At 43.4% G+C, this 72,089-nt stretch overlaps 1 protein-coding gene and 1 pseudogene across 1 annotated transcript; one reads left to right on the top strand and one right to left on the bottom strand.

Moving 5' to 3' along the window:
* Positions 1-9,666: 9,666 nt before the first annotated feature.
* On the bottom strand, positions 9,667-54,421 carry SLC1A4 (solute carrier family 1 member 4). Its single transcript, XM_056567949.1, has 8 exons — positions 53,711-54,421; positions 30,259-30,301; positions 26,607-26,669; positions 23,931-24,097; positions 22,532-22,765; positions 20,974-21,168; positions 20,181-20,315; positions 9,667-12,632 (listed from the first exon to the last, which is right to left on the bottom strand). Exons 1-8 carry the CDS (start codon positions 54,238-54,240, stop codon positions 12,398-12,400), a joined length of 1,602 nt encoding a protein of 533 aa, XP_056423924.1. The 5' UTR covers positions 54,241-54,421; the 3' UTR covers positions 9,667-12,397.
* Positions 54,422-66,050: 11,629 nt separating this feature from the next.
* LOC130363290 (U2 spliceosomal RNA) lies at positions 66,051-66,160 on the top strand (annotated as a pseudogene).
* Positions 66,161-72,089: the final 5,929 nt, after the last annotated feature.

Below are 72,089 nucleotides of genomic sequence, written 5' to 3' on the forward strand. Positions count from 1 at the left end.
CAGCCTCCAGCCATATACAGTGTATGGCTGGAGGCTGTATGTCTGTATACTGCCCCACTTCGAAACACTGAAGATGACGTACAATATATAGGTAACTTACCATGTGCGCGCGTCCTCTTCCTCGCTGCTCCGCTCTGCTGTTGCTATGGGCATACGCACAGGTCGTCAGTAACGTCCCTGCTTGCCCTAACTCCCGGCGGCCCCTGCGTTTTTAAAGTTAACGCGGGGGGCCACCGCAGAGAAGTAACGAGACATCCTTGGGATGTCCAGAATGTGATGGGGGCCCTTGCGGGCTCCTTAGTGGTGGCCTGTTACACTGCGAGCTGTGTCGGCCACCCGGCACCCCTGTTGTTATGGCACAGTGTTTGGCCGCACAGCTCGCACACCCCTAAGGCCAACCCTGGCCCTGTGTGCGGAAAGCCTTACAGGCCCTGATTTATCAAACTGTGTGAGAGAAGGCCGGCCCTGGCCCTGTGTGCAGAAAGCCTTACAGGCCCTGATTTATCAAACTGTGTTAGAGAAAAAAAATGGAGAGATTTTTCCACAACAGCCAATCACAGCTCAGTTAACGAGCTCTGATAAAGTGAAACCTGAGCTGTGATTGGGTGTGGGAAAATCTCTCAGTTTTTTCTCAAACAGTTTGATAAATCAAGGCCAGAGTGTATTCAAGCTGTCTCTTCTCACTGGCCTTGATAGGTACCAATTTTCAGTATTTAGATACGTTCACACACCATTGAATTACAACAGACATTTATGCAATTTCCCCATTCTTTTGTTCAAAAACCTCAATATATTGAGTCATGGAAATTTCTTTACAAATCATTAGCGTGTAATTACAATGGAATTCCCCAGGACTGGCACATAGCAAATGTGGCAAAATTTGACCCTAGGAATTATAGACCTGTTAGTTTAACCTCCGTTGTATGTAATTTTTTTGAGGGTTTTCTGAAGGATGCTATTTTGGAGTATCTTGATAAAAATAAATGTATGACCCCATATCAACATGGTTTTATGAGGGATCGGTCCTGTCAAACTAACCCTATCAGCTTTTATGAGGAGATGAGCTCCATACTGGACCAGGGGTAATCGTTGGATGCCGTATGTCTGGATTTTTCCAAAGCATTTGATACAGTGCCACATAAAAGGTTGGTGCATAAAATGAGGGGAATTGAGCTGGGGGGAAAATGTGTGCAAGTGGTAGGAAACAGAGGGTGGTTATTAATGGTACTTATTCTGATTGGGTGACTGTTACTAGTGGGGTACCACAGGGGTCAGTCTTGGGTCCTATTCTATTTAATATATTTATTAATGACCTTGTAGAGGGGTTGAATAGTAAAGTAGCAATCTTTGAAGATGATATTAAACTCTGTAAAGCGGTAAACACAATAGAGGACAGTGCACTGTTACAAATGGAAATAGATAGGTTGGAGGTTTGGGCTGGGAGGTGGCAGATAAATGTAAGGTAATGCACATGGGGAGGAAAAATCCGGGCTGGGAATATGTATTAAATGGGAGAAAACTTGGGACGACTGACATGGAAAAGGAATTGGGAGTCTTAGTTAACAGTAAATTTAGCTGTAGTGACCAGTGTCGGGCAGCTGCTGCCAAGGGGTGCATCAATAGGGGCATAGATGCTCACAACAAGGAAATAATTCTACTGCTGTACAAATCACTAGTCAGACCACACATAGAATACTGTGTACAGTACTGGGCACCAGTGTACAAGAAAGATATAGTGGTGCTGGAGAGGGTTCAAAGACGGGCAACCAGAGTAATACGGGGAATGGGAGGACTACAGTACTCAGAAAGATTATCAGAATTAGGGTTTTTAGTTTAGAAAAAAGAAGGCTTAGGGGAGACCTAATAACTATGTATAAATATATCAGGGGACAGTACAGAGATCTCTCCCATGATCTATTTATACCCAGGACTGTATCTATAACAAGGGGGCATCATCTACGTCTAGAGGAATGAAGGTTTATACACCAGCATAGACGGGGGTTCTTTAGTGTAAGAGCAGTGAGGCCGTGGAACTCTCTGCCAGAGGAGGTGGTCATGGTGAACTCTGTAAAAGAGTTCAAAAGGGGCTTGGATGCATTTTTGGAGAGTAATAACATTACAGGTTATGTATACTAGATCTATAGGGACAGAAGGTTGATCCAGGGATTTATTCTGAGCCATCTTTGCCGGGAACTAATTTGTACCTCCTAGTATGAGGGTTTTTTGCCTTCCTCTGGATCAACTCAGTAGGGACTGATTAGGGATATAGGTTGAACTTGATGGACCTTATGAACTATGTTACTATGTAACTATATGTAATTAAGTTTGCAACAGTATTTCAATTGGGACAATATGATGCTTCATATGGTAGCATAGTATGGAATTACTAAGAGCTCTGATCCAATTTTCATCAGTTTCATATACCACTTGAAAATCCTCAATATAAAATAAGTCTTATGAAATTACATTAAAAAAGAGGTGGAAGAAGCGTCATCTGACGCGAAACGGACATTGCCTGTCAAGCACCTGCACACTATAGTCCTCTACCTGGTGAATCCTATGATCTGTATGTTTATGCCATGATGCCACAATAAACTACACAAGATTTAAGGAATATCTGGAGAGTGGCGTGTTCTCCTATACTTCTATAGATATTGAAAGTACATTAAGACCCCACAAAAATCTATAGTTTATTTTTTCTTTTATTGTAGCTTTGTACAATTGTATGCATGTGCCCAATTTTACTACAAAAAACAAGAGCAAAATGCAGGAAACATGCACTTACTCCTGTCCCCATAAACATCCCTTAGTAGTGTGTAGATCAAGTACCAGTACCATAGAAAAGCTATTGTTTATTTTAAATGCAACATGTTTAATTGTGATTGCTACATTGTATACATATTATAAACAAGGACACAGAAAACGGACAGCACAAGTCATGAACATGCATTCCCAATGTCCTCACACATTTCTAATTCACTACATTTAAGGTCACTTTGTTATCTGTGACATTTTCTTGGAACATAGCCAGGTAAAATGTTATTTCCAAATGAGCAAAGGTCCAATCCAGGAATAACAAAACTTTTCCGAACTCATTTTACTCGAGTCGAGTACAAATAATTGTTACAAAAAGTATAACAGGTGTGTGTGAACACTTTATCAAATGTACCTGTCATAATAATAAAAAAAAATGTTGCATACACCCATACAACACTAGAAAAAAAATACATGCCCATCAAGTTCAACCAAAGAGGTGAGAAGATGGATGAAGGGAAGGGGAATGGATATGGGGTATGTTATTCTATATTTCTACACATGCTTTATTTTTCTATGTTTTGAACAGCCCTCAGTTGTTGCTGTGACTGGTTCCTGAGGTAGACTGTTCCATAAATTCACAGTTCTTATTTTAAAGAAGGCTTGTCGCCCCTGGAGATTGAAATATTTTTCTCCAGGCAGGAGTGCCCTCATGTCTTTTGAGGGGGTTTTATCTGGAACAGCTTTTCCCCATATTTTTTGTATGGTCCATTTATTTTTATACTTAAATAAGCTGACCATATCCCCCTTGAACGTATCTTCACTAGTTTAATTCAATAATAAAATAAAAAAAGTATAAAAAATAAAATAAAAAATAACATACATATATATATATATATATATATATATATATATGTGTATGTGTATGTGTGTGTATGTGTATATACACATATATATATAGGGTCAGTACTTTCCTCAGGAAGAGGACACCTCTTCAGGTGTAACGGAGATTCAGGTTAGGCCAATTAGCACTCCGCATGCATTCTGGGTAGGTGAATATGCAAATCCCGTTCAGCTTTTTATATTCCTTAACAGGAGCTAAGCTGATACCAGGGAACACTACCTGAAAAGGTTGTATAAAGAGCTGCTTTGCATATTCCTCTACCCAGAATGCCTGCGGAGTGCTAATTGGCCTAACCTGAATCTCCGTTACACCTGAAGAGGTGTCCTCTCCTTGAGGAAAGTACTGACCCCGTTTAAAGCCTCAGGCCTCTCACCACAGCCAAGCCAGATCACCCTGCTCTGTACTGACGAGGGGCAAACACCCCGAAACAGCTTTAAACTATATGTGGAGCCGTCCTCGGATAGACTTCATCTTCACTTCGAGAGCAGTCAGAAAGGTGTCGTACTCTATGGTCCCCTGCTTCTTCTCTGACCACAGGGCCATTCGATTTTGGGGGACTCTGGATTCCCACCTGGCCCAGGCTCCTGGAAGTTGATTTGTGCCCTGTTGGAACAGAGGGAGGTCATGGAGGAACTTAGGGATGCGTACCTTTTATGGCGTAATGACAAATGCCTGTTTAACTGCATCAGCGATTGGTGAGAATATGTTAAAGTTGAGTTCCATTGTTTCTTTCAGGCAAAAGGCAGACAACAGGCGTGTGCGAAGAAGTGGGACTTCAGGAAACTGCAGCGCGAGCTGCGGTCCCTGCAGGACCTGCTCCAGTGTGGCTGGGACGTCAGGGAGGAGCTGGAGGAGACCAAAAAGAGCCTGAAAAGGCACTTTGAGGAGGAATCCAAGCGAATCGTCTTTCATTCCAAGATGGAGAACCTGGAGAAGGGTGAGAATTGTAACTCTTTCTTTTTCAGGAAGCTCCATGCTGGCCACACGCCCCTGACTGAGCTACGAGATGAGACCTGACACATGAGGAGGGGCAAGGAGGAGGTGGTGGGGGTCGTCTCCGACTTCTACAGCAACCTCTACGCCCCCAAGTCATCTGACCCCGAAGCCGCCGAGAGGTTCCTGTCAGGTATCACTAACCTTGTTGATCCCGCAGGTGCGGCGGCTATGGACGATCCCTTGACGGTGGGGGAGCTGCTCTCTGCCGCTAAATCCTTTAAGCCCGGCAGGACCCCGGGCAGTGACGGTCTCCCGGCTGAGCTCTATGTAGCGCTTGGTGACCTGATCTGTCCAGACCTGTTGGAGGTGTACGAGGAGATGGTGGTGGGGGGCAGAATGCCTCCGTCGTTGAGGGAAGGGATGATCACGATCTTGTATAAGTGGAAGGGGGAGAGATGTGACCTGAAAAACTGGCGTCCCATCTCTCTCCTGAACGTGGACTACAAGATCCTCGCCAAGGTGCTGGCCAACAGGCTGAAATCTGTCATCGGGCAGATCGTCCATCCGGACCAGACCTGCGGCATTCCTGGTTGCATGATTGCTGACAACCTTGCCCTTGTGAGAGACACGGTCCATTACATCCAAGACCATTGTGGCCATGCCGCCCTGGTCAGTTTGGATTAGGAGAAGGCGTTTGACCGTGTCTCTCACGCATTCATGGGCAGGGCTTTGCGCAGGCTAGGTCTGGGGAAGATGTTTTGCTCTTTTGTTAACGTCATGTATTTTAACATTTGCAGCATGGTGTTGGTGAACGGCTGGAAGACTAACCCCTTTTCCATCCTTTCAGGGGTTAGACAAGGCTGCCCTCTTTCACCTCTTCTTTTTGTTTGTGTTATAGAGCTCTTCGCTGAGACTATACGGCAGAATGGAGAGATCAGAGGGATCACCGCACCAGGACCAGATCGCTACAAGGTCAAGTGCTCGCTCTACATGGACGACGTGACCGTCTTCTGCGCTGACCAGCGTTCGGTGACTGCACTCGTCCAGACCTGCGAGGACTTCAGCAGAGCTTCGGGGGCAAAAGTCAACTGCGGGAAGTCGGAAGCCATTCTCTTCGGGGAATGGCACCTGGCTTCTTCCGCCCCTTTACTGTTAAGCTGGACTTCATTCAAATTCTTGGAGTCTGGTTCGGGAAGGAAGGAGTGGCCCTTAAGTCTTGGCAAAACCGACTAGGAAAGATGAACTCTAAGATCGGACTGTTAGCTCCAGAAAGCTCTCTATTGAAGGCAAAGCACTTGTCCTGCGGAGTGAAGTTTTGCCTGTGCTCCAGTACACCGAACAGGCCTGGCCTCCCCATTTCACCGTTTGCAAGGCCATCACCCGGACAGTGATTCGCTTCATCTGGGGCAAAATGGACAGAGTCAAGAGGACTGTGATGTACAAGGAGCCCCGCAAGGGTGGGAAGGGAATACCCGATATCCCCACTCTGCTGAGGGCCTCCTTTGCATGTGTCAGCGTGCAGCGGACTCTTGTTGAAAAGACTGGCTCAACGGGCAGGTCCATGTCTCGCTTGTTTCTCATGCCCCTCTGGAGACAGCTGGGCTGGGACTGGTGGGACAGCTCCATCCCTTACAACTGGAACGCTCCCTGGTTCTATGGGGATGTTGTCCGGTTTGTGAGGGAGCACCGGCTGGAAGGACTGAAACCTGACCTATGGAAGCCTGCAGAGACAGTTTGGACTAATGTGGTCTCAAAGCGGCTTACCAATGGACACAAGGACTTGTCATGGATGACCCTCAAGGGAGGACTCTCTCTCAGGTCGTTCATGCATGCCCGCAACCTGTGCACAACCCGGTACTGCCCCCGGTGCCCCTATGTGGAGGAAACATCTTTGCACGTGTTTTGGCAGTGCCCCTTTGCACAGGGTCTGTTGGACTCCCTGGAACATGAACTCAGAGACTCTGTACCCAGGAACTGCCTATCGTACCATTCGGTGCTTTACGGTCTGTTCCCTGGGACCCACGACGTGGAGGCCATCCAGGAAGCCTGGCGCCTTATGAACTGTTTTAAGGACGCAGTGTGGCTTGCCAGGAACTGCCTCGTGATCAACAGGGAGAACATGTCCGTCCGGGACTGCCGCAGGTTCATCAAGAGCCTGCTTAGAGACTATTCCATCTTGGACAGCCCGGCTGTCGATGAGGAAGAAAAGGAGTGAAGACCCCTCTCCTTCTCCCATGTCTCCTTGAAGATACAGCCCAGCAGTTTGGCCCTGTGATCCGCCCCCTCCCCACCCCCACATAGTCGCCCATACCCCCCACGCCCCCGCCCCACAGCCCATGCCCCTACCCCGATCACAGATTGTATTGCTTTGTTATTCGATCCCTTGTGCTTTTCTATTACAGGATTGAGCGGAGTGTTAGAGTAGCATGATGTGCGATGTATAGCTTAGGGAACCTTTGCTGTGTTACTGTCATGCTTTGTGTGATTGTAATTTATTGTATGACTTGTAATGATTGAACGGACAATAAAGCTCTTTCAATAAACCCGAAACAGCTGTCTGAAGATGGGTAGAAATTTCCCTTTTGGGGAGTAGTCTGGCTTGGCATAAATCCTATTCAGCTTTTTATATTCCTTAACAGGAGCTAAGCTGATACCAGGGAACACTACCTGAAAAGGTTGTGTAATGAGCTGCTTTGCATATTCCCCTATATATATATATATATATATATATATATATATATATATATATATATATATTGTTACGCCTAGCGCTCCGGGTCCCCGCTCCTCCCCGGAGCGCTCACGGCGTCTTTCTCCCTGCAGCGCCCCGGTCAGTCCCGCTGACCGGGAGCGCTGCACTGTCTTGGCCGTTGGGGATGCGATTCGCACAGCGGGACGCGCCCGCTCGCGAATCGCATCCCAGGTCACTTACCCGTCCCGGTCCCCTGCTGTCATGTGCTGGCGCGCGCGGCTCCGCTCTCTAGGGCGCGCGCGCGCCAGCTCTCTGAGACTTAAAGGGCCAGTGCACCAATGATTGGTGCCTGGCCCAATTAGCTTAATTGGTTCCCACTTGTTCCCTGGCTATATCTAGTCTCCTCCCTTGCACTCCCTTGCCGGATCTTGTTGCCTTGTGCCAGTGAAAGCGTTTAGTGTGTCCAAAGCCTGTGTACCTGAACTTCTGCTATCCATCCTGACTACGAACCTTGCCGCCTGCCCCCGACCTTCTGCTACGTCTGACCTTGCCTCTGCCTAGTCCTTCTGTCCCACGCCTTCTCAGCAGTCAGTGAGGTTGAGCCGTTGCTAGTGGATACGACCTGGTTGCTACTGCCGCAGCAAGACCATCCCGCTTTGCGGCGGGCTCTGGTGAAAACCAGTAGCCTCTTAGAACCGGTCCACTAGCACGGTCCACGCCAATCCCTCGCTGACACAGCGGATCCACAACCCGTAAGCCGAATCGTGACAGTAGATCCGGCCATGGATCCCGCTGAGGTGCCGCTGCCAAGTCTCGCTGATCTTCCCACGGTGGTCGCTCAGCAATCGCAGCAGATTGCCCAACAAGGACAGCAGCTGTCGCAGTTGACCGCCATGTTACAGCAACTTCTGCCTCTGCTACAGCAGCAACCATCTCCTCCGCCAGCTCCTGCACCTCCTCCGCAGCGAGTGGCCGCTCCTAGCCTCCGCTTGTCCCTGCCGGACAAATTTGATGGGGACTCCAGACTCTGCCGTGGATTTTTGTCTCAGTGTTCCTTGCATATGGAGATGATGTCGGACTTGTTTCCTTCAGAACGGTCTAAGGTGGCGTTCGTAGTAAGCCTTCTTTCAGGAAAGGCCTTGTCTTGGGCCACACCGCTCTGGGACCGCAATGATCCTGCCACAGCCACAGTCCAGGCCTTCTTCACTGAACTCCGGAGTGTCTTCGAGGAGCCAGCCCGAGCTTCTTCTGCCGAGACTGCCCTGTTGAACCTGGTCCAGGGTAATTCTTCCGTTGGCGAGTATGCCGTACAATTCCGTACTCTTGCTTCAGAATTATCCTGGAATAACGAGGCTCTCTGCGCGACCTTTAAAAAAGGCCTATCCAGTCGCATCAAGGATGTGCTGGCCGCACGAGAGATTCCTGCCAACCTGCAAGAACTCATCCATCTAGCTACCCGCATTGACATACGTTTTTCTGAGCGACACCAAGAGCTCCGCCAGGAAAAAGACTTAGATCTCTGGGCACCTCTCCCACAGTATCCGTTGCAATCTACGCCTGGGCCTCCCGCCGAGGAGGCCATGCAAGTGGATAAGTCTCGCCTGACCCAGGAAGAGAGGAATCGCCGTAGGGAAGAAAATCTCTGTCTTTACTGTGCCAGTACCGAGCATTTCTTGGTGGATTGCCCTATCCGTCCTCCACGCCTGGGAAACGCACGCACGCACCCAGCTCACGTGGGTGTGGCGTCTCTTGGTTCCAAGTCTGCTCCTCCACGTCTCACGGTACCCGTGCGGATTTCTTCCTCAGCCAGCTCCTCCCTCTCAGCCGTGGCCTGCTTGGACTCCGGTGCCTCAGGAAATTTTATTCTGGAGTCGTTTGTTAATAAATTCAGCATCCCGGTGACCCGTCTCGTCAAGCCGCTCTACATTTCCGCGGTCAACGGAGCCAGATTGGACTGCACCGTGCGTTACCGCACAGAGCCCCTCCTCATGTCTATTGGACCCCACCTTGAGAGGATTGAATTCTTCATTCTCCCCAACTGTACCTCTGAGGTTCTCCTCGGTCTGCCTTGGCTCCGGCTTCATTCCCCCACCATTGATTGGACCACCGGGGAGATCAGGAACTGGGACTCTGCCTGCCACAGGAAGTGCCTCTCCCCCCCTCCCAGTCCCGTCAGGCAAGCCTCTGTGCCACCCCATGGCCCCCGTCCTGGTGTCACACTGCCCCGTGCCAGGCCTCGCCCTCTGCCCTCCCTCCCCATTCCCACTCCTGCTGTACTGCCTGCCGTTGAGGAAACCCTCCATTCTTTCCAGGTGTCCTCATCCCAGGGGAGGCAGTTACCGGACAAAGAGAAGGGGAGACCTAAGGGGGGGGGTACTGTTACGCCTAGCGCTCCGGGTCCCCGCTCCTCCCCGGAGCGCTCACGGCGTCTTTCTCCCTGCAGCGCCCCGGTCAGTCCCGCTGACCGGGAGCGCTGCACTGTCTTGGCCGTTGGGGATGCGATTCGCACAGCGGGACGCGCCCGCTCGCGAATCGCATCCCAGGTCACTTACCCGTCCCGGTCCCCTGCTGTCATGTGCTGGCGCGCGCGGCTCCGCTCTCTAGGGCGCGCGCGCGCCAGCTCTCTGAGAGTTAAAGGGCCAGTGCACCAATGATTGGTGCCTGGCCCAATTAGCTTAATTGGTTCCCACTTGTTCCCTGGCTATATCTAGTCTCCTCCCTTGCACTCCCTTGCCGGATCTTGTTGCCTTGTGCCAGTGAAAGCGTTTAGTGTGTCCAAAGCCTGTGTACCTGAACTTCTGCTATCCATCCTGACTACGAACCTTGCCGCCTGCCCCCGACCTTCTGCTACGTCTGACCTTGCCTCTGCCTAGTCCTTCTGTCCCACGCCTTCTCAGCAGTCAGTGAGGTTGAGCCGTTGCTAGTGGATACGACCTGGTTGCTACTGCCGCAGCAAGACCATCCCGCTTTGCGGCGGGCTCTGGTGAAAACCAGTAGCCTCTTAGAACCGGTCCACTAGCACGGTCCACGCCAATCCCTCGCTGACACAGCGGATCCACAACCCGTAAGCCGAATCGTGACATATATATATATATACACACACACACATATATATATATGCCTGTATCTTAGTCTGGCCTACTGGTTGCTACTTCAGATGTGTTTATGGATAAGCTTGTTGACTAAATTCCTGTAATGCAGGGTGGTATAAAGGTTATACCTTACTTTCCAGTAAATCACCATGGATAGAAGCAGCAGGGCATGCTGGGAGATTTCAGCTCTGCAGCCTGCAGAAAGCAGCTCTGGGAGATAATGCAGGCTGTAACTGATCATCAGTAATACATAGATATTAATATTTAGATTGGATATGTATACTTTGAAATGGACGTAGGGGGAGCTTTATCAAAACCTGTCCAGAGTAAAAGTTGGCTGAGTTGGCCATAGCAACCAATCAGATCGCTTCTTTCATTATTCAGAGGCCTTTTCAAAAATGAAAGAAGTGTTCTGATTGGTTGCTATGGGCAACTCAGCAACTTTTCCTCTGGACAGGTTTTGATAAATCTCTTCCATAGTCTTTAGATATATTTTTCAACTAAAGGTATTGTAAGAAAAATCTGATTAATAACACATGCAGAGATGGGGAACAGCAAATCTGCTTTTCTCTACCGTCAATAGATTTAGCCTCAGTAATATGTAATGGCTTCATTTTCTGTTGTAAACTTTGGACAGAACCCACGGAAGAAACAATCTAGAATTGAAACTTGGAGTAGGAGAATATCTGGTGGTCTTATAGCTTTACTGGGGGATTTTTTTTTTTAATGGCTGCACATATAAATGAAGGATAAAGTAACATGAGAATAGGGATATGCAGATCTTATGGAGTGACCTTAAACATTTTCTGTAAATTACTCTTAATCTATTTTGCTTATATGTCTTATAAAGCTTAGAAATGACAACAGTAATAAATCTAACAAATTTGAAAATAACAACACTTAAACATCTAACAAAAATGACAACAATTCTATTAACAAAGAAGACAAAGCAAAAGTATAAGTTTTCATATTAGGGTTTAAAGGGATGAGAAGGATTCTAGTAATGCTGCCCAGGCACTGCCCCGGCCACAACAGTAAGTGTAGTAATCACTAGTAGAAAGTAACACAAACTGCAGATACACAGGAATCCTAACTACAGTAAATCATTTCAATGGTAAACATGGACAGCTCCATAGGACAAAACAATGCCCCATGTACCGGTTCCCATAACTATTAACCTTATCCTCACTTTCAGATAATGGTGAATGATAGATGTATGGCACAGTATGGTCTAGTCCTGGCAACAAAGTTCAAGTAAATGGCACACATTTTATGGATACATAAGCCCTTGGGAAAACCATGCCTCCAAGACTTAAAGGGGCCATGTGTCATGCAGAGACATCTCTGGGAGCTCCTGGACCCCAATGTAAATACTGTAAACTGCTGGACATTTAAGCCCCAGCCTAGAAACACCCCCCAACTGCCCAACAGTGCCCCCAAAACAGCCACTTTCTAGTGAGTACTGTTGGCAAGTTTTTTTTTTTATAGGGACACTACCTACCATGTGCCATTTAAAATACTGGGGTCCTTATAGGCAGCAGTTAGGCCTATTCAAGCGCCAGAGCTGGGGGAAAACTACAGCCATTACTCTCTTGATGTCATGGTAACAGATTTTCTTATTGCCCCAATAAGATAATATGATTTAGACAGTTATTTAGGAAACTAACAGAAACATTAGCCTTATTGCCCATAGCAACCAATCACTACCAAATCTAATCTGAGCTCTGCCTGGTTGCTGAGGAATCAAGGCCAATTTTTCCATTACACAGTGTTAATAAATGAGGTTTGTTTAACAAAAACAAACTTATTCTTTTTGTTTTTTGTTCAACAAGGACATGATCCAGCTATAATAAGATTGATTAGTGGTTATCTTTAACTATTAAATTGTCTGGGGATTTCTCGAGGATTTGGAAAGGAGTCACTATTCTAGACTCTAGCAGCTCATACTGGCAGTGAGCAATGTCTGGTCTTAAGGACCGACCAGCAGTCTAACCCAAAAACTTAGTACAACATGGCACATTACAGAACTGATTCCTTAGACTCTGGCACGGACATGTTGTGAGGATTTGACATTTGGTCCCTGGGCATTACAAGTGGCGAAGTTTCTTCTTCAGACTTGCAGTTTGGCACGGCTTCTATGTAAACATCATTCAGATCCTGTTGGTTCTTCGCTGCTTCTTTTTGGTTAAGATGATGGAGGATTCCTGCTCCAAAGGCATCGCCTTCAACATTTACCACTGTAGTGGTCCGGTCCCTTTACATAAAGCAAGAAAGCAGCATATTAGAAAGAGTCATTTGGAAACACAAGAGTTCACAGACAAGACTATACACGAGAACATATACAGATGGATAGTACTCTTGTGTACTAGAGCAAAGCCAACTATTGTATTGGCTTGGGCCTATCTGGACACCTTTTGCTATAAATATAAACCATATTGAAATCTTGTTGTTTTTGAATATTTTGAAAGTCTAAGGCAGTCTTTCCAAACCATGGGAGTTGTAGTTTTCCAAGAGCTGGAGGCACACTGGTTGGGAAAAACTGATTTAAGGTGAGTATGCGCTCATCCACACTACAGACATTCCACTGGCTGAATGTTCACTTGCGGTAGGACTACATGAACATTGCCCTCTCTACGGTCCCAGCATTCATTCTTTGAGTAGATGTACTTTCCGCAGGCAGAATTCCACAGTTTGAATAAAGCAGAATCCTATTGAAAACAATGGGATTCTGCAGCAAGAAAAATTCCCCAAGCAGAGTGTCTGCAGTGTGGACGAACCCTAACTGAGATACTTTTTATCCATGAATGTTTTATTGGGTAATTGCACCAAGTCGTACTATGGCAGTGGCCCAAAAAAGGGCTCAAAAGTTGCTGCACTGCCTAGAAACTCTATGGGGGACATTTATCAATGTTTGCTTATGTATTCCTTTTTTTAATAATTTTTTTCTTACTATTTTTTTTGCTTATGCGTGACTTATTTATCAATAGTGTTGCTCGCGAATATTCGAATATTATTCGCGAATATCGCATATTCGCGAATTCGCGAATTTCGCGAATATAGCGCTATATATTCGTAATTACGAATATTCATTTTTTTTTTTTTTTTTTGTTTTTCTTCACAGTACACATCACAGTGATCACCCCTCTCTGCTTCCAGCTTGTGTGGTGTAAAGAAGGCTGTAATACTACTGTGTGAGACTGGCGCGCAAAAATTTCGCATATGCGGATTTTCGCATATGTGAATTTTCGCGTATGCTACTTTTGTATATGCTAATATTCACATATGTTAATTTTCGCATACGCGAATATTCGCATATGCGAAAATAAAACGCGAATATAACGAATATGCGAATATTCGCGAATATATGACGAATATTCGTCCATATATATTCGCGAATATTCGCGAATTCGAATATGACCTATGCCGCTCAACACTATTTATCAACTGCTTTCAGCCTGTTGATAAATTTCTTTCACTTAAACACTTTTTCTTTTTTTGCTTTGGTAGTGGCTTTTTCTGCTCCATGTCTGAGCTGGAGTAAATTTAGTAGGTTTTTTTCATGCAATGCAACTTTTTTGCGACTTTTGCACTTGATAAATCTCTGACCACTGCAAGTCAAAAATCCCTTTTTGCTTTGGTAAGCAAGATTAACATTTTTTGCTTAGGACACTGAACATGCAAAAAGTCGCAGTAAAAAGAGCGTAGTCGCACGTGCGACTTTTTTTCGACAATTTTAAGCAACAAAAAAAAAACAACTAAATGCTTTGATAAATGTCCCCCTATATGTAATTTGTTGAAACACAGCATTCTGGGAACTATAGTATATTCTAATGTTGTCAAATTATGTTAATTTAATGAGAATATTATCTCTAAATCACAGTCAAACTGTCTTTGGTGACAGTATAATAGTTTTGAAGCAATGGAAGCCAGATTCACAAGAACAAAAATATATCAGAATTATTTTTAGTCACCACTCTTTACTTTTCTACACTAAATATTAAAGGGATATTTCAAATTGTATTTTTTATGCATTCAGTATGGTGCAAAACATTTAAAAAAAAACTTTACTTATCTTCCTTGCGTTGCTGTCACTGTTGTCCTTGAGCTGATCCCGTTGAAAAGTGCTTCTTGTGTTTGGAGTCAGCATTGCATGTGCATTGCCAGCTTAGCCAATCAGCAGTTGAGTTGGGACACCGCTGTGGCTGCTGATGGACTGAGTGGCCAGTACATGCACTGACATGAAACACAAAAAGTGTTACGTGACGCAACAGGCTCTTGGAGAGCAATGATGCTGGCAGAAGCGAGGAAAGTTAATATCGTTTTTTAATGTTTTGCACCTGAGCACATTTTTACAAAAAAAAATTATAATAATGTAGAATACTTTGAGAATGTCCTGCCATCTTTATAACAGAGTACTTTGTCATAAAGTCCATTTGGCCCTCAATTTGTGGAGCTAATTGGGCTGCCTGATACTTTTGCAATTTTCTTACTGCAGTTTTAATGCAAAACTCTCCATGGTTACAGACTACAAACATACCCCCTGTAGTCAGATAATGCAGTAATTATGACTCTCTTATATCTACCTTCTCTTCTTCCTTATGTTTAGGAAGAAGGTAAGAAGGTTTAGGAATTGATGTGGTATATCTGGATTTTTCCAAAGCATTTGATACGGTGCCACATAAAAGATTGGTGCATAAAATGAGAAGGAACGGGCTGAGGGAGAATGTGTGTAAGTGGGTAAGTAACTGGCTCAGCAATAGGAAACAGAGGGTGGTTATCAATGGTACTTATTCTGATTGGGTGACTGTTACTAGTGGGGTACCACAGGGCTCAGTCTTGGGTCCTATTTTATTTAATATATCTATTAATGACCTTGTAGAGGGGTTGCAAAGCAATCTTTGCAGATGATACTAAACTCTGTAAAGCGGTAAACACAATAGAGGACAGTGCACTGTTACAAATGGATCTGGATAGTTTTGGGGTTTGGGCTGAGAAGTGGCAGATGAGGTTCAACACTGATAAATGTAAGGTAATGCACATGGGGAGCAAAAATCTGGGACAGGGTTATATATTAAATGGGAGAACACTTGGGACGATAGATGTGGAAAAGGACTTAGGGGGTCTTAGTTAATAGTAAACGTAGCTGTAGTGAACGGTGTCGGGCAGCTGCCGAGGCAAATAAAATCATGGGGTGTATCAATAGGGACATAGACGCCAACAACAAGGAAATAATTCTACCGCTGTACAAATCACTAATCAGACCATACATAGAATACTGTGTACAGTACTGGGCACCAGTGTACAAGAAAGATATAGTGGGGCTGGAGAGGTTTCAAAGACGGGCAACCAGGGTAATACGGGGAATGGGAGGACTACAGTACCCAGAAAGATTATCAGAATTGGGGTAATTTAGTTTAGAAAAAAGAAGGCTTAGGGGAGACCTAATATGTATAAATATATCAGGGGACCGTACAGAGATCTCTCCCATGATCTATTTATACCCAGGACTGTATCTATAACAAGGGGGCATCCTCTACGTCTAGAGGAAAGAAGGTTTCTACACCACCACAGACGGGGGTTCTTTACTGTAAGAGCAGTGAGACTGTGGAATTCTCTCCCGGAGGAGGTGGTCATGGAGAACTCTGTAAAAGAGTTCAGAAGGGGTCTGGATGCATTTTTGGAGAATAATAACATTGATGGTTATGTATACTAGATATTTAGGGACAGCATGTTGATCCAGGGATTTATTCTGATGCCATATTTGGAGTCGGTAAGGAATTTTTACCTCTAGCATGAGTTTTTTTTTTGCCTTCCCCTGGATCAACTCAGTAGGAACTCATTAGGGATATAGGTTGAACTAGATGGACTCTGGTCTTTTATCAACCTTAAGAACTATGTTACTAATTTGACAACAAGCAGGTTTATATATAACCTTGTAGACACATAAGTCTACATAGTGGCTGTATACACAAAATAGTAGAATAATTTAAAGGGTAACTCTCATTAAAACAAATTTTTGCTATTGCACTCCTTATGGTAAATAAAAAAAATATCTAATATATTTTGTTTAAAAAAAAATGAAGGTTTCTATGTTTTATTTGTGCTTAAAGCTCAAGAGCACATTTTCTCCCATCTTATACACAGTCTTTGGACCAAAGTCCAAACACAGAAAGTACAGCCTGGTGTGCTGAGGGGTGTGTGTCCAGCCTCATCCAATCATAGCTCCTCTCACAATTAACTGCCATATGCTGTTGGTTGGACACCCCCACCCCCCTCAGCACTCCAGGCTGCACTTCCTGTGTTTGTGCTTTGGCTCAAAGTCTGTGTATGAGATGGGGAAAATGTGCTCTTGACCTTTTTTAAGCACAAATAAAACATAGAATTTTTTTTTAACCCCTTAAGGACATAGGGCGTATCCATACGCCCCATTTCCAAGTCCTTAAGGACCGAGGGCGTATGGAGGGCGCCCTGAGCATTTCCTGCCCCCGCCGCTAGCCGGAGGGGAGCCGGGGCCGGATGCCTGCTGAAATCATTCAGCAGGCATCCCGGCATATCGCCCAGGGGGGTCATTATGTCCCCCCATGTCGGCGATTGCCGCAGATCGCTGGACAATTCAGTCCAGCGATCTGCGGCGGATTCCGGGTCAATCGGGTCTCCGGTGACCCGATGACCCGGAATTACTGGCTGATCGGGGCCATCAGAGACGGCCCCGAACAGCCATTGCCAGCAGGGGTGAGGTGGCACTGGTGCCACCTCACGATCACCCTGATTCGTCGGCCGGTTTCCCGGCCGACCAATCAGAGTGCCTGCTGCGGGTGTCACTTCCGCAACCCACTCCGCCCCTCTTCCGGAGGACGTGAGCGGGTGCGGGCAGAAGACCCCGGGAGCTGGGGACCCCGATCCCCGGCGTTAATGTTGGGATCGGGGCCCCAGGAGCGACGGCGGCGACGAAGGACTGACATGTGCGGCGGCATCGTGGAGCAGCAGCAGGAGGTGAGTGACAGCCTCCTGCTGTTGCTTAGCAACAGCTCCCAGCATGAAAAAAGGGCATGCTGGGAGCTGTAGTTATGCAACAGCAGGAGGCAGACCACCACAACTCCCAGCATGCCCTTATGGGCATGCTGGGACTTGTAGTTTTGCAACAGCTGGAGGCACATTTTTCTATGGAAAAGTGTACCTTCAGCTGTTGTATAACTACAACTCCCAGCTTGCACAATCAGCTAAAGTGCATGCTGGGAGTTGTAGTGGTGCATCTGGTGGTTGCATAACTACAACTCCCAGCATGCCCGTTGGCTGTCGGTGACTGCTGAGAGTTGTAGTTTTGCAACAGCTGAAGGCACACTGAGTTAAGTAGCAAACCAGTGTGTCTCCAGCTGTTGCATAACTACAATCCCCAGCATCCCCAGCCAAAGTAGTATGCCTCCGGCTGTTGAATAACTACAAGACCCAGCATGCCCTTCAGCTGTCCGTACATGCTGGGGGTTGTAGCTTTTGCAACAGCTGAAGGCACACTGGTTGCAAAACACTGAGTTTGTTACCAAACTCGGTGTTTCACAACCTGTGTGTCTCCAGCTGTTGCAAAACTACAACTCCCAGCATGCACTGATAGACCGTACATGCTGGGAGTTGTAGTTTTGCAACAGCTGGATGTTTCTCCCCTCCCCCCCAAATTTGAACGTACTGGGTACACTCACATGGGTGAAGGTTTACAGTAAGTATCCGGCTGCAAGTTTGAGCTGCGACAAATTTCCTGCCGCAGCTCAAGCTGCCAGCGAGAAACTACTGTGAACCCCCCGCCCGTGCGACTGTACCCTAAAAACACTACACTACACTAACACAAAATAAAAAGTAAAAAACACTACATATACACATACCCCTACACAGCCCCCCTCCCCAATAAAAATTAAAAACGTCTGGTACGCCAAAGTTTCCAGAACGGAGCCTCCAGCTGTAGCAAAACAACTACTCCCAGTATTGCCAGATAGCCACTGACTGTCTAGGCATGCTGGGAGTTTTACAACAGCTGGAGGCACCCTGTTGGGGAATCACTGGCGTAGAATACCCCTATGTCCACCCCTATGCAAGTCCCTAATTTAGGCCTCAAATGCGCATGGCGCTCTCACTTTGGAGCCCTGTCGTATTTCAAGGCAACAGTTTAGGGCCACATATGGGGTATCGCCGTACTCGGGAGAAATTGTGTTACAAATTTTTGGGGGTATTTTCTGCTATTACCCTTTTTAAAAATGTCAAATTTTTGGGAAAACAAGTATTTTAGGTAAAAAAAAAAATGTTTTTTTTACATATACAAAAGTCATGAAACACCTGTGGGGTATAAAGGTTCACTTAACCCCTTGTTACATTCCCCGAGGGGTCTAGTTTCCAAAATGGTATGCCATGTGTTTTTTTTTGTTGCTGTCCTGGCACCATAGGGGCTTCCTAAATGCCGCATGCCCCCAGAGCAAAATTTGCTTTCAAAAAGCCAAATGTGACTCCTTCTCTTCTGAGACCTGTAGTGTGCCAGCAGAGCACTTTTCACCCCCATATGGGGTGTTTTCTGAATCGGGAGAAATTGGGCTTCAAATTTTGGGGGGTGTTTTCCGCTATTACCCTTTTTAAAAATGTAAAAATTTTGGGAAACCAAGCGTATTAGGTAAAAAAAAAATTTTTTTTTTACATATGCAAAAGTCGTGAAACACCTGTAGGGTATTAAGGTTCACATTACCCCTTGTTACGTTCCCTGAGGGGTCTAGTTTCCAAAATGGTATGCCATGTGTTTTTGTTTGCTGTCCTGGCACCATAGGGGCTTCCTAAAGGTGACATGCCCCCCAAAAACCATTTGTCGCTCCTTCCTTTCTGAGCCCTCTACTGCGCCCGCCGAACAATTAACATAGACATATGAGGTATGTGCTTACTCGAGAGAAATTGGGTTTCAAATACAAGTAAAAATTTTCTCCTTTTTACCCCTTGCAAACATGCGAGTGTAAAAAATGAAGATTTTGAATTTTCTCCTTCACTTTGCTGCTATTCCTGTGAAACACCTAAAGGGTTAATACACTTACTGAATGTAATTTTGAATACTTTGGGGGATGTAGTTTTTATAATGGGGTCTTTTATGGGGTATTTCTAATATGAAGACTCTTCAAATCCACTTCAAAACTGAACTGGTCCCTGAAAAATAGTGAGTTTGAAAATTTTGTGAAAAATTTCAAAATTGCTGCTGAACTTTGAAGCCCTCTGGTGTCTTCCAAAAGTAAAAACTCATAAATTTTATGATGCAAACATAAAGTAGACATATTGTATATGTGAACCCAAAAAAAAATTATTTTGAATATCCATTTTCCTTACAAGCAGAGAGCTTCAAAGTTAGAAAAATGCAAAATTTTAATTTTTTTCATCAAATTTGGGGATTTTTCACCAAGAAAAGATGCAAGTTACCATAAAATTTTACCACTAAGTTAAAGTAGAATATGTCACGAAAAAACAATCTTGGAATCAGAATGATAACTAAAAGCATTCCAGAGTTATTAATGTTTAAAGTGACAGTGGTCAGATGTTAAAAAAATGCTCTAGTCCTTAAGGTGAAAAGGGCTCAGTCCTTAAGGGGTTAAACAAAGTATATTAGAAATATTTTTTCTTTACCATAAGGAGTGCAGTAGCAAAACATTGTTTTAATAAGAGCGCCCATTTAAGTCAAGACTGATTACAAAGCTGCTACATTTATTCATTGTTGATATATTGTAACAAAAAAAAACATTGGTTGGAAGGTATGCAGAAGCTTAATAACCCCTTTCTATTTACTTACACTATCCAGTCAACAGCCAATATCAATGACAAGTCATTTGTAGGAAGTCCAATGGCCTCTAAAATAATTGCTATAGTGAGAACGCCCCCTGCAGGTATTCCAGCAGCACCAACACTTGAGGCAGTGGCAGTCACACTGTGAATGAACAAAATATTTTACATCTGTAAAAGTATAATTCAAAAGCATTTGATATAAAAAATCTTTAGACATGTGTCTGGGACATGTGAAATGTTTTGATCAGTCAGGGTCCCAGTGCTGAGACATCCATCAATCTCTAAAATGAGTGGGGAGAAGCCCATGGTAACAGGCTTCAGTCCCTAACTTGCAGTCCCATTATAAGAATACAGAGCTGTCTAGAAAGGCTTATTTTCACTTGTTCTCCTAATCGGTGAAGGTCTCAGCATTTAGACCCCGACCGGTTACAAAATTGCCTTTTTTTTTTAATCCATTTCCCACGAATTATATTTATTTTTTGCTTTCGCCTTACATTTTATTGTAAAATGAAAAACAAGCTCTGTGGATGAGTTATGCCTCTTAAAAGGCTAGAAGCATACGCCATTGTTACCCAATCAGGGAGCTCTAGCTGTTGCAAAACTACAAATCCCAGCATGCCCGGACAGCCAAAGGCTGTCCGGGCATGCTGGGAATTGTAGTTTTGCAACAGCTAGAGGCCCCCTGGTTGGGCTACAATAGTATACACATTGCTTTATAGTTGGGACTTGTTAGGTTTCTAGAACATATTTGGTTAGTCCACATATTTTGACTCATTGAAATGGAATGACTAATATCTTACAGAATTGTGAAGATCTGTCCAGCATTTAGTTCATGGTTATTCATCTGGGCAATGAATACTGCTGCCATGCACTGGAATATAGCTGCACCATCCATATTCACCGTGGCCCCAATGGGCAGGATGAACCTGCTGATCCTTTTGTCGATGCCATTGTTTTCTTCGATACATTTAATCATGGTTGGAAGAGTTGCAGAGCTGCAAAACAGGGAGATACAAATGGGTAAAAAGCTTCAGAAGGTGGCATAGAAAAAGTCATGAGCACACACAGGTCAGATCTTTAACCCCTTAAGGACTCAGCCCATTTTGGCCTTAAGGACTCAGACAATTTAATTTTTACGTTTTCATTTTTTCCTCCTCGCCTTCTAAAAATCATAACTCTTTTATATTTTCATCCACAGACTAGTATGAGGGCTTGTTTTTTGCGTGACCAGTTGTCCTTTGTAATGACATCACTCATTATATCATAAAATGTGTGGCGCAACCAAAAAACACTATTTTTGTGGGGAAATTAAAACGAAAAACGCAATTTTGCTAATTTTGGAAGGTTTTGTTTTCACGCCGTACAATTTATGGTAAAAATGACATGTGTTCTTTATTCTGAGGGTCAATATGATTAAAATGATACCCATTATTATATACTTTTATATTATTGTTGCGCTTAAAAAAATCACAAACTTTTTAACCAAATTAGTACGTTTATAATCCCTTTATTTTGATGACCTCTAACTTTTTTATTTTTCCGTATAAGTGGCAGTATGGGGGCTCATTTTTTGCGCCATGATCTGTACTTTTTTTTGATACCACATTTGCATATAAAAAACTTTTAATACATTTTTTATAATTTTTTTTTATAAAATGTATTAAAAAAGTAGGAATTTTGGACTTTTTTTTATTTTTTTTCGTTCACGCCGTTCACCGTACGGGATCATTAAGATTTTATTTTAATAGTTCGGACATTTACGCACGCGGCAATACCAAATATGTCTATAAAAAATGTTTTTTACGCTTTTTGGGTGTAAAATAGGAAAAAACGGATGTTTTACTTTTTTATTGGGGGAGGGGATTTTTCACATTTTTTTTACTTTTACTTTTACATTTTTTTACTTTTTTTTTTACACTTGAATAGTCCCCATAGGGACTATGTGGCAGGAAGTTTTGTCTGAGGGAGAATCGTCTGAGGGATGAAGGAGTTTTGGACGAGGGTATTTCTGTTGAGGGAGTTGTGGCTAATGGATGACTGTGATTGGTGTAAAGGAAGAGGCGGGATGCTGTTTTGCCTGACAGGGGACGGAGTTGCTGCTGACGACTAACGGCGATTGGTCTGAGGGAGGAAGCAGGACGCTGTTTCCCATGACGCGGGATGGAGTTACGGCTGACGACTGACGATGTCCTAAGCCGTAACTCGCTACAGCCATATGGTATATTACAATGTAGTTCTATTCACTCGAATCCTGAGTATAAGCTGTTAATATAATTCTGGATAGCCCTTTTTTTTTTTAACAAAAAGTGGGCAAGTAGCAAATTACTAAAAGGTTTAGGAGGTTTAATAGTTACTTACCTTGAACATGTTGCAAATGCAGTTGTAAAAGGAGTTATCAATCCTAACAGGAATGTGAAGGGGTTCTTGCGTGTAAAAGCAAAATAAATAAGTGGAAGGACGATTCCTCCGTGAATAATATGACCCAAAATTGATGCCATGATGTACTTCCCAAGACTGGTTACCAAAAGCACAAGGTTTCCCATTTCAACAATCTTGCTTCCAACAAGAAACATAATTCCAATAGGGACATACCTTAAAAGAACAATACAATGTGGGTCAGTGCATTATAACGTTGGCAATACAGCAAGAATTGACACACATTCATAAAATACCATAACATGTAGGGGGTTGGATTATCCTATTTTATACTTAAGTTTTATAAAGTGAAAGATTCATTGATATTTCATTATCTATAGATATCTAAGACAGAATGAGCAATGATTATTGATCACTTGGATAGACTTTATGTACCCAGACTTTAAAGTATCTAGCTGGTATAAAATAACATTTCATCTTAAGCACCTCAAATGAAAGGAGTTTTTTTTATCAAAAAGTTTATAACTGAAGGGTATATCAGGTAAGAGTTTTGCAAATACGTGTTATTTCCCCACTTGCCTGCATTTACTATTATGTCCTCTCTTGTGTCCTGCTCATTGCCTAGGTTACAGACCCCCACTTTGCTCTCTGCAGTATAGGGTCAGGTGGGCGGGATTGTGCATCAGCTAGCACATGCTCCAGGCACTGTAAATTAGCCCTGGAGCTGTCTGGGAGACATTCAGAGCAAGCATAATGCACACATGACACCCATGTTCAAGCCAGCAGCATTGGCACCATGAAAGTGCTGCTGGTCTGAACTTTTATCCAAATAAGAAGATTCCCTCACCTGCCTGAAAGCCAGCAGGGAGTGACACTCAAATAAACAAAATGAATGGGAAAACCCCTATAATAATTTTGGACTTATTCAACCACCACAACCTCCCACAACTAGTTGGGATGGAGAGTAGCTACTTAGAACATCTCTCAATTTGAAGGAACCAGCATGTCCTGCATTGCATGGACAGCTGACTGATTTGGGGAATCTGCAGGGGAATTGAACACTTGGAGCTAATCACTGGGGGTGGAGCGAGCCAGACAACCTGTGATAAGCTTATTTTGGGTGGTGTCCTTCTATTTAGTGGGGAGTTTAAAATTAGAAAGACTTTTAAATATTTAGAATTACATTTAGCTCTTCTCCTCCATATCACAAGACTTACAGGCCAACCAGAGGGTTTAACAGATATAGCTGCCACTTCATTGATCTGCATGACTAAAAAACATACAATTACTGCTGGGACATAAGGGCATAAGAGTACTTTAAAAAATATTTGGTCCCTATAGCTACTGTTGCATGTTATAATGGTTGACTTGATGAACTTACCACATAATCCATGAAACAATAACCATAGTGGCCTCATTGAATGCATTGAAAAATCTTATCAGCTCTTCCCCTTCTGGACCCAATTTTTTCAGAGCTACTCCCAATATTAGTGCAAAGAGGACAAGTCCCAGAATGTTCATTCCTTCAACCTCCATCCCAACAGGAACCTAAAACCAACAAAACAGTTATTTTTATATTGACAGCATTAAAGAGGTAATCTAGTCATATACATTTTTGGTATAGCCATAGGATAGATGCAGTATCTACCTCTGGGACTCTCCCCTATCGGAAGTAAGGGGTCTGCATTGATTACCTGCATTGATCACAGCTGTCACGCCCCCTCCCATAGGCTTTCATTGAGGGGGTGGAGCGTGACATCACATTGCTCCGGCCCCGTGATCGACAGTAATCAGACCCGGAGCGAACACGCTCCGGGGTGTGATTTTAACAGGGTGCGGCATGCAAGATCATGGGGGTCCCCAGCGGTGGGACCCCCGTGATCAGGCAACTTATCCCCTATCCTTTGGATAGGGGATAAGATGTCTAAGCGCCGGAGTACCCCTTTAAGGAAATTAAATTCTTAAGAAATTGCAAGTAATTAAGAAGTTTGGACAGTCACCAGAAAAACAAATTATCCTGTGCGGTAATCTGTTCTGCAACTTCCTTGAACTCTTCTGCTATTGTAAATATGAGAATGAATATCTAATCTTTAATGATGGAAAAACAAGGACATCTTGGAACACTATCAAATGCATGTTAATTCCTGATTTCCTGTAACACGACAGACACTGGCTCATTAGAGGAGGATCTAATGAGACATTTGTGATGTCGGTCTGTGCTTCTAAGTAGACTTTAGTATGCAGATAGAAGGAGACCACTGGGATCAGGAGGTGAATTAAGGGGCACATGAGTTCTTATATATTTTACTGTAAGATGATTGATATCTACATTTTGTTCTGTAATATGATACATTAGAATAATTACAAATAATAAAGGGATTGCATTGATTAAAATTTCTATACTAAGTATCATCCAGGAAAAATATTGATTCATTTAATCAACATGTTCATTTCAGGAGGGTGTAATTATACAATTCATGAGCACTTCTATTTATTATAGGAGTTATCCACCCAGAACACCATGATGGTGGGTCGCGTACTGGGGGTCAGGTGGAGATCAGCTCCCCCACGGCATATAACTGTGGCAACAAGGCTTTTCACCTGCAATAAGTGTTGCAGTGGAAATTTACTAGTTACTACTCTGGCCCAGTACAGAAATGGCCCTGCTGTACACTGTTGGTCCTATCAGGTGGACTCAGTCCCAGTCCCCTGGCCTCCAGACTCCTCAGGACTCTCATCTTACCTTCTGGGATATAAAGAGTTAGGGTACGTTCACACATACTGTATCCTGCGTAGATTTGATGCGCAGGATTTATAACTGCAGATTAGAAGCTGAGCTCAGTCATTTAGTTTACATTGAAATCTGCAGCAGAAAATCCTGCGCATCAAACCCTGTGCATCAAATCTGCGTATGTGTGAATGTACCCTAAATGTATTATATTCATGTTAATGTGCCTCTAAGTGTTGCTACTAAGTCTGTGTAACCAAGGAAGGTGCCAGTGACCTGGTGACTTGTAGGTGACCTATTGGAGTCCTCCAAATTGCTCCCTTATATATCCATGGAGGAGCTAGCCTAATCAGTCGAGGAGTAGAGTCTTAATGCATGCTGAGGTACAGTCAAGTCAAGACCTGAGAGTGTCTGGTGTCCTGAGGGAGACCAAGTCCTAACCACGTAGCCACGCTTCCATCATCAGTAAACCCCCTTCAGGTGAACGTCAAAGCCTGGTAAGCAAATAGAGGGGAGAAGTCTAGTCAGCATAGTCAAGTCTGTAAAGTCTAAAGTCAGTGTGGGACTGCATAATTGAGTCCAAGTCCACTACAAGTCCCAGCGAGCCCGCAAGTCTCCAAAAGTTACTGGTCATCTCCTTGGGCCTAAACTGAGCTGTACAGACTATAACATCTGTCGGCCTCAGTAAAGCTGCCCTTGTTCCGTAACCTTGCATCGGAGTGATTATTTGCCCCGCGCCTGGTCCAGGAACCAGCGACCATACCTCGGGTGGTGTATAGGATAACCATGCCCTGGCGCCACGATTACCAAGGGTTAATAACATCTGCTTTAAGGGTAATAACATGTGCCCTTCATCACACCCCTCACCACAGGTGTTTACTTAATGCATGGACATTTTGGCCCATATTTATCAACAGGAGACAAAAACTGTGCGGTTTTGCCCATATCAACCAAGCTCTTGTAAAATAAAAGCTGAGCAGTGATTGGTTGCTGTGTGGAAAACTGGACCATTTGTGTCTCAGACAGACTGAATGTGAGTCCATCAAAGTGACTCTGTTATTAGTTCTCCCCTCTTGTCTATAGAGAGGTCCCAAGCAGGGGTGTTCACTCTATGGGGCATATTGATAGGGGTTGTCCAGTTAGGCAAACTTCTTCAAGTATTCCCTCAATATTTTTTGCAAAGTGACTCCAAGATAAGATATATATGACTTCATGTATGGAGGATAGGATTTTTCTTTTATGCCAACATAAACTTTCCATAAGATTTGTGGCTTTCTTAGTGCAATACACTAAAGAATAAAATGCACTAAATAAGCTACAGACACTTACCCGCTCAATAGTGATGTTTCCATTGGTCGTGTTCCTTGTGTACGTCACATACTCGGTTGCATACTGGAAATAATAAAATAAAGATCCTTTAGAAAAGCACAGAACAGAACAGTTGTGTGGCAGAATACATTCCCGGCACATGATGGCCCAGATTTACTATTTCCGGCTTTTACAACACAATTTTACTGCACATTTTTGTGTGCCAAAATGTTACCAAATTGCAACACTTTACAAAAAGAAACCAAACAACCCTACAAAGTGGGCTTGTTTATGGGTTTATTTGAAAACCCTACAGATTTATCATTACACTTACACAAATATGCAGTGTTTGTGTTTTTTTTTTCTTTCTTTTTTTTTTTAAATGTTAAAATGGTCAGAAAAATCCAAGAGCATTATGTAGGTTGGGGAAATTACTGTGGGCTTTTTATAATTATAATTTTTCTGTTAATGATTTGTTTAGATTTCCATTTCTATGTGGCAAAAAACAAGCCTAGGTGTTAAAGGGGTACTCCCCTGGAAAACATTTTTTTTAATCAACTGGTGCCAGAAAGTTAAACAGATTTCTAAATTACTTCTATTAAAAAATCTTTATCCTTCCAGTACTTATCAGCTGCTATATGCTTCACATGAAGTAATTTTCTTCTTGAATCTTCTTTCTGTCTGACCACAGTGCTCTCTGTTGACACCTCTGTCCATTTTAGGAACTGTCCAGAGCAGAAGAGGTTTGCTATGGGAATTTCTCCTACCCAGAGTAGGAGAAAATCCCCATAGCAAACCTCTTCTGCTCTGGACAGTTCCTAAAATGGACAGAGGTGTCAGCAGAGAGCACTGTGGTCAGGCAGAAAGGAAATTCAAAAAGAAAATAACTTTTGGTGGAGCATATATCACCTGATAAATACTGGAAGGATTAAGACTTTTAAACATAAGTAATTTGCACATCCTTTTAACTTTCTGGCACCAGTTGATTTAATTAATTTTTTTCCAGGGGAGTACCCTTTTAAAGGAAATCTGTCACCTGTGTTACCTGCACTAACCTGTCGGTACCGACAGGTAGGGCAGGTGACACTAATGACAACGGAACTTACCTTGTCCCTTTCCGTGCAGAGGATCTCCAGTAACCTTCTAAGTTCTGCCCGTGCCCCAAGCTGGGTGCCTGGAGCTGAAGCTATTGGAGGAGATTACCGGAGATCCCCTGCATGGAATGGGAAAATGTAATTACCGTTGTCATCAGTGTCACCTGCACTATATGTCGGTACCGACAGGTTAGTTCAGGTGACACTGGTGACAGATTTCCTTTAAAAGTCAGGTTATTATTCCAAAAAAGAATTTTGTTGTTGCCAGACATGTTACAAGTTGATTAAAAAATGAATAAACTGGGTGGTTGGGCAGCAAATCTTCCTGTGCAAAAAATCTGGAGGGATTTAATGGGGTATTCCTGCCAGACATCTTATCCCCTATCCAAACACCGGTGGGACACCACGCTCCCAGTGAAGCTTTCGGCATTCTGTGCCGTGCGCTGCTCCCGACACCTGATGTCACACCCACGCCCCCTTATGATGTCACGTCACGCCCCCTCCATTCATGTCTATAGAAGAGGGCATGCCTATCCCATAATTGGAGGGGGCGTGGCTGCGACATCACATCTTGGAAACAGCGCCCGGCACAAAATGCCGGGGGCTGCACCGAGATCGCGGGGTGTCCCAGCGGCAGGACCCCTGCGATCAGACATCTAATCCCCTATCCTTTAGATAGGGGATAAGATCTCAAAGGCCGAACTACCCCTTTAAGCTAAACCCCCCCACCAAAAAAACTGGCTTATGTGGATTATGGTCACTCGACAACGGTGCATGCCTTACCCAAAAAAATGGACTTGGCTTTAGTAAAAAGGCACGTAGCTTAAATGCACCAAAAATGGCCTCTTTTTAGCACACGTTTTTGGTGTGAAACTAAGCCCATTGATAGATGGTGCAAAAAGATGTGCCGGATTTTCAAAGAAAGTCAGTCACTGTCACATTCTTAGATTGTCTAGTCTAACTTTACAATGTCTAAGGATTAGCTTCCCCCAATATTTCACATGCATGCAGAAGAGTAGATAAAGATCAGTACAGGAGAATGGAAGTCTATATTGTCTGAGATTGGCAGGGGCCCTCAGCCTTGTATCAGCCAAGTGAACATATATAAGCAATAGCTTCCTTATGTGCCTCAACAGGATCTGCGAATTGTCCTGACATGTCTTGTTAAGTAAATACATGCTTTTCTAAAAACTAAAAATTCTAGGGCAGTTCTTAAAACTCTGTATTGTGAGACCTTCTGTGTTGACAAGGGAAATGGTGACAACCAGTTGTCAATTTATTAATGCATTTCCAGGAAGAATGACAGAGGGACAGCACAACATAGAGTTCTAAGAAAAGATGCTCCAGAATTTATAACCCATACAAAAATTACTGAAAAAAATCATGTAAGTAGAGATAATAGATCAATTTATATCTATTGATCTATAATAGACATCATGCACTTAGCAGAGTTGTGCACAAGGATCAAGTACAGAGGCACAAAGTCCTTGTGGCACCATACTACAGTGGTCCCTCAACATACGATGGTAATCCGTTCCAAATGAACCATCGTTTGTTGAAACCATCGTATGTTGAGGGATCTGTGCAATGTAAAGTATAGGACAGTGGTCCACAACCTGCGGACCTCCAGATGTTGCAAAACTACAACACCCAGCATGCCCGGACAGCCGTTGGCTGTCCGGGCATGCTGGGAGTTGTAGTTTTGCAACATCTGGAGGTCCGCAGGTTGAAGACCACTGGTATGGGAGGTTATACTCACGTGTCCCCGCCGCTCCGGACCGTCACCGCTGCCCTGGATGTCGCCTTCCATCGCTGTCGCCGCGTCCCTGGGGTGTCCTTGACGCTCCGGCAAGGCCTCTGCTTCCCCAGCATCCTCGCTCTGCGGCGCCGCCATCACGTCGCTACGCACGCCGCTCCTATTGGATGACGGGACGGCGTACGCAGCGACGTGATGGCGACGATGGAGAGCACCGATGATGCAGGGGATCCCGAAGAGGACGCGCCGGAGCCCCAAGGACAGGTAAGTGATCGTCAGCGGACCACACGGGGCACCATAAACGGCTATCCGGTGGCAGCTGAAGCAGTCAGCGCTGCCGGATAGCCGTTTATGCGATGGCCCCGACATACAAAAGCATCGTATGTTGATGCTGCCTTCAATATGCGATGGCCTCTGAGAGGCCATCGTATGTTGAAATTTTCGTATGTCGGGGCCATCATAGGTCGGGGGGGGGGGGGGGGGGGTCAACTGTACAGATCCATAGGTACTCCTTGTGCTGACAAATGGTGCCACCACATATCTTCATAGTCTCTGCATGCCATATAACAGCCCCATACTCTTGTATTATATATCAGTTATTTCCTCTTTTTCTTATATGAATTTTACTTCTTAGTGAAGAAACTTCCTGAAATGTCTAAATATTCAGGTCTTGGTGCAAACACACATAGTATCTGAGAAAAAGACAACCTCCTGATTATATTCTAAAGTCTAATATATTAAGGTTCACAGAAATGGATTATCCCGATATTAGATTAATGCATTTTAGCTGTATCCTGTTTTACAGCTACAGTATTTGTCTTACCGATCGGAAAGCTGCAGCCACAAGATTTGCAGGCATCAGGTTTCTGAAAATGAGAGAAGGAATACATTTTTACTATAGACCTGAAATGTAACCAAGACAAAGTTTTGTAAATCATCTTGATGAAATAATGGGATTGTTCAATTAATTTTTTATATGATTGTGGTGTCCTGGAGAGGAGTCACCTCTTGCTATTCTGAACACTATTCGGGTGGCTGTAGCTTTAAAGGTTCTTGCTCTGTTCTAAGTCTACTTCTTTAAGTGTATTACAATGCAAATATATTTTCTGTGTCTTTATATATTGTCTGCATGCACTGAGCCTGATTTAAGTGTAAGGAGTTAAAATTCTCTACCCAAAAGCTTATCTTCACTGTAAAAGTTCTGATAATATGTCACATGGGCTCTGTCCAGCTCCACCCCAATCCCCAGGGATAGAGGGGAAGAATCCTAAAGCACAAGTTTAGTTAGGGTGTGATCACGATTTTAACGTCTTACTTTTTCTCACAATTTTTTACCTTCAAATCATACAAAACTGTATGCCAAGTGGTATCCATTGACTTCCATTGAGTAATCATATCCAACACATGCATCAGTTTTGATCCGCATCCAATTTTGCAAGATTTTATGTCGGAGGTAAAATCATGGTTGACCACGATTTTTTGCCCAGATTCAATCAGATTGAAATAGTGTCCGATTTTTAGATTATTATGGTCTATGCAAATCCCATTGAATCGTGCAATTTCATCAGATTTATCACACACAATTTTTTTTACACAAGCGCAGGAGCCTCGAATGTAAAATCGGATGAAAAAGCTTTACATATGATTTTTGGATACGATTTACATCAGATGACAAACAATACGATTGTATACGCTTTCAGGGAATCAATTTTTGTCTGATTTTACTGTCTGTTAATCGGATGGTAAAATCGTCATGTGAACCAAGCCTTAGGCTCTGGCCTCTGGTCAGAGAGCACAGCTATCTTGCATTTCACTCACCTTTAGAGGGATATTGCCACCATCTTCAATATATCAGCAAAAGGCAACAAAGCTTCTACCTGTCTAGCGAGTCCCACTACAGGGGTTGGACAAATGCAAACTCAATGGGCCTTATTGCAAAGAATAGACTAGGTGCAACTAATCCTCCAGACCTGGCCTAGTCAAGCGACTTAAATATGTACTCCGGTGGAAAACAATTTTTTTCAAATCAACTGGTGCCAGAAAGTTATACCGATTTGTAAATTACTTCTAGTAAAAAAAATTCAATCCTTCCAGTACTTATCAGCTGCGGTATGCTCCAGTGGAAGTTGTATAGTTCTTTTCAGTCTGGCCACAGTGCTCTCTGCTGACACCTCTGTCCAGAGCATAAGAGATTTGCTATGGTGATTTGCTTCTACTCTGGACAGTTCCTGACATGGACAGAGGTGTCAGCAGAGAGCACTGTGGTCAGACAGAAAATAACTACACAACTTCCTCAGGAGCTTATAAGTACTAGAAAGATTAAGATTTTTTTAAATAGAAATAATTTACAAATCTGTTTAACTTTCTGGAGCCAGTTGATATAATAAACAATGTTTTCCAACGGAGTACCCCTTTAAGCCTAGGGATTCCTTTCTGGATGCACTCCAAGAAGCCTGTATTTCAGATTATCCCAGTGAGGGATGGAATCTTTGCACAGTTCACCATGGTACACCCCCACGTCAAGACCCCCAAAACTTGCTGAAATACATAAGACAGTCAAGTAAGTACCAATCTAGTGCAAAATCTTAGTCACAAGTCAAGTCTCAATTCCTCAATCAAAGTCTGATCTTAAAGTGCAGTGGAGAAAAAGCCAGGCTACACCAGAGGTAACACATAGTCTTACAAGGGAGTCAAATGAGTCTTACAAGAGAGATAAACAGTCTAAGTCTCAGGAGGACTACAATCCCATAATAACCTAATATCAGATCTACTAGTTACTCCAGGACTGTGACAAATTGCCAGTTACTTCTGAAACTACCAAGTGAACCTTTAAGTTCTCTGCTGAATTGCCCATAGCAACCATTTAGATCGCTTCTTTCATTTTTGAAAAGGCCTCTGAAAAATGAAAGAAGCGATCTGATTGGTTGCTAGAGGCAACTCAGCAACTTTTCCTCTGGACAGGTTTTGATAAATATCCCCCTGTATTCTTAAATCTGCATTTATTCCAAAATATTATTCACCTGTATTTCTACTGTATCAAAAGTAAAGGACAAGATGTTTTCAATAAACCCTGCTTTTGAGGTATTTTTTCCCAGGTCTTGTTACGGATTACACTCTAATTGAAGTAATGGTTTATGGAACTATACATCCCAACATAGGTTCCTTCCACGTGACACTACAACCCTCATCATCCACCATTTACTACAAACACAACTCTAATTTTAGCATCACAAACTTGACATTTGCACTACCAAAAGGTAAAGGCCAAGTATTCTATAATCCCCTGATCCTATCCATCACTCAATTCACATGATCATATCATGTTTATAGTTTTATTATGTTTATGCCACAACATTTTTTTTTGTTTTAGTTCATCCACCTGTATGGTTTCTGTGTGATTTATGACAGTTTACACTGCAATCCACATCTCCACCAGCTCAGAATGCACCAGTTTGGTTATAGAAATGATGTAGAGGCCCATGCCTCTATAAAAATCCAGCGTGCTCATGCGCTGGCAGGGGATTCTTTTAGATTAGCATACGAGACACTGGTCTTGAGAAATCCCCCCCCCCCATAATTTCTATTACCAAACTTTACAAACTATATATATATATATATATATATATATATATATATATATATATATATGTTCACTCATTTCTTTATTGTCACTTGACTAGAATTTATCGGGATTGTTAGGAATGAAAGTATAGAGAAGCAGTAAAAAAGGTTGGGGTGCTCTCTCGTGGGTGATGGGGGCGTGGTGGAGTTGTCAGGAACCACTGCACTCTGGGTGGTGTGATGTCCCGCTGAGGTTATCAATGGTGACAGCACCTCACCTGGCGAGTGTGAAGTGGAAGGTAGTAGTGGCAGTTGTGCTGCTCGAGACCCCCTGTCCGTAACCGCGAAGGGGTACGGAAATAATGAAACCAGGAAAAGGAGAGTAGAAAAAGCGGGGGTTCTAGACGAGCGCTACTGCTGGAATAAAAGGATTCAGAAAGCCAATAGAGCACAGGACACTTTATTGTGGTTTAGAACAATCGGACAACGCGTTTCGGCACCAGCATGTGCCTTCTTCAGGAACAAATTTTTCCCTAGTCTACAGGATAGATGATACATGATTTCTAGGGGTTCACTGTCTATGGGACTAATGGATTCGCCAAGTATGGCGCTCTGCTATCTCCATCAGTCAGATTCCTTTATTATATGATTGATGGGAGTCCCTGTGGGCTGACCCCTAGTGACATACGTGTATCACCTACTCTGTTCATAGGTGATAAATGTTATTCCTGAGCCAACCCTGTGCACTGAATGATATTTCACATATCCGCATATTTAGCTGTAAATTTTGCTGTGGATTTCAGTATTTGCATTGCAACTCAAGCCCCTCAGTATTAAATGATTTCTTACATTTTGTATCTCTGGATTTCCTCTTTTACTCACTTTTAGCTGATTTCTGACATTTGATAACCACAGGAATTGTGATCCTTATAGTAATATGTGGCTCTGTATTAACACAATAGCTACACTGGTAACATCTAAGGTTACGCAGTTTAGAAAGTTATTTGTTTACCGTGGAACATGTACTTTATATAAACTGGTAGGACTGTCAGTCAGTATGATCTAAATTATAAATTTAGACTTATCTTTATGTCTATTGATAACTCAAAATAAGTTATTAGGTATTTACAAATATCTCTTCTGAGAGAAAGTAGCTTGATCTGTATTATAATTATTATAAACAGTGATATATACAGTATATATGCAGATTATATTATTAATATGTTTTAAGCCCATAGGGCTGTGTTTGTGCGAGGGGGCGTAAGTATTTCCCGCGCCCTGCACTTCCAGGTGGTGGTTATAGGGATCAGATGAGGGGCTTGTGTATATAACTCCCCCTTCTCCTCTAGGTGGGGAGTATGTGATGTTTGTGGAATCTCTGCTTCCTGTGTCTGGTATTTGAATCTCCCACAAAAATCTTCAGAGCTGCTGCTCACGGTGCTGAGGCCTCGCTGATCATGAGTCTGGCTTGGGGGGTGCTTATAAGTTAATATAGGGCAGGTATAGTGCGGGCTGGCTCTGCCCGCAGCGGTAGTGGGGTCCAGGATCGGCAAGCAGAGGAGTTAAATTTGTGCTGGGGGTGGCGCGGCCTCAGCATCTCGCGCAGCCCGCTATCTGCCTCATGGCAGCATGTGGACTGACCACCACCCGCACAGCTACAATTGTCTGTGTTCTTGGGACAGGTTGCGGCAGCTACCCAGTTCTCGGCTAGGCCGCTCGTTAAGCGGTCCTGTCAGCTTGTCTGCTATCGTTATCCTACAGTATAGTACAATGCTCTGAGGAGGGTTGTTTAAATATAATGTTTGCTGTGTACAGTGTGGTGCAATGCTCTGCAGGGGGTCGTTTCAATATAGCATTTGCTGTGTGCAGTGTGCTGCGGTGCTCTGCGGGGGGTCTCGTTACAATATAACAGGTACTGTATAATAGTATAGGGCAGTGCTTTGCAGATGGTCTTGTTACAATATAATTTATATTATATACAGTATAGTGCAATACTCTGCAGATGGTCTCATTACAACATAACATAAACTTTATACAGTTAGTGCAATGCTCTGAAGATGGTCTAGTTTCTATATAACATATACTATAGGGTACAGTGCAATGCTCTGCAGAGGGTCGTTACAATATAGCATGTGCTGTGTGCGGTGTGGTGTAATGCTCTGTGGAGGGTCTAGTTGCAGCACGGTGTGGCATGTACTGTGTTTGCTGTGGTGCAATACTCTGCAGATGGTCTTATTACAGTGTAGTATATGCTGTGTGTGGTGTGCAATGCTCTGCAGTGTGTCTAGCTTCAATATAGCATACTTTATACTGTGCAATGCTCTGTAGAGATATAACAAATGCTACATCTAATTAAATCATAGTATACTTTAAATCATAGTGTACACAGCGTATACAGTTAATATTGATTACAGGGAATATAGTCCTAGCATCTGTTTACAGTGCACAAGGTCAGTAATCCTATACAGTGCATATGGTTATATTCAGGACATGGTCGTAGTATACGGTACATATGATTAGTATTTTATACAGTGCAGTCGTCTTAGTATACATACATATAGTCATATGGTCATGGTATTTTATAGTGTGCATGGTGTTAAAAGCAGGGGTTGATTTCTTGCGCAGAGTCAGCAGGCTCTGCTAGAGGTTACAGTAGAACTTAACCCTATGCCTGTCCCCTGGTGGCAATTCACGGTTCTGATATAAAGTGTATCGTTATATTATTTGTGTACTGTTTTTTTTGCAGTGCATGAGCTCATGGCGTTTGGGCGGTGCATTCTCGTTACATTTTTGCTGTTCACACGCTCGTAGCTCTATTCTGTTTAAGATGCTCATTGCATTAATACTGTACGTACACTGGTAGCTTTTATTCTGTATTCACACTCGCAGCATTTATTTGCTTCATACGCTATTAGAAAAAAAAACTGAAAAAAACATATGCTCCGCCGAACATGTTTTATGTCATACATCCTTTAAGGGTGCAGACCATGCATAATTCACTTTAGTTGTATGCCAGGTGTATGTCGTTGTAGTAGTGTGCATAGCGTTTGTGCGGTGCTGTGTGTACGCTCGGGGCTTTGGATTATTTATACGCTCATTGCATTTATGCTGTACATACCCTCATAGCATTATATTGTTTATATGCTTGTAGCATTATTGTTCATACGTTCATTGCTTTAATATCGTACATATGCTCTTAGCCTACTGGCAGGCGTTCTAGCATTTATAGTGTTTACACACTTGTAGCGTTTACCGTACGTACGCTCATACCAGTTTTAAAGTACATACACTTGTAGCAGTTTATCGGTCGTACATAGCATTTCACTGTACATGTAGGTTCTTCATACTGTTTATATGTAGCGTTTCACTGTACATAGCTTTTATGCTGTACATACACTCACAGCATATCGTACATGACTCCTGCTTGGTTCTGCAATTGTATTGTTATCCTTATACTTTTGGTATGTATGCTGGTGTTTGCACATGACAATACACTTTATGGAAGCTGTATTAAGCCCCTATTATGCACTTTGAATCTGTCTGCCAGTTATGCACTTTATTCATTGCTATTGATTGATGCACAAGCAGGTAGTGTCACCCCTTTCTGTCTAGTCTCCCTCAGTGGTTGCATTTTTTCCCCTCTTCTTTTTATGTTTCATGAATTGCATGTTTTTAATATATATAAATAAAATCATGTATATTTTATATTTCAATTAAATGACTCCTTTTGTATTTTGGTAATACATTGTACATGATTACAGCATTTCATATTGTGCATACATTTCATAGCAGCTATATCGAGCGTACCTTTCTTATACCTGCCACGTCGCCAGGGGGATGCAGTACATTGTTGTTACTGACATATCTTAAGAGCTATAACATCTTCATTCCTAGGTTGTTTGTGCCTGCTAAGTCTGCAGGGGGATGCACCAAATAGGTTATTGTTACTGACACATCTTCAGAGCGATAACATCTCAAGTAGCATGTTTTATATTTTGCATACTGTTAGCAAGGTTATTCTGTGCATGATTAGCAGGTTTATTTGGTACACACAGTTAGTATATTTTATGCTGTGCATAAGGTTGGCTTATTCTGTGCTTACGGTTAGCATGTTTTATTTTGCATACGGTTAGGGTGTTATTCTGTGCATACGATTAGTGTGTTTTACTCTGTGCGTACGGTGAGCATGTTTTATTCTGTGCATACAATTAGCAGGTTTTGGTGCATTTAGTTAGCGTGTTTATTCAGTACACACATCTAGCATGTTTAGCTCAGTTTAGCATGTTTTATTCTGTGCATATGTTTAACATGTTTCATTATGTGCATATGGTTAGCGCGTTTCATTGCGGGCATACGGTTAGCGTGTTTGCCATGTGGATATGGTTAGCATGTTTATCCTGTAGCATATTTGTCCTGTGTATACGGCTAGCATGTTTTATTCTGTGAATACGGTTAGCGTGTTGTGAAGTGAATCATTTATCAGTTTATTTGGTTATGTAGCAACCGTTTGGGTGTGTTCTCCAGCCTCTTACTGTACATTTAGTTGATATTCGTTCACAGCTTTCATACTTTGCATGTGTTCATGGCAGCTATACCGAGCATATGTTTCTTATGACTGCCATGTCTGCAGGGGGATGTAGTACATAGGTTGTTATTACTGACAAATTTTCAGAGTAATAACATCTTGATTCGTAGGTGGTTTTTACCTGTTGTGCCTGCCACATCTGCAGGGGATGAACCACACAGGTTATGGTTACTGACACGTTTTAAGAGCAATAATGTCACAAGGGTAGGTGGTTGTATACCCGTTATGCCTGCCACGTCTGCAGAGGGATGCACTACACAGGTTGTTGTTACTGAAAATCCTTCAGAGCAATAACTTCTCGACTCGTAGGTGGTTGTTTACCCGTTGGTGCCTGCCACGTCTGCAGGGGACATGTCTTCAGAGCAATAGCATTTCGATTAGCGAGTTTTTATTTCGTGTTTACTGTTAGCAGGTTATTCTGTATATACGGTTAGCATGTTTCATGCTGTACATACGGTTGACTTATTAGCATGTATTAGCATGTTTACTCAGTACACATGTTTTATTTCATGTTATGGTTAGTATGTTTTATTTTGTGCATACGGTTAGTTATTCTGCGCATGCGATTAGTATGTTTATTAGGTGCATACGGTTAGCTTGTATGGTTCACAGAGACCTGTCACGTCTGCAGGCACGATGGTTTCACAAAGATCTGTCACGTCTGCAGGCACGATGGTTTCTCAAAGACCTGTCACGTCTACAGTGATGATGGTTTCACAAGACCTGTCACATCTACAGGTATGATGGGTTCACAAAGACCTGTCACATCTACAGGCATGATGGTTCACAAAGACCGGTCACATTTACAGGAATGATGGTTCACAAAGACCTGTCAAATCTACAGGCACGATGGTTTCACAAAGACCTGTCCCGTCTACAGGCATGATAGTTTCACAAAGACCAGACACGTCTGCAGGCACGATGGTTTCACAAAAACCTTTCACGACTACAGGCACATTGGTTATGCAGGGAACTGTCATCTGCAAAGGGTCATCACCAATGGGGTCAGAAATTTGGCAGTTTAGGTATGTCTGACTATACAGTCCAAGTTGTTAGGTAAGGTGCTTTCATGAGCCTTGTTTTGGTCGACAGGTGATATGACCCCACACGGTCTATCATGTAGATAAGTTCTTGCTTGTCATTTACCTGACAGACTAATTTTGCCTTTTAATAGCAGGGATTGGTGCTTGTCAGACCTGCCATGGAGTTATCCCTTCAGTGTCCATTTGAAGTGATGTCACAAGTAAGTATGTTAATAGGTAGAGTTCAGTTAGTATGTTTGACGGGTCCTGTTATCATCCTCAGGTCGTTTCTTTTACAAACGGACGTTACTACCACAGTTTTCTCAGGTATGGTTACTGCCTCTTGTACTCACTAGTTGGTTGAGGCTACTCTTTCCGGCATGCAAGGTATAGTCTACTTAGGGTATGTGAAGCTTGATTCTGGGTGCAGGCTGTGTTATTTCATGCATTGTTATTCATCCTATTATGGTTTCTTTTTGCCCTCCATAGGCATGCCCTCCTACGCGGTTATGACACACCTCAGATCGCTATACTAAATTAAGATCTTTGTACAGGTATGTATACAATGTTTTCAGTCACTAGTACATGTCTGGAGCCCTGAGCACAAGTTTTAAGCCCATAGGGCTGTATTTGTGCGAGGAGGCATAAGTATTTCCCACCCCCTGCTCCAGAAAGTTAAACAAATTTGTAAATTACTTCTATTAAAAAAATAATCCTTTCAATAATTATCAGCTGCTGAAGTTGAGTTGTTGTTTTCTGTCTGGCAACAGTGCTCTCTGCTGACATCTCTGTTTGTCTCAGGAACTGCACAGAGTAGAAGAGGTTTACTATGGGGATTTGCTTCTAAACTGGGCGGTTCCCGAGACAGGTGTCATCAGAGAGGACTAGACAGAAAAGAACAACTCAACTTAAAAAATCTTCATCCTTTCAATACTCATGAACTTATGAATAGAAGTAATTTATAAATCTGTTTAACTTTACGGTGCCAGCTGGTATATAAAAAAAAGTTTTTTTTCCTGGATAACCCCTTTAAGTGAATACTCACCTTTAAACACTATTATGTTTAACTTTTAATCTATTTTGCCCATGCACCAAAGCATGCAGTTATTGTGGTACTAATGGCTATGAAGGAGATTCTGTCAAGTGCTAGTGAGCATAGTACTAAAAAAAATGTAGAGCAAACTGTAGTACATACAAACCAACTACAACATGGAAACTACAAAATGTGAAAAACACCAGATGTAAAACATTTAATCAAACTCTTATGTCTGTTCCTGAGCCACCTGGTTTATCATTGACTTGTTACCTTGAAAGACAAAACACAACAAAAAATTGCCAGCTATGTTTATCTACATCAGGGTTCTCCAACTTTGTAGCTCTCCAGGTGTTACAAAGCTACTAGAGATGAGCGAACTTACAGTAAATCAGATTCGTCACGAACTTCTCGGCTTGGCAGTTGATGACTTATCCTGCATAAATTAGTTCAGCTTTCAGGTGCTCCCGTGGCCTGGAAAAGGTGGATACAGTCCTAGGAAAGAGTTTCCTAGGACTGTATCCACCTTTTCCAGCCCACCGGAGCACCTGAAAGCTGAACTAATTTACGCAGGATAAGTCATCAACTGCCGAGCCGAGAAGTTCGTGACGAATCGAATTTACTGTAAGTTCGCTCATCTCTAAAAGCTACAATATTCCACATGTTAACATTCTTTAGTGAGTCCATTTTCTATACCAGTGGTCTTCAACCTGCGGACCTCCAGATGTTGCAAAACTACAACTCCCAGCATGCTGGGAGTTGAAGTTTTGCAACATCTGGAGATCTGCAGGTTGAAGACCACTGTTCTATAGCATATTTCATGGACAGGTATCTAATCTGAACTAACAGGTATCTAATGACAAAGGAGGCTCAGCTACATCTGTGTTAGGGTGCTTTCACACCACGTTTTGTACTTACGGTTCCCGAATACGGTTGGGAGGAGGGGGGGGGGGGGCGGGTCTTAATCGCGGCGCCCGCACTCAGCCGTATTCGGGAACCGTATTTAATGCATGTCTATGAGCCGACCGGAGTGAACCGCAGCCTCCGGTCGGCTGCATTTTCGGCCGTATACGGTTTCCCGACCGTAGGCAAAAACGCGGTTGACCACGTTTTTGCCTGCGGTCGGGAAACCGCATACGGCCAAAAACGTAGCTGACCGGAGACTGCGGTTCACTCCGGTCGGCTCATAGACATGCATTAAATACGGTTCCCGAATACGGCTGAGTGTGTGCGCCGCGATTAAGCCCCGCCCCCTCCTCCCAGCCGTATTCGGGAACCGTAAGTACAAAATGTGGTGTGAAATCACCCTTATACAGGATTGTTTAAAGGGGTATTCCGCCCCTAGACATCTTATCCCCTATCCAAAGGATAGGGGATAAGATGTCAGATTGCCGCGGTCCCGCTGCTGGGGACCCCAGGGATCGCCGCTGCGACACTGCGCTATCATTACAGCACAGAGCGAGTTCGCTCTGTGTGTAATGACGGGCGATACGGGGGATGGAGCCGCGTGACGTCATGGCGCCGCCCCTCGTGACATCACGGCCCGTCCCCTTAATGCAAGTCTATGGGAGGGGGCGTGATGACCGCCACGCCCCCTCCCATAGACTTGTATTGAAAGGGGCGGACCATGACATCACGAGGGGCGGAGCCGTGATGTAAAGATGCTCCGGCCCCTGTACTGCCCGTCATTACGTGCAGAGCGAACTCGCTCTGTGCTGTAATGATAGCGCGGTGCCGCAGCGGGGATCCCGGGGGTCCCCAGCAGCGGGACCGCGGCGATCTGACAACTTATCCCCTATCCTTTGGATAGGGGATAAGATGTCTAGGGGCGGAATACCCCTTTAAGCATTCCAGTAGAAATTGTATAACATTTTTATCATATGCTATGAAATCTGCTACAAGACTTTCTTTTCCCAGTTCACTAAAGGTTTGGCCATTCCCAGCAGTCTTCTGGTCTATTCATACAGTAGCAATTTGCTTTCTAGTGAATAAAGAGTGGGAGCTTTGCAGTGATCTGGCAAGTTTCCCATTCTTTGAAAGACTCTTTATCAGCTGCCCGGCTCTTGCTGAGCTCTAACTTGGAAGCTCTTGTGTTCCTGTGCAGTAGTTGTCATGAGTCCCTTTATACACATTTTCTTTTCTTTTCTTTTTTTTAAAGAACTAAAATATCCCATAGTCTCTTCTCCCCTACACTTTCTTTTTATACAGATAGCAAGATTGTACAGATCTATCTATCTATCTATCATCCAGTGATAAAATACATTATTTAAATAAAATTGGGTTAAATCAAACTTATCAGATGTCAGTAGTATATCTTCTGCTGAAAGAATCTTCGCACTGCCACTGAAAGAGTCTATTTGAGCTTTGGGCCAACAAAAGAAAGTTGGCAAGGCCATACATACCATAGACGTAGCCCATACATTTTCTATGGGTCCATGAGAGGGGAGAGCAAAGCTCTTATTGTCCTTTTATCTTTTCCTATGGGCAATGAGAATCTACACAGGGTGCCCCCCTACACAATACCAACCAAATGAGGAATTGACTTGAGGGTAATGGCTTGTTGCTCTTCCACAAGGGATGGGAGGGAGGCAAACAAACTTGGGGCTGGAGAGTTCACAATCGATGAAATGAACAAGAAAAATAGACCAACCTAAAATATTGCTATTGCTACCATGGGTTTTAAGGGTTTTTGTCACCTCCAAATTGTTCACATTTGGATCCTTATTGTGTCAGAGGAAGGGTCCAATAGAGCATCCTCTGCGATCCTGGTGGGTAAGTCACACCAAGGGTGCAGCGACAATTCATCCAGGAAGTAAATAAAACACCCCTGAAAAAAGACACACCCAAAGAATTATAGGCCTACCCAGGTACCCCAGAGTGTCACCGAAAAGAAGCAAGGAAGAAACTGATCATCAAAGTCCTAAAGGTCTTAAAGGGGTTATCCAGGGAAAAACTATATATATATATATATATATATATATATATATATATATATATATATAAAAAAAACTGGCTCCAGAAAGTTAAACAGATTTGTAAATTACTTCTATTAAAAAATCTTAATCCTTTCAGTATTGATGAGCTGCTGAAGTTGAGTTGTTCTTTTCTGTCTAAGTGCTCTCGGATGACACCTGTCTCGGGAACTGTCCAGAGTAGAAACAAATCCCCATAGCAAACCCATTCTACTCTGTGCAGTTTCCGAGACAAGCAGAGATGTCAGCAGAGAGCACTATTGCCAGATAGAAAAGAACAACTCAACTTCAGCAGCTGAATTATCGGAAGGATTAAGATTTTTTAATAGAAATAATTTACAAATTTGTTTAACTTTCTGGAGCCAGTTGTTGTATATAAAAAAGTTTTTTTCCCTTGAATACCCCTTTAAACAACCACATTCGAATGGATCACAGAAAATTTCTGAAACTAATCTATTTCATGTGAATTTACCTTAGGTTTACATGGCTAATAGTCTTAAGGTTCCTGACATGGAAAATGCACTGTTTTCTGTGTCAGAAACAATGTAGGGTCACTGTCAAAAACCCTAAAGAAAAGTAGTGATATTTCACAAAATTACATTCTTAAGCTCCCAATGAAGTCAACGGCACCTTTGGGACTGGTCCTCCCAATTTAAAAATAATAAAATAAATAGTGAAACATTGCACTCAACATACAAGTGCCCTATTGCTCCTATCTTCTCTATCATGGTATACAGAATGCATAGAGGGGGGTTGTCTGCTTAGGAACTCCATCTATACACCAGAATATAGGTTACTCTATAAAAGGGGCTCCCAATATACTGGACCTGGCCTGTCTTAGTATAACATGGATGACCATTCGCTCCGGGTGGATAGAGCAGAAATATCCCCTTGGAGTGGAGGATATCAAGTTCCTTATTGCTAAACTAGGATCAGGATTACTTCTGCAGTATTTGGTACAGGAACACAAGCACAGAAAGAAAGAAGCATCACCTGGAACTCATAACGGAATTGTGTGTGGTCTCACCAAATATAATACGGGCCTCCAGGAACAAAACTGCAGTTATGAACAATCTATAACATTCCGGGACTAAAATCCAGATAAGAAGTTAAATAACTTTGTAAATTCTTTGCAGTATCTTATTCTGTTTTACTTACAGTGTGTATCCGGCCAACTGGAGCCTGATGCATGCTGCCTTTATTATGTAAGCAGAGGCTACAGGGGGGGCATATTACTGGCTACTGGGGGATACATCAATGGCTACAGAGGGATACATTACTGGATGGCAGGGGACATTATTACTCACTACAGGGGATACATAAATGGCTGTAGGGGGCACTATTACTGGCTAGCTGGGGGCATTATTACTGACTACAGGGGGATACATAAATGGCTGCAGGGGGGTACATAAATGGCTGTAGGGGGCACTATTACTGGCTAGCTGGGGGCATCATTACTGACTACAGGGGGACACATAAATGGCTGGATGGGGGCATTATTACTGGCTGCCGGAGGGGCACATTAATGGCTGCCAGGGGGGCATTATTACTGGCTACCAGGGGGATACATTACTGGCTGCCTGGGGGCATTATTACTGGATAGAATATTACTGAACACAGGGTAGCATTATTATTGGTTACAGCAGGGAACTGGCTACAGGGGGCATTTTTGGTGTATACAACAATTTATTACTGCATAAAGTGGGGCTACAGGGGGCATATTATTGGCAAAGGTGGCATTTTTAATTGCTACTGGGGGGTATTCTTACTGGGGAAGTATTCTTTGTTAATGGCTACCGTGGACAAAAGTACTGGGGAATTATTACTTAATAGGGGAATTATTACTAAGACACACAGGTCGGGGTAAGGCTGGGTTCACACCACGTTTTGCCTGCGGTCGGGAAACCGCATACGGACGAAAACGAAGCCTACCGGAGGCTGCGGTTCACTCAGGTCGGCTCATAGACATGCATTAAATACGGTTCCCGAATACGGCTGAGTGCGGGCGCCGCGATTAAGCTCCGCCCCCCTCCTCCTAGCCGTATACTGGAACCGTAGTTAACAAAACGTGGTGTGAACCCAGCCTAATAGAAACTTTAAGAGCCTTGGCATTATTAAGTCACCTTCTTGGGGGTACTCGGTTGGAACATCCTATCACTAGGGGGCAATAAGCTTGAGAAGGGTGAGAAATACTGTTCTATAGGATATTTTTAGAACTATGCATTGTACCATTCATATTTTATTCCTCCTGGAAATGTCTAAATAATTGATAAATGGCCATGGGACATTCTTTATTCAGTCCTACATTTCCAGGAGCAATAGCAGGGAACTGGCACAACACATGAGGGGAGATTTATCAAAAAAAGCTGCCCAGTTGCCCATAGCAACCAATCAGATCACTTCTTTCATTTTTCAGAGGCCTTGTTAAAACTGAAAGAGGCAATCTGATTGGTTGCTATAGGCAAAGAACAATGGACTGACTTCGAATGTACATGTGACAGTTCAGTGTGGGGGACCATCTCAGAATACCAATAACCCAATTTTGGACCCTCTATAAGCTCATATGCATCCCATATTTGACCCTTCCCTGTGCTGCTGTGTCTCATGAACTGATGAATTGCTGCAGGTTCATTTCAGCTGGCTAGAGACTGCTGGGAGCTGATAAATAATATACTGTATATACTCGAGTATAAGCCGAGTTTTTTAGCATGATTTTTCGTGCTGAAAAAAAACCCCTCGGCTTATACTCAGGTGAACTCTCCGCCTGTCAATCCCTTCTCAGTGGTCTTCAACCCGCGGACCTCCAGATGTTGCAAAACTGCAACTCCCAGCATGCCCGGACAGCCATCGGCTGTCCGGGCATGCTGGGAGTTGTAGTTTTGAAACATCTGGAGGTCCACAGGTTGAAGACCACTGCCGGGCCTTCGTCATCATCCAGACCCCCCTTTAGTTTTCTAGTCACCTCCCCTCGGTGGGAAGGAAGGGTGAGCTGGTCCGGGCCATCTATGCTGCAGGTACCGTCCAGTGGGGAGGGTTAGTCATTCCGGGCTGTCCATTTTCACCAGGAGGCCCTCTTCTCCGCTCCGGGCCAGCCCCGGCCTAGTTACGTTGCCTTGACGAAGACGCACAGGGACGTCCGTGCGCAGCAGACGTGCCTGTGCATGAACGTCCCTGTGCGTCGTCATCAAGGCAATGTCACTAGTCCGGGGTCGGCCCGGAGCGGAGAAGAGGGCCTCCCGGTGAAAGTGAACAGCCCGGAACGACTAACCCTCCCTACCGGACGGTCCCTGCAGCATAGATGACCTGGACCAGCTCACCCTTCCTTCCCACCGAGGGGAGGTGAGTAGAAAACAAAAGGGGGGTCTGGATGATGACGAAGGCCCGGGCAGTGGTCTTCAACCTGCGGACCTCCAGATGTTTCAAAACTACAACTCTCAGCATGCCTGGACAGCCGATGGCATCTGCAACATCTGGAGGTCCGCAGGTTGAAGACCACTGATGAAGGGATTGACAGGCGGTGATGATGAAGGGGGGGATGATGACGGGGTGATGATGACGGGGGTCTGGATTATGACAGGGGGGGATGATGACAGGGTGATGATTACGGGGGTGAAAATGACAGGGTGATGATGACAGGGTGATGATGACGGGGGTGATGATGACGGGGTGATAATGACAGGGTGATGATGACGGGGGTGATGATGACGGGGGTGATGATGACGGGGGTGATAATGACAGGCGGTGATGATGACAGGGTGATGATGACAGGGTGATAATGACGGGGGTCTGGATTATGACAGGGGGGATGATGTATTTCCCACCCTAGGCTTATAGTCGAGTCAATAACTTTTCCTGGGTTTTTGGGGTGAAATTGGGGGCCTCGGCTTATATTCGGGCCGGCTTATACTCGAGTATATACGGTAATACTACTGAATGTGACTCTTCCTGGGATTCCTGCTTCCCTACCAAGAGCCTGGTTCTAGTCCACCAAACAAATCAATTACTGCACATTACTCTACATTGACTGTTGTCAATGAACAAAAAAAAAAACAAAGCCCATGGTCATTACACTTCCAACCATCCAGCCGGTCATTATGAGAATGTGCAGGAAACCGTAACAACCATAGAGGAGGACATGCTGAATTTTAATGAGTTATAAAATTATGTAATCCTTGTATTTTAAGATAAATAACAGTCTAGGAATGGAAATAAAATAGCAATAATACAAAAATAATATTTCTATGATTATTTTATATATTATTTTTTATCCAAAATAGCCAATATTCATGCTAGTAGCATGATGTAATGGATCCCATTGATGAAGCTATTTTGGTCATTAAAAGGTTCTTAAAGAGTACCTGTCGTCAAACAATATTTTCTACACTAACTCAGATTACCGTATATTCCCTAACTACTCCTAACATTCCATCTGCCATTCCTTTTTTTTTCCGAGCTTTAAAAAGCTCTGTATCATACCTTTCCCTTTGCTCACATTGTGTGAGCTCCCGGCAGGAGAAAGTGGGCGTTCCCCAGCAGGTTCAACATCACTGAAGCCTGTGAGAGCTGTACCTCGCAATGCCCTGCACGCCGTTCCTGAGTTTGGTCTCCTGCCAGACCGGGAGGAGACCAAACTAACTGTTTGACTTGCGGCAGGGAACAGAACAGAGCCACCTAGTGGCCATTTTTTCCTATCACATTAAAAACATATAAAGGTTGAGAATTTTAACAGCAAGCAAATAGCAAAGTGTCTTATAATTACATAAGGAACAATCTATTAAAAGTTTAGTTTGGTGACAGGTACTCTTTAAAGAAACCAGAAGGAATGGACTATAGCATTTGTATGATATAGCATTTGCTATGCATTTACCTATTGTTTAAGCAGCAGTCCAGGATGCTACAGTATTGCATTTATGGATGAAGAGTTGATTAGAGTATAGAGAGAAGTATAGAAAGAAAATAGAGCTCATGCAGCAAACTATAGAGGCCGTAGAAGAGAAACTAAGCAACATTCAAAATAAAGACCTATGCAGAAAAAGTGTTTGTCTTTTAGCACCATGACAAGTAAACAAGTAAATAGCAAGAATGAAGTACAAAATTAACACAAAACTTTTTCTCTTGTTATAAAGTCCCCCTCCCCCTCTTGCTGATCAAATCTCAGTTTTGTCCTGTGTCTGCAAGACAAGTATTACATGTCTATGGGAGTGGGGGTGGGGGAGGGGGGGTCTCCATCTACCAGCTCTGGGAGAACTGCAAAGTAGAGATGAAGCCTGCAAAGCAGAAATCTGCTAAAAATACAATATACAAGTTATATAATGGCCAGAAATAGTGCTGCTTCTCATGTACACACACAGGGCAGCTTATTCTAAAGGTGACCTGAAATGACTTAAATGACTTTAAGAAGTTTATTGAAGTAGATGTCCTGCATCAGCTTGGATACATTTTGTAAGGTACTTGGTCAGCAGCCTTATATGTATATAGACAGGGAGCTCCTTGGTGACTTTAAATGTTCTTATAATTTAAAGATGGGATTCATTATTTGATTTAATATTCAAAAATTATACACCAAATAAGAGAAAGAATGCACCACTAGAATGATTTTTTTAACCAAAATATAAGAGGTATATCTTTATTTCATTACACAATAAAATCACATAAAAAATACATATAGAAAAAAGAAGACAGCACCAGAAACATACACTTATAGGTAGGAAGGCTCAACCCTCAGAACATACACAGGAGATGGAACAGGTCAAATCAATGGATAAACACAGTATAGTAAACAGGATGACAAGTTAAAGTGCATGAATGCAAAACTATTGCAGACCTGAGACCAAAAGAAGGAGCCATAAACATAAAACAGGGGTGCCAAACCATATATATCAACCCCAACGACCGTTTCACTGTAAAATCGCTTCCTGTTCTGAGGGTTGAGCCTTCCTACCTATAAGTGTATGTTTCTGGTGCTGTCTTCTTTTTTGTTTATATATTTTTTTTGTGATTTTATTGTGTAATGAAATAAAGATATACCTTTTATATTTTGGTAAAAAAATCGTTCTAGTGGATCATTCTTTCTCTTATTTGGTGTAAGATCATATTGATGCACCCGTCACCTGCACTTGTTGGCAGGGCTGTCTATATCAGTGTATAATATTAAAAAGTAGACAAACATATGACTAAATAGTATAAAAGGAAAATTTCTGATGTGTTTTCCAATGGTGCTGAAAAGTGGCGCTGTATTTACATAAAAGAGTATGTGCCACCAAACTAAACTATTAATATATTGTTCCTTATGTAATTATAAGACACTTTGCTATTTACTTGCTGTTAAAATTCTCAACCTTTATATGTTTTTAATGCAATTGAAAAACGGCCACTAGGTGGCTCTGTTCTGTTCCCTGGTCTCCTCCGAGCCTGGCAGGAGACCAAACTCAGGAAGTGCATGTGGGGCATGGCGAGGCACAGCTCTCGCAGTTTTCAGGGACCTTGCGCCTGCTGGGGAATGCCCACTTTCTTCTACAGGGAGCTCACACAATGTGAGCAAGGGGAAAGGTATGATAAACAGCTCGGAATTTTTCTTTTTTTAAAGGCAGGAGGGGTGTTAGGAGTAGTTAGGGAATATAATCTGAGTTAGTTTTGAAAATATGGTTTGATGACAGGTACTCTTTAAGCTGCCTGGGCATAGTGTATACATTCATCATGTTTCATATGTATGTCCCTTTACTTTTCTGTCAGGTGGTTTTACAAGACAGAGAAGCAAAAAGTAATAAATAGAAAGTTTAATAGTACATGTCCAAAAATACTCCCCCAAAGCGTACATCCCAAGGCAACAGCCTTGTTGGTGTGATAACTATTCAATAGTAGGAGCTGAGCAGCTGCATCGTATATGCAATGACTTAATGATGTAATAGAAGTGGGATCTGTCCAGGGTACCTGCTGAGAGGATTCTAAAGGAGGGTGCACCACCAATATTTGTGTGTATATATATATATATATATATATATATATATATATAATCAGCATAAAAAAAAATACACAGGTGCATAAAGACTGCTCAGAAGTCCCAGAACTAAGCTTCCATTCTCACATTAGGGACAACAATTTTTTTTCCCCACAATACTGTGGGAATTAATGGGTCTGATTGAAAAAGAGCACAACATGTGCTCCAGGAATATACTTTCGTTCTTCATTTACATACATCTCATCCATGGCCAACAAATGGCTGATGCAACACTTGTATGAAAGAGTGGGCACCATCAATAAAGGCAGAAGAGTGCTGGTCCACACAAAATAAACACAACTATCATCTAAGCTTATTAGAATGCGACTATTTAAGGGGCGTGTAGTTTAGGAAATCTTTTTTTTAGTACTCCCTATAAGGATGTTGTATGTTGAAGGGGTACTCCGGTACTAGACGCACAGGATAGGGGATAAGTGTCTGATCACTGCCTGGCACCCTGGTGATCCATATGCATGGAGCGATCTCCACTGTGTACCGGATAACTGTCAACCACAGCCCGTAGCTGTGGCCAACACGCCCCTCCTATATATCTCTATGGGAGATGCAGAGAAACACGAATGCTGTATCTCTGTCTCTCCCATAGACACAGCCACACCGAAGCCTAGCACAGCACGCGTTCTGAACATAAATGTTCAGAACGACGGGGTGTTGAGCCAGAGATTGCAGGGGGTCCCAGTGGTCATACTCCCTGTGATCAGACATCTTATCCCCTATTCTGTGGATAGGGTATAAGATGTCTAGTACTGGAGTCCCCTTTAATAGAGATGCATACTCTGTGTAGGACCCTCATCTCTTGGTCAGAGTGGAGATTGGTTACAAAGAGTGCCCCCCCTCCCCGATTTAGAGATCCTGTCCTGCATTACCTTGACATCCCATTAATTTAAATGGTCACTTAGTAATTCCTCCACGGAAGGTCCTGTAGAGAAATGAGAGACTTACAGACAGGTTTTGGTCCAGATTGCAACTGATCCTTGGACATAGTCAGCTTGTCATAATTCTTACACCTATAGATTGTCCAAAGTGGTACCTCTTTTAAGCATAGCTTACCTTTAAAGGGGTACTCCCGTGGAAAACTTTTTTTTTTTTTTATCAACTGGTGCCAGAAAGTTAAACAGATTTGTAAATCCAGAGTGCTCTCTGCTGACCTCTACTGTCCATTTTAGGAACTGTCCAGAGAAGCATATGTTTGCTATGGGGATTTTCTTCTTCTCTGGACAGTTCCTAAAATGGACAGCAGAGGTCAGCAGAGAGCTCTGTGGTCAGGACATCACAGGAAACGCATTTCTTTTTTGGATTTCTCTTTAGTATACAGCCCCTAAAAAGTACTGGAAGGATTAAAAAATTTTAATACAAGTGATTTACAAATCTGTTTCACTTTCTGGCACCAGTTGATTTAAAAAAAAAAAAGTTTTCCACGGAAGTACCCCTTTAAGGCTCAGGGCACCTATTTGTTGAGGTACTTTACTATTGCTGAGTCCCTTCGATTAGATCTAGAATCTACCAATCTACTAAAGAACCAACATTCTTTCTTATTTTTATGCAGCCAAAAATTCTGTTCTGGTTAAAAATACATGTCTGTGTAAATGGCTTGACCAGAGCTTTAAACATTTTTGTTATTATCTAGGTAGAACTTATGAGCTGTTTCAACACATGACAAGATCTTTATCATTTCCAATCTGTGGCCTGTGTTCCCTTTTACTGCTCAAAAACTAATCTGAAGCCCTTTAAAAGGGAATATACCTCAAATGAAAGGGTTTTCTACCTTCTTCTACTTAGAAACAAACATAAACCTCATATATAGCATATCTGATATATAAGTGAGTATCAAGAATTCCAACAATAAAAATTTTACATGTTTCTAAAAGAGGTGTTCCAATCCTGATGACCACTTTCTAAGGCTTTTCTGACACCTTTTATTAGACTGGGCACAGAGTAGCTCCTACTTTGTTGGACTTGCTATAATGTGCTATCAAGTATTATGTAGACACCTATTCATTTTTATTGGCCGCTATGTAAAAGTATTTCTCCAAAGAAATTAAAAAAATATATATTTTTATCATGTTTTTACTTCCAAAAGGTGATCACTGGGGTTAGAGGAGCAGCAGTTTATATCTGAGGCAGCTTCATTCTAACAAGGGGCTTTACAAATAAGACAATGCCCTTTAGTGTAGATCTGAAATACGTTGTTTCTATCATCATTGAAGAGGTTAAAATAGAAAAAGCAGCGATACTTACCTACTCCATTCCCCTGCAGCTGCCATTATCATTGCTTCCAGTCATCTCTGCTTCTTCATGGTTCCAGTGATGTGTCGTCCCCACAAGAATTGGCTGTTCAACCAGTCACTAACTGAGGCAGACAGTTCCTATGAGGGTGATGCATCACTGAAGCCAGGAAGAAGCGGTGATGAGCGAGGACCAGGTGTCAATGGAATGGCAGCTGTGGGGGATTGGGGTAGATAAGTATGACTTCTTTTTTATTTTACTCCAATTTTAGGCCCTGCCCCCCAGAATCTTCTATGTCCATGTGCACAGTGCCACTTCATTCATTGTCTATGGGAGCAGTACTTGGCTACCTCCAGCAGCTCCTAAAATGAATGGGGTAGATTTGAGACCCCATTCTGCAGATTGTGAGGGTCTGACCTCTCGGAGGTCCAGAGGACTAGGGATAAGTCTTTATGATGGGACAACCCCTTAAAAAAAAAAAAAGTGATTCAACCTTTCATTGAAAAATTAGATGGAAATAATTTTCTCAGAGTAACTTTATAATGCTGAATATTCCCAATGTTACAAAGTTCTTATTCCACCTCAGTGACCATTTATAGATGTCATAAGGCTTAAGGACAGTAAGACATGGCCATCGCATGCAGTATTCCCCAACTCCAGCTGTTGTAAACTGCACACTGTCAGGCCATGATGGAAGCCTTCTACTTCTGCAATAGCCACAGGTTGGTTGACTCTGCACTACGGATACTTATTAGATAAGGGGCATCCCGGAACAGGTAAGGAATTGTTCACTCCTCTGTACTTGAGCACTAACTCACATGTAAACTTTTAGGCCAATAATTGAATTCTACAAACGTAAATATGTCCTGACAGTCTTTAATGGGACAAAACCAATTCTTCTAGCCATATAGAAATAATTATGGACATTAATAGACTTTAATATAATAGTTCATATTTGTTCTGTCAATGGCCAGATTTAGGATCTGTGTCTGTCTTCAATTCTTTTTACCTTTGTGTAAAATCTTTATTATCTTTATAGACATTTAAAATTCCCTATGTTTTGTCTAGACACCAGCAGAGGATGTATGCAAACTACTTATATCCTCTATATAGATGTTGCTTCCTGAGATACTGTTGAGACAGTGCCAACACAATGGGCATGTAAATCTCCTGTGGTGTTGCATCATATGAGAGAGGCTGCACATGCCAACTAAGATAATGTTCTTTATATAGTAGCACTAAATGCAGCAGTGTGCAGCTCCATGTGCAGGGCTGCATTACTGTATAAGGTAATACTGTATATTTAAGCTTTATGATTTCATTCACCAACTTCACTACTAACAAAAACCTATTGCGTTATCTTAACTTAAGATGTACAAAACATTGCAGCTTTAGATTATGTTTTTGCCCAGGCATTGATGAAATGTAGTGTCCAGCAGGGACGTGCACATACAGACTCAAAAGGGGGCTTGAGCCCCTACCCTTTTTCTGCCCTTTCATTCCCTCTCTGATTGGGAACTCAGTGGAGTGATGCAAGTCCCATTCAGCTGACATGACTGCCGGAGGTCCCTTACCTCAGGAATTGTTTTGTGTTGACATATGTAAGGTTTTTAAAAACTTTTTTTTAATTTTTTTTTATAATTAGTGCTCTTTTTTGTATGTGTGCCCCTGCCCCCCAAAATGTCTGTGCACGCCCCTGGTGTCCAGCATGCCCTGACTGTACTACAGCATATTTCTTTCTTTCAAATCACTGTGCTAGTTACCTACAGAAAACATATATCCCTAACCAGAATCCCAGAGAGGCATGCCATGCTGGACATTGGTTGAACTTTATACATAGAAGAATAGAAGAAAAAGTTACCTGGCAAGATCTAGGAAAGAGTCCACCGTCTCTTTATTAGTAGTTATGGTGGTTTCTATTCCCAAGGCATTGGAGTTTAGGGCACCTGCTCCAGCCCCTGGTTTAATGATAAATCCCAGGGCGATTGCCAAACCTGAAGCCATAAGAGTGGTCACAAGAAAGTAGGCTACAGCAATACCACCCAGTTTGCCCAATGACCGGGTATCCAAACTGGCAGCCCCAGAGATCAAGCTGCATACCACCAGTGGGAGGATGATCATCTTCAGCATCCTCAGTAGCAATTCTCCAGGGAAGGCAAAATAGGTCATTTGAGCTTTGGTCAAGTTCATGTTCCTCACTGCTGTGCCAATGCCAACTCCAACCACTACCCCAGACACCGTGAGGATCACTATGGCATTCTTTCGAAGGAATTGGGCACAATTTTGTCCTGTCTTATTCTTGGCAGGTTTGGCAGCATCTTCCACCTGGCACACAGTGTAGTCAGAGTACTTGTCAATGTGACCATTGGTCTCGCAGGGCTTCTCCATCATTAGATGGTGTGGTACGCTTTTTGCCAGCGGTGATGATGAGTGGTTGCGGCAGGTCCAGCTGTGCCCACAGATGGGTGTGTGTGATATAGAAGTGTACACTGCTGTCAAGGCTATGTGAGGTCTCCAGCTTCAGATACTCTCTGCTCAACTCGTGAGGCTCTCACAACCACTAAAAGAGCTGCAGCTAAAGCTGATGCAACAGAGCTTCCTCCTCTCCCTCCCACCCACCCATCTCTATCTGAATACCCCTCCCTCCTGCTCCCTGTCTTTGCCAAGTCCTCTTCACCAGCCCTCTATTCTCCGTGCACTGTCTGGCTACAATAAGCTAAGTAACAGGATGGATGAGCATGGCGAATATGGCTATAGCAAACAAAGGATGTGATATGTAGATTAGAAATAGAAATAAAAAAGAAATAAATTATAAAATATAGATAAATTATAAATATATTCTAAAATAAATTATAAAATAAAAGAGTAAAATATGGAGTAAAAAAAGGAGTAAAATTATAAAACAAAAGAGGAAAAGAGTAAATATAAAATAAATTATAACATTTCTATAAAATATAGAAATAAAAAATAAGAATATACTGAAAAAAATAATGGCACCACAATAATAAATATGCAATGACCACTGCAAGGTGCAAAATATATGCACTCTATCCGGTCTTGTAAATAAGTGCACTTAATATGCTGGTGCTTCCAAACCAGGGTGCCTCCAGCTGTTGCAAAACTACAACTCCCAGCAGGCCCGGACAGCCTTTGGCTGTCCGGGCATGCTGTGAGTTGTAGTTTTGCAACAGCTGGAGGCACCCTGGTTTGGAAACACTATGCTATAGCTTCCTATACAATACAAATATCAATACTGATGTCACAGCACTGAGTAATACAAGATGTCTTAGATCAAAGCATTTTTGTCTTCTCTGCAGGAATTGCATTCTTAGACCATGTTCAAACACTTTAAAATCTCCCCTTTTTTTCCAGCAGTAAATGACTAAAAACCAGTAATTTTTAGGTTGTGTTTTTTGTGTTTTTTTTTTATTAGAAAATAAATATACGGGCTTACAACATTAAAAAAATGTTTTAAATAGATTTGTGTATTTTCTGAATCAATTACCTATCAATCCAGTGCAAATAAAACAACTAAGGCTGGATCCCCTGCATGCCATACATCGATGGCGCCCAAAGAGAATCATCTGCTGGTGATGGTGGTAAAGTTGTCACTTTCCTCTGATAAGTGTAAGGGTCATAGCAGGTGATGGATCCTCTGGGTCTGTGTGGATGATGACGGGAGCTGTGCCAGGGAGCGGAGTCTAAGGTGCTGCTGGTTTTCACCAGAGCCCACCACAAAGCAGGATGGTCTTGCTGCGGCAGGCGGCACCTAGGTCGCTACCCCTGGCACGACTCGTCCACACAGGTAGCGGGGATGAAGCGTGGTGCAGATGGATAAGGACAAGACGAGGTCAGGATAGCTGAAGGTCAGGGCAGGCGGAACAGTAGCAGGGTCAGGTCACGGAACAAGGATCAGGTACACGGATAGACAGGAACACAGTAGCTTTCTCTCAGGCACTAGGGCAACAAAGATCCGGCACAGAGCAGGGGGAGGTGCACACCCTTATAGGGAAAGAACAGGTAAAGACACTAATTAGGGTGTACTGGCCCTTTAAATCACAAAGCTCCGGCATGCGCACGCCCTAGGAGGCGGGGGCACGCGTGCTGAGACTGAGAGCACGGAAGACCAGGAAGGTGAGTGACGGACTGGGACTCACATGGGGGCGTGTCCCGCAATGCGAATCCCAACCCCGCCGGCAGTGAGGACATGAGAGGAGAGCGCTCACGGCTAGCGTGTCTGGCCGGAGCGCTGACGTTACATTAAGACATATTAAAAGTCTCTTCTATTGACATGAACTATTAATTTGCAAAAAATAAAAAAAATAAAACAACAGGTAACCATAGGCTCTGCTCCCACTGAAATTATATACTACTACTTTTATGTAAATTTCTGCAGTTTCTGTATGAAAAGTGTGGAAAAGTCACAAGAATAATATTCTAACTCCTGAATGAATCTATTATCTATTCCAGATGAGTCTTGCTTTAGGCTATGTTCCTATCACAATTTGTGCCTTCGTGGAACAGATACGATTTCTGAAGCTTAAAGGAGTAGTCCAGTCCTGAAAAATTATCCCCTATCCTAAGGATAAGGGATAAGTTTCAGATCGCGGGGGGTTTGACCGCTGGGTCCTCCCGTGATCTCCTGTACGGGGCCCTGGCAGTCCGCAGGAAGGGGACCCAGTGGTCAGACCCCCTGCGATCTGAAACTTATCCCCTACTCCTTTAAATCGGCTGCAATCATATCTGTGCATGGACAGGCACAGACGCCATTCACTCCTATGACCCAGACAGATCCAATCATAGTTAGATCAGTGACTACTTTCTAGTCATTTTCCGGGTATATATACTGTAAAATATCCGAAATTTGACTGAAAATGTTTCCAACAGAGTATCCCTTTAAGCCCTTAGATCCTGCATCAATAGTGACTGCGGCATCTAAGGGATTTGGCTGTAGAAAAGGGCTCCCTCTGTCAGCTCATCAATGCCCCTGAATACAATGTTGGGACGCTAAGGTTTACCAAGATAGCTGGGTGAACTCACAAATTAATATTTATGTATTTATTTATTCATAACAAAATTTATATATATTTTTAAATATTAGTCATTAAGTTATATGTACCCCAAAATAAAAAAAATAAAAAATTACAAAAAAAAAGTCCTTAATGGCTGCCTTGAGAAAATAATGAAAAGTTATGGCTTTTAGAAAACAGCACAATATGATAAAAACACAATTAAGTAAAAAAAAAAGAAAAATAAAAAGACTAATTTTTTAAAATACTTTTAAACTTTTTTTTTTACTTTCGCCGTGTTTGTGCTGGTCTATCAAACCTTCTCCTTACTCTCTCAATCATGCTAAGCCCATCTTTCTGTGAATACCACCTGCCTCATACACAATAATTGAATGTCAGTGAAGATTTATGGTTCCGGAGACACTTTCCCTTCTGTGGGACAAAGCTTTGATTTGAAGACATTGCCCTCGGTTCTGTTTCTGGAGTTGACTATTCTTGTCTCTTGGTTGAATTACATTGAGGCTGCATTTTTATTATATAATGTACAATTCAAAGTTCATCAATTTTAGAAAACAAATAAACATTGTTACTATAACATGGGTAGTATAAGTTAAAGAAGATATATCCGCACTCACCACCGGGAATGGCAAGCGATGCTCCTACATGAAGTCAGCAACGGGAACGAGACCGCAGATAAGCCTAGTGCGCTCTGAGCACCGGTGGTGAGTGCGGATATATCTTCTTTATCTTATACTACCCATGATATATAAGCTTTATTTCTTGCTAATATCCTAGCACCGTTACCCAGCATTTTTTTTTATTTTGCTAGCCTCGCCCAGCTGCTTTAAGTCCAGCTGACTGTGTCTATCCCAGAACAACTACAGGAGAAATGCTAGCACAGGCTTCCAGTATCCGTATACACTGCTATATACTACTATATACACCGCAGGAGAAATGCTAGCACAGGCTTCCAGTATCCGTAGTTTCAGGTGCTGCACATCTGGTATCTTCACAGCATAGACAATTTCCTTCAGATGACCCCAAAGATAAAAGTCTAAGGGGGTCAGATCGGGAGACCTTGGGGGCCATTCAACTGGCCCACGACGACCAATCCACTTTCCTTGAAACTGTTCATCTAGGAATGCTCGGACCTGACACCCATAAAGTGGTGGTGCACCATCTTGCTGGAAAAACTCAGGGAACATGCCAGGTCCGAGCATTCCTAGATGAACAGTTTCCTGGAAAGTGGATTGGTCGTCGTGGGCCAGTTGAATGGCCCCCAAGGTCTCCTGATCTAATCCCCTTTGGGGGTCATCTGAAGGCAATTGTCTATGCTGTGAAGATACGAGATGTGTAGCACCTGAAACTACGGATACTGGAAGCCTGTGCTAGCATTTCTCCTGCGGTGTTGCTATCAGCGTGTGAAGCGTGGGAGAAGAGGGTTGCATTGACAATCCAACATAATCCAACACAATGGGCAGCACATTGAACATATTTTATAAGTGGTCAGAAACTTGTAAATAACTCATGAAAGAATAAAGTTATGTTGAAACCAAGCACATCATTGTTTTTCTTGTGAAATTCCCATTAAGTTTGATGTCACATGACCCTCTTGCTATTGAAAAAACAAAAGTTGGATTCAAAATGGCCGACTTCAAAATGGCCGCCATGGTCACCACCCATCTTGAAAAGTACACATATACTGTGTGCTACAAACAAAAAGTTAATATCACCAACCATTCCCATTTTATTAAGGTGTATCCACATAAATGGCCCACCCTGTACATGCATTTAGTGCCATCCTATCTTTCTCCTGCACACGTATTGTTACTAAAAAAGCAAATACACCCCAAAATTGTTAACTAGTTTCCCCATAATAAAGCCAGCAAAAATGATCACGGGAGGCATATGTCACAGTGAGCCCATAGCAGTATTAAGGTGCCAAGTAATGCTAAAAAGATGCAGCCAAATTTCCCATGTATGCATGCTAACCACATTTTTTCTATCACTGTCATGCCAGAAAGTACCTGAAACACAAAGCTCTGACCACTTTAAAGATAAATTCTAGAATTATACAATAACAGCACATCACCCTTCATAATGATGTTGAAGTGTGTACAGGGTTATTGAACTCACTGCAGCTGTGTCATTCACAGGGTGTACCAAGAGATCATGCAATGTCTTGGATTCATTTAATTTATTAAAGGGGTTATCCAGGAAAAACTTTTTCTTATATATCAACTGGCTCCAGAAAGATAAACAGATTTGTAAATTACTTCTATTAAAAAATCTTAATCTTTTCAGTACTTATGAGCTGCTGAAGTTGAGTTGTTCTTTTCTGCCTAAGTGCTCTCTGATGACACCTGTCTCGGGAACCACCCAGTTTAAAAGCAAATCCCCATAGCAAACCTCTTCTACTCTGTGCAGTTCCCGAGACAAGCAGAGATGCCAGCAGAGAACACTGTTGCCAGACAGAAAACAACAACTCAACTTCAGCAGCTGATAATTATTGAAAGGATTAAGATTTTTTAATAGAAGTAATTTACAAATCTGTTTAACTTTCTGGATCCAGTTGATATATATATAAAAAAAGTTTTTTCCTGGAATACCCCTTTAATGTTCTCTAAGCACACACATGTACATAAAGGGCTATACATAGTATCACTGCCCAGGACAATGTAGATGAATTTGTTCTCAGTATGTGGTGGTGCACGATATATATATATTATGTGAAAAATTAATTTCAAATGTACATAACTGACAGACACCAAGACTCCACTCACATATCATGTGTGTGTTATGTGTGTTCGGCCCAGGTATGGAGCTTCACCTAGCTCCTAGCAAACACAATCTTTATACACCATGCGCAATATTGTTAGCTCAGCACATTTTCAGATGTTTGCAAAATATGAAGACACTTACGATTTGTTTCTTCCTCTTATATTTGCACTTTTTTTCATTTCTCACAAGGGTAAAAGAAGTTTGAACATCAGTAGGTTTCAATTGGTTTTGTGCGCTAGCAGAGATCTTACACACCATAAGTAATCCATCAAGGTCTGACGTGACGTTTCTGGGTACGACCCCTTACTCGTGTACTGAGACCTTGTCAAGCATCTCTCGAGTAGTGCATATACATCTGTTTATAATCACTATCATTCTTACTAATGTTCGTTATTTTCTACTGTATAACTGCAATACTTATAAGAATAGCTGTAACAAAGATACATCATGATTACGAAAATGCTTAAAAACGACATACTTCATTTAGCCCAGATGGAAAAATTGTTTTTAATTCAGTTATCCAAAATGCCTCTCTTTGCAATAATCGTCTGCGATTAATAGCTTCGTTCTCACCTTGCGGCACTTGCTCTATCACTTGCCATCAAACTACCAAGACACAACTACCAAGACAAACTACCAAGACACTTATTTCACCAGCATGACAACCGTATGCTATGGCCCACACACACAATGATAATCGTACAGAATATTACATAATTGGTTACTGAAATATATAATATGTTCATTATATTATAATTTGTGCAATTTAGTTTTTTTATACCAATAAAAAGCGGCAGGTATGCACTTCTGATCAGTTCCCTGTGATATTAAAGGGGTACTCCGCTGCTCAGCATTTGTGACAAACTGTTCAGAACGCTGGAGCCGGCACCGGGAGCTTGTGATGTCATAACCCTGTCCCCTCATGGCGTCACACCCCGCCCCCTCAATGCATGTCTATGGGAGGGGGCGTGGCAGCGTAGACGTGCCCGTAGACGTGCAATGAGGGGGCGGGGCGTGACACCATGAGGGGGTGGGGCCATGACGTCATGAGCTCCCGGCGCTGGCTCCAGCATACAGAACAGTTTGTTCCAGCGGAGTACCCCTTTAAGAGTCAGTCTCTAGCCCAAAAAAAATGATATTCAGTTTAAGATGAAGTTTTGGCCTCGACAAAAGTCTAAGCTACTTTATGGTACCTATTATATTAGCTCTTTTAGGTCTCCTGAGATACTCAGTCCATTGACAGAATTAAAGGAAAGATGCTGAGCTCAGTTACATAGTTTTCTATGATTGAAAGCCTTTTAGTCCTGCTCCCCCTGAGCACACAGCTTCAATGTATGAAACTTTATAAATATAGAGCCACCAATCCCAGCTTGGGACCCTAGCAGGACACCGAAGGTTTGTTTTTTTAATATCATGTGCAAAGGGCAAAGGTGTGGGGGGGGGGGGGGGGGAAAGAAACAACCTCCCGCTGGAAAACCCCTTTAAAATTGCACAAGTTCAGTATAAAGAAATGTACAATGGCAGAAAAAATAAATAAATACTGAAAAATATCCACTTTGAGTCCAGCATTGGGAAAAATAAAACATTCATAGAGGCAAAAGAAAAAGAATTAAGCAAGATGCATTGGTGCACGGGTGTTGCTCTAGGAGCGCGCTGTCCTCACTTGCTTGTCACTTGTCACCTGCTTTCTCACTCGGCCTGGCTGCAAACAGGCTTAAAGGGGTACTCCGGTGGAAAACTTTTGTTTTTTTATTGAACTGGTGCCAGAAAGTTAAACAGATTTGTAAATGACTTCTATTAAAACATCTTTACCCTTCCTGTACTTTCTAGCAGCTGTATACTACAGAGGAAATTCTGTTGTTTTTTTATTTCTTTTTTGTCTTGTCCACAGTGCTCTCTGTTGACACCTGATGTCCGTATCAAAAACTGTCCAGAGCAGGAGAAAATCCCTACAGCAAACCTGTGCTGCTCTGCACAGTTCCTCACACGGACAGAGGTGTCAGTAGAGAGCACTGTGGACAAGACAAAAAGAAATTCAAAAGAACAGAATTTCCTCAGTAGCATACAGCTGCTAAAAAGTACAGGAAGGGTAAATATTTTTTAATAGAAGTAATTTACAAATCTGTTTATCACCAGTTGACTTATAAAAACCTAAACAAAAAAAAATATTTTCCACCGGAGTACCCCTTTAAATCAGCAGCAGCTGTTTCTCAACTCTTCATATACTTATGGGAAAGAGGGGGGGGGGGGTGTAACTGCATATACCTATGGGAAAGAGGGGGGGGTGTAACTGCATATACCTATGGGAAAGAGGGGGGGGGGTGTAACTGCATATACCTATGTGAAAGGGGGGGTGTAACTGCATATACCTATGGGAAAGGGGGGGGGGTGTAACTGCATATACCTATGGGAAAGAGGGGGGGGTGTAACTGCATATACCTATTGGAAAGAGGGGGGTGTCTCTGCTTATACCTATGGGAAAGGGGGGGGGGTAGTTCTGCCTATACCTATGGGGAAAGTGGGGGGGGGGTAACTCTGCCTATACCAATGGGGAAGAGGGGGGTAACTCTGCCTATACCAATGGGGAAGAGGGGGGGGGGTAACTCTACCTATATCAATGGGGAAGAGGGGGTGTATGGTAAATCTGCCTATACCAATGGGGAAGAGGAGGGGGGAACTCTGCCTATACCTATGGGGAAGAGGGGTGGTGGAAACTCTGCCCTATACCTATGGGGAAGAGGGGGGGAACTCTGCCTATACCTATGGGGAAAGGAGGGGGGTAACTCTAACTATACCTATGGGAAAAAAGGGGTTTAACTCTGTCTATACCTATGGGGAACGAGGGGGGGGGTTAACTCTGCCTATACCTACGGGGAAAGAGGGTGGGGGGGGACTCTGCTGCCTATACCTAAGGAGAAAGGGGGGTTAACTCTGTTCCTATACCTACTGGGAAGGGGGTTTAACTCTGCTGCCTATACCTATGGGGGAAGGGTGGGGGTTAACTCTGCTGCCTATACCTACAGGGAAGGGGAGAGGTTAACTCTGCTGCCTTTACCTACAGGGAAGGGGGGTTAACTCTGCTGCCTATACCTACAGGGCAGGGGGGCTACCTAACTTTAGACCTGGATGCCTAACTACTTACCTACATAACCAGCTACCTAACTATGTACATACCCGGCCTTCATACATGGCTGACTACCTACCTAGCTAGCCCCCTACCTACCTAACTTGTCATCTACCTACATATATGGCTTCCTGATCTACCTACCTATTTACCTGGCTACCAACCTACCTGCCCTTTTATTGTGTAGGACACCAAGGAGGGCATTATTACAGTTTGTGGGCCTATAGATGGAAAGATTGTGTAGAGGAGGGGAGGGCACTGGAAAAATGCAGAGTCTGACATGTTTTTCCTGCAGATGTTAAGAGATCCACATGGCGGTCTTATCCGGACAGAGTAAAAAAGGAAAGAGGATGCCGCTGATCAGAAAAGGCGTAATTATGAGTCCCAAAATATAACTGTAATCACTTATATGGCATACACATCCTGTGTACAGCTGTTATCTACCGCCATATGGTCCTGTATATAATCACTTATATTGTATACAGATCCTGTATAGTGGTTTTATTCAGTACAGTATGGCGGTGTTATCCATTTATTGTGTGGTGGTATATATTTACTCCTTGTATACCATTATTATTGGTCATGGAAATTTACCTACGCTAAAGTGTTTCTTACATATATAAATTCAGCTGCTGGCGGATAGCCGTTTACGGTGCCCCGTGCCCTTTGCTGACGATCATTTACCTGTCTTCGGGGCTCCGGCAGGTCCTCTTCGGGATCCCCTGCATCGTCGGCGCTCTCCATCGACTTCATCACATCACTGCGCACGCCGCCCCGTCATCCAATAGGAGTGGCGTGCGTAGCGACGTGATGGCAGCGACAGAGATCGCGGATGCCGGGGAAGAAGAGGCCTTACTGGAGGGTCGGGGACACCTCGGGTACGCGGCAACAGCGATGGACGGCAACATCCAGGGCAGCGGTGACAAGCGGTGACGGTCCGGAGCGGCGGGGACAGGTGAGTACAACTTCCTCTAACAGTGGTCTACAACCTGCGGACAACCTGCGGACACTGTCCTATACTTTACATTGCACGGCTCCCTCAACATGGTTTCAACAAACGATGGTCCGTTTGGAACTGATTACCATCGTATGTTGAGGGACCACTGTATGTCTATAATGTACATGCTCAAGTCTATGTGAACAGCTTCATCTGTTATAAGACTCTGTGTCTGACGTAGGTCCAGCTGAATGCTCAGGGTTTCTGCTATCTCACTTTTTCTGCTCTCTTAACTTTCCCACAGATTAGTGCTTGAAAAATTGCTGAACTGTCAGAATATAACCAACACAAGAACTGGGCAGGATTACAACACGATATGCAAGAAAAAATATTTTCTGTGACCTCAATTTTATTTATGTAATCATTTATAACAATGTACATTCTTCAGTGGATCAGATAGACATAATTCTCAGAACGTGAATATTTAGCATTTTGTAATTCCATGAATTAAATGGAAACATTTGCAGCTTTTGCGGATTGTCTATCCCTTTTCTCTAGACTTAAAACAAGAGTTTCTACGTTTTCTCACGTGCGGTCTTGTCTGTGGGCAGCATTCTGTAGAGCAGAATTTTATGTCTTTTTTTCTTTGGATATTTTCTTATATTAATTTGTATTTCAGTTCCTGACTTTTATCAAGATATTTGCTCGCTTACATCCAGAAGCTGCAAACCTGTTCATAGCTAGTACTGCTCTTAGCTGGGAAGTGGATTGGATAAACCTGTCCATGCAATGCCCTGGGAATAAACAGCCTGGTCATAAGATGTATGCAGCTGCTTATATATTCATCTCACAGAGCATTGCCTAGACTTTATACAAATGAATCTACTTCTCAGCTGAAAACAGGACTAACTAAAGTATATTTTTTTGCCACCTCTGAATATAAGCGTGAATGTATTTATGTACAAAGTTTTTACAGTGATTAAAGGGGTTCTCCACTGCCCTGCCTTCCGGAGCTCCGCTCGCAGTGTCCGGAAGTTTATCACTCCGAACGCTGTGTGCGGGCTTCCGTGTTCGAGGCCGCCTCCTCGTGACATCACGCCAGCCCCCTCGTGATGTCACGCTCACCCCCTGGTGACCTCACACCCACTCCCTTAACGTAAGTCTATGGGAAGGGGGCACGACCGCTTTGACGCCCCCTTCCCATAGGCTTTCGTTGAGGGTGCGGGCGTGACATCACGAGGGGGTGGGCGTGAGGTCACAAGGGGGCAGGCGTGACGTCACGAGGGGGCGGCCTCGAACACGGAAGCCCGCACACAGCGTTCGGAGTGATAAACTTCCGGACGCTGTGAGCGGAGCTCCGGAAGGCAGGGCAGTGGAGAACCACTTTAAAGGGGTACTCCCATGGAAAACTTTTTTAAATCAACTGGTGCCAGAAAGTTAAACAGATTTGTAAATTACTTCTAGTAAAAAATCTTAATCCTTCCAAAACTTTTTAGGGGCTATATACTACAGAGGAAATGCTTTTCTTTTTAGATTTCTCTGATTTCATGATCACAGTGCTCTCTGCTGACCTCTGCTGTCCATTTTAGGAACTGTCCAGAACAGCATATACTTGCTATGGGGATTTTCTCCTGCTCTGGAAAGTTCCTAAAATGGACAGCAGAGGTCAGCAGAGAGTGGTCATGACATCAGAGAAATCTAAAAAGAAAAGCATTTCCTCTGCAGTATATAGCTAAAAAGTACTGGTAGGATTAAGATTTTTTAATAGAAGTAATTTACAAATCTGTTTAACTTTCTGGCATCAGTTCATTTAAAAAAAAAAGTTTTCCACGGGAGTAACCCTTTAAAGAGGACACGTGACCTCAAAAACATTACCCATCATTATCGATGTGGGCTGGAGCCACCGCTAAAAAGACCTGGGAAACTTTTTTGATGCTGGTATTTTTGTTGCCCAATATGCAGTAATGAGTGTCTAGACCAGTGATAGCTAACCTTTTTGTGCCCAAATCCAAACACAAAGGGGAAGTGGCCAAGAAGGGAGGAACCACTCAAATTCAGTATGCCCCATGTATGTAATGACCCTCTAAAGCCAGCAAGTAATATGCCCCCGGCTGTAAGTAGGACCCCCCTGTAGGTAGTTTGCACCTTTTAGGTAGCATCACCTGTAGGCATTGGTATAACTATAGGGGGGTGCAGAGTTATCAGTCATACCAGAGCCCTGTGACTGAGAGTGCCCCAAGGCACAGTAGTATAAATGATACATGGTGGACATGGGGCCCTGTTACAGATTTTGCGAGTTACAACTCAGTCTGTAGATAGTATGCCCCCTGTATATAGTATTCCCCTCTAGATCGCTTCTTGGCTTTTTGGCTAAGATCAAGTGTAGTATCTGTTCTTATCAGTTTTTCATGCCGGTGTACAGTAACGACGGTATGGGGCTGGTGGGGATGGGTGCTGCATGGAGGATGCAGGTGTACCGGGGCTTTCCGGGGCTGGTTCTGAGGAATCAGCTCGACGGCTGCCCCGATGTGACCTGTTCCCTCCGGGTCTCGCCATGAGGCTGAGAGGGTCTAGAGCCGAGGTACTTTTGTGCCTCGGGGAGTGGTGACCCCGAGGTGCCGAAACTCACTGGGAGAATAGACTCACTGAGTTGAAGCACGGGCACCATAATCTCTTCACCTTGTGGCACTCACCTCTTTATTCCCGGCCTTCTGGCTAGGATCAGAGAAATTTTTATAGATCCGGCCGGATGTCCGGGCAGTATATCTGCACACATTCACTTATTTATTTCCTTTTTGTCTCACTGTGTCACTTTTTGCGTGTTGTGTGTTCACAGGATTTGTCAGGATGCGGTAGCCCTTCTGGGTGTCCCTCCTGGCGGTCTAGGGGAGGTGTGTGTGGCCATTAGGTTCCGCACCTCCCTGCAAACACCCCGGGTACTCCTGCTTTGGCAGGGTACCTACCGTAATCGGCTCTGCGGGCAGATACCTTGGCTAACGCCAAGGGGGATGCCGGGAGCATTTGTGGTCCCCTAGTAGCTTCGGCGAAAAGGGACATCGAACCTGGAACCTCGCAGGTACCTTTTGGTCCGGAGGCGAAGGGTAAGGTTTGTTGGGGGGCCTCTCTCCTATCGGAGAAGGGCTTGCGATAGACCGCATCCTTTGTGCACGTTTTTTTAGTGTAACACGTTTGCACTTTTTCTTGCACTTTGGGTGAATCGAAAGCACGTTCCTCGGCTTTAAAAAAAAAAAAAAAATAATAATAATAATTCCCCTGTAGACAGCCTGCCCCCGTATACAGGATCCATGTAGGTAGTTTGCCCTCTGCATTTAGGACCCCCCTGCAGGTAGTTCCCCCCCCCCCCCTGTATCTGTCAGGCTAAATGAGGCCTATATACTTTGGGGTGCTTTGCCAAGAGTCAGATATCTGGTGTATTTTCTGCAACAGAGTAGCATGTGTAACATCTGCAGCATATTACAGTACCCACACTGAATTTTTAGAAATCGCATCCACAAACTACAGTACAGAATTTGGACAGAATCTAAGCATAAAATGTACTTTGGTGCAGTTTTTACATAGCGATTTTTTTTAATGTTCACATGCTGTACTTCTGCCCACATTTGCATCCTATTTAAAAAAAATTGCTACAATTCCAAATACGGCCATAAAGGTAAAAAAAATGTCAATAACAATGTCCTAAATACAAAAAAACTGGTATTTCTACAATTTTATTATAGAGAAAAGAACATCTTTAAGCCGTATAAGTTTTTTTTTCTTCAAAAAGTGGTGTATGCACATAGCCTTACTCTGTACTATAGTCATTGTTTTTAATTATTTGTTATCTTGGAGTGTTCTATTACTGTGTGGTCAGTGTGCAACTTTTAGGCTAGGTTTCCACACAGGTTTCTCTCTGGCTTAAAAATTGCAGTGGCAGTATTCCAAAAGACGCCAAAGCCAGAGGTGTATTCAAAAGGAATGTGAAATATAAAAGGAAAGACTTATACTTCTCCTTCCTTCTGGATCCACTTCTGGCTTTGGCTCAAGAAGCGGAGTTGCACGGAGAAGTTCTGCTGTGTGTACAGTGGAGTAGAATCCCATTAAAGCAGATTATGCTCGCTAATAAAAGTGAACATAGCCTCACAGATTTCCATGACTACTGCAAATCTGCAGCATAACACATCGGTTATTGCAAAATTGTAAAAATAAGTAATTATTCTTCTACCTACATTTGAATCAGATGGTAATGTTGAATGTGTATGATGTTTATTTTCTCTTTTTATTCCTGACCCGCCTACAGGCTGGGTCACAAGCACACATCTGTCATTTACAGGTTTTTCTTTTTTTTTTTCAATTCTTTATTTAGATTTTCAACAATATCATAACAAAGATGGATAAACGGTAAATCCATACAGGCTTTGAACAATAGGTACAGAGCAATCGATTCGTTCAGACAGGGTTATAATACTATCCTGGCTCGGGCATAAGTCTAGTAATGGTACAATGAAGCCTGTACATGTAAAGATAATAGGTGATAGGGTGTCATCTGGAAGCCTTTTCTGGTCGCCAGAGCGGCACAGAATCTGTGGCGTGTGTGCCTTTCCCAAATCACGGCAACTCAACAATGATCCAAGATAATCAGGATCAATAGTGGCACTGAAAGTGAAAAAGAGGAAGAAAGGAAAGAAAGATAAGAAGGAGTAGAGAGAGAAGAGAGGACAAGAAGAAGGGATGGGGGGGGGGGATGCAAAGCAGTCTGGAGGTCTATTCTGCAAAGTTAATATTGTATCTATTCTGTACTATTACTGGTGATGTCTGTGCGGGGCTGTGTTTCATCCCTGTAACGTAGCCAGGGATACCACGTCTTAAAGTATTTATCGTAAGAGCGATTACTCCAGCTAGATAATTCTTCCAGTCTACAAATACCACCAACTCTAGTTAGCCATTCATGTACCGTCGGAGCGTTGGGTTGTCTCCAATGCAATGGGATCAAAAGCTTTGCTGCTGCTAGCAAGTGGGCTAAGAGGGAATATTTGTGCATTGTAGCTCCCTGGTGTGGTAAGTCTAAAAGTACTAGTTGTGGAGTCAATTGCACCTTCTCACCTAGGATCAGATCAATGTGTCTCCCTACTTCTTTCCAGAATCAGCTATCACCGGACATGACCACCATAAGTGAGACAGCGAACCGATGTGTTTGCATTCTCGCCAGCATTCGTTCGTAGGAGACAAACCCCAATGGTGTAATAATTCTGGGGACCTGTACCATCTAGAAATAAGTTTAAAATGGTTTTCTTGAAGTTTTACACATCTGGAAAAGCCGTGGGCATTTTTCAACATGGTCTTTCTCTCCTCACTTGTCAAAGAAAAACCCAACTCCTTCTCCCACGACACTAAATACATGGGAGCCGCACCCTCCCCCTCCTTATTGATATGTGAGCAAATAAATGGGAGTCTGATTTTAGATTCCGCCGCAGACTGCGAGGCTATTTCTAGCCAAGTGGGGTCTTTCCTGATGACGTACACCTTAAGCATTGATAGGCATGAGCTTCGCACAGTTTGGGTGTGTAAGAAATGTAATGTTCTGTTGGGCATGAGGGAGTGTAATAGGTCTTGGGTCGGCGGGGCATTCTCAGGACACAAGGTCTTAACTGGAACTTGAGTTAGCTTAGACCAGAGGTCCGATGGCGTGGACACTGAGCAAGAAGGGAGGCAGGGAATCAAAGAGCTAGGCATCAGTGGTGAGATTGTGTGAGAGGTGGTCGCGTCCAGCTGTCTCTGCCTATCGAAGGTCATCTTAACCGTTAGTGTACCCACCAACAGAGGGTTCGTTATTTTAGAGATGAGGTCAGCTGTGGGTAACCAAATCGCTTGCAGAACCAAGGAACCAATTGGGGTCATTTGTAGAGTCTCTAAGGCGTTGCCCTGCAGAAGGCTTGTACGCGAAGAAACCTCCACCCATCTCTGTAGGTGTGTCATTGTGTAAAGTTGTGCTATGTCTGGGACTCCCAGCCCCCCCTGGTGCTTTGGCTTACTTAATAGTGAGTGTGACAGGCGAGGATGTTTGGAAAACCACAGGAAGGAGGAAAACACTCGCTTCCATTGGAGGAGATGAGTCGAGGGTAGCTTTAACAGTGCCATACGGAGTAGATAAAGTATGGAGAGGACCACGTAGGTTTCAAGTAAGTTTCGTCTCCCTATCCAGGAAAGGAATGGAAGGTGGTTATAGGAGTCGAGTTGCCGCTTGATTTTATCAAGTAGAGGAGGGTAGTTAAGTTGGAAAAATTTGGATAGGTTCGCGGGGAGCATTATACCCAAATACTTAATGCTTTCTGATGGCCATTTATAGGGGGAATGTTTTTTCAAATCTGCAAGCTTGGCAGGAGGGACCGACACGTTCAGCACTTCTGATTTAGTGTAGTTAACTTTGAAGTTTGATAACACTCTGTATCTGTCTAGAACATTTTGTATTTTGGGCAGCGCCTCCAATGGGTTTGTAATTAGTAATAGAAGATTGTCTGAGAAGGCAGCAGCTAAGTGTGTGTGCCCCCCAATTGTAAGCCCCTGTATACCCTCCTCCTGTCTGAGTTTCATCACTATTATGTAAAGGGATGGGGACAGGGGGCACCCCTGCCGGGTCCCATTATGGATGTCAAAGGTCTGGGAGAGCATCCCCTTCACCCTTATCCTCGCACTGGGAGCTCCATATAGGGACATGATAGCCTTCGTGAATCTATCGGGTATGCCAAATTTCTGCAGAACTGCCACCATGTAATCCCAGGCTACTCTGTCAAAGGCCTTCTCGGCATCGGTACCGAGAAGGACTAGGGGGACGTTGGATGTATTTGCTAAGTGTATAGCATGTAATACACGTAAAGCATTGTGCCTCCCCTCCCTCCCCCTGAAAAAGCCGGATTGGTCTGGGTGTATAAGCTCCGGTAAATGTTTGCTTAAGCGGTTGGAAAGGAGTTTGGCCCAAATTTTAACATCCAGGTTCAGTAACGATATCGGCCTATAGCTTGTACAGAGGGACAAGTCCTTTCCCTCCTTAGGCAATATTGTAATATGGGCTTCTAAGGATAGTTTCGGGAGCGCGGTGCCACTCAGCAACTCATTGCACCAGTTAGTAAGATGTTGTAAGAGGACCGGTTGAAACTTTTTGTAGTAGCATTTACAGGTTTTTCAATATTAATATAATTTTCTTATCTCCTGGTACAGTCATCTTACTGAGCTCATGACACATTCAGATTCAGTCATATAAATAAGCATGGGAAGTTTTCAGGTTCAAACAGTGTGTCTTCAGCTGTTGCAAAACTACAACTCTCAGCATGTGTATGCTTTCTGCAGAGTCCGCAAGGAAAACCATTGCCATGTCTATGAGACGGCACATTTCCTAGTGCCCACCAGAGCCGGCAAATGTGTGGAATGTCCAAAAGTGTTTTCTTAGGCTAAGTTTCCACTTGGGTTTTTTTCTGGCAGTTTTTGGAAAGCTGCAACTGCAGTTTTTGAGCCAAAGTCAGAAGTGGACCCATAAGGGAGGAGAAGTGTAAGTCCTTCCTTTATATGTCCTATTCCTTTTGAAGACACTTCTGGCTTTGGCTCAAAAACTGCAGTGGCAGTATTCCAAAAACTGCCAGAGAAAAAAAACAAGTGGAAACTTAGCCTTACAGTGCATGTACAGCTAACTATAATTGGCTAACCTGTGTTGCTGTTTCAATTAATAAACATTACTGATAAGGAGAAGCCAGAGAATGGAGTGAACCCAAGATACCCCCACCCAGGGGCGGACCGACCGGCCGGTCGGATCAGACGTTCTCTGAGGGCCCGGCCGGGAAAAGGGCCTGCAGCTGCTGCTACAGACAGCGCTGCCTTCTCCTGTATGTGCGATACAGGCACATACAGGAGAAGGCATCCCCTCTTTGTGAGCCGTGTCTGCGCCTACACAGAGGAGATGTGACCTCCCCCCCACTGCATAGTGCAGGCGCCGATGACTTCACTCATTGGCGCCTGCACTGTGGAGGAAGGGAGACTCAGACCCTTGCTGCACCTTTGGATGAGAAGATTGCTGCTTGGGACATCAGGTGAGCATCATTTTTTTTTCCAACTTGGGAATAAGGGGGGGAAACTGCTGCCGACACCTGTTGTGGGGTAACCCCGCTGCCTACACCTATTGTGGGGGGACCCCTGCTGCCTACACCTACTGAGGGGTACCTCACTTCCTACACCTACTGAGGGGGACCCTGCTTCCTACACCTACTTAGGGAGGACCCCGCTGCCTACACCTACTGAGGGGGAACCCTGCTGCCTACACCTACTGTGGGGGGACCCTGCTGCCTACACCTATTGTGGGGGAACTTTGCTGCCTAAACCTACTGTAGGGGATCTCTGCTGCCTA

This window comes from Hyla sarda, chromosome 3, assembly GCF_029499605.1.
Source record: "Hyla sarda isolate aHylSar1 chromosome 3, aHylSar1.hap1, whole genome shotgun sequence".
Taxonomy (NCBI): domain Eukaryota; kingdom Metazoa; phylum Chordata; class Amphibia; order Anura; family Hylidae; genus Hyla; species Hyla sarda.

Bases quoted from the DNA above. Each gene is read 5' to 3' on its own strand.
- SLC1A4 (XM_056567949.1), bottom strand. From the start codon at position 54,240: ATGATGGAGAAGCCCTGCGAGACCAATGGTCACATTGACAAGTACTCT. The intron at 30,302-53,710 runs GTAACTTTTTCT...TCTCATTTTCAG, and splicing joins TCTTTCCTAGATCTTGCCAG to AAACCTGATGCCTGCAAATC. The intron at 12,633-20,180 runs GTAAGTAAATAG...CTTTATGTAAAG, and splicing joins TTGGCTGTTGACTGGATAGT to GGACCGGACCACTACAGTGG.